General features: G+C 40.9%; 1 long non-coding RNA gene across 1 annotated transcript; it reads right to left on the bottom strand.

Moving 5' to 3' along the window:
• Window positions 1–24,127: 24,127 nt before the first annotated feature.
• On the bottom strand, window positions 24,128–33,224 carry LOC123567290 (uncharacterized). The gene is made up of 3 exons (XR_006690216.2): window positions 33,002–33,224; window positions 28,018–28,124; window positions 24,128–24,299 (listed from the first exon to the last, which is right to left on the bottom strand). It is a non-coding gene; the product is annotated as an uncharacterized lncRNA (long non-coding RNA).
• Window positions 33,225–72,089: the final 38,865 nt, after the last annotated feature.

Genomic DNA, 72,089 nt, shown 5'->3' with positions numbered 1-72,089 from the left:
ACTGGTTCACCACCAGGAACGCCACAGAGAGGGTTGTTCCGGATGACTCCAAAAGCCCCCTCCAACTCTAAAGTTCCAATCATTGGATATTCAGAGCATTAGCAGTGTCAGGTATATATTTCTTAACCATACAATAGATTTCCTACTTTAACTACATACATTTGTTTCATAACCAACCACTATTAGGGGTGTTCTGTGAACTTACTTCGTGTGCCATTGAATTTCTAATAGGTGATATCTAATCTTAAATTGTAGCTTAGAGAAAAGATGTTGCTATTCTATTGCTGAAACATAATTGATGTATAAGGAGAGTTTGGCTTTGAATACATTTCTTTCTCTGTATATATTTATTTTAGTTTTCATAAGTGAGTATTTGATTCACAAAATATTGAGGATATTGCAAAAACATGATTTTACTGGATTTTTCAGAATTATAAAGAGAAGAATAATTCTTTTATAGTTTAGTAACTATCTAAAACAATTTAGACACTTTTGACCTTATTTTCCTGATGTTTCTTTGAGATGAGGAGGTAGTAATTGCAATTTCACTTTTTCTATTGAACAAAAAACTAAATGAAGTGTGTGACACATTGCTTTTCTAACCCAAATTCCACAGTGCAACGTGACTTTGCACTAGAAAAGTCTTTGAAACTAGAACAAAAGAGAGAGTGGAAAGGGAGACTCAACTAGAACCAAGTAGATACCACATCTGACAGAAAAGTAGATTATTTTCAGTCCACTGAAGGATGTGCTGAATGAGGCAGTGTGCTTCCTCTCATTTCATTGCCTGAACTCTATTTAGATACTGTGGAATGTTCTGGGATATTTGCTGAGCTTTAGATTTAGTAAAGAAATATTTTATTGTTCTAGCAACAACAACAAAAAAATAAGTTATTACCTTAATTAGGAAGTGATCTGAGAATCTCATTTTGATATAGAAGCGGGGCAGGGAAGTGATGGGAAGGGAAGGGCGTGGTCCCTGGCTGGGACTCCATCCCTGGATTTATTCCCATGGACCTAGGTGAAGACAGGGATTTCTGTTTTTGTGCCCAAATGTTGCATGTTGCATTTCCCAAGACCACCCCAGCCCGCCCTGCCCCCATCCTGTGCCTGTAAAAACCCTGAGACCCTGGCAGGCAGAGACACAAGTGGCTGGATGTCAAGAGGAACGTTCTGGCGGAAGAGCACATCGACAGGCGCCCACAGATGCCAGGCCAGCAGGCCATCGACCAGTGGAACTACATGGTGATGGATTGGGAAGAACCTTGAATCTGGACATGACCGTTCTACAATGTTAGTGTTAATTTTTTTTCATGAGCAAGGTGTGTATAAATAAGTAAATAAGGGCATAATGTCAGGTAAACTGAATGGCTGGAAAGTGGCAACCAGGATTTAGTTATTTGGCATTATCACAGGTTTTTCAGAAACACTCAATTTTTAGCAGAAACAAGTCCCCTCCAAAATTCAATGTACTGCAATTGATTTGCATGTGGTTTAATGCTGTTAACAGTCTATAAATAATGGACTCAAATATTTGAAGTTGTAGATGCTTTCATACTGTTTTAAACAAACATAAGTTACAGGCAAATGGTTAAGAATACCAGAAACATTGCAAGAATGCTCTTTTTAAATTCTGAAGATATTGCTTTATTTTAAAGCATCAAGGAGGATTTAAATTTTGGGGAAAACAGAGGAGGCATGAAGATTTCTGAACTCGCTCACACACAAACCCGTCACAGCAGCTGTGATCTATAAGCCAAATTTGTGTGAGAAGTTTTCTTTTTTGAGTAACAACAAAACAACGAAAACCCTCCTAACTGAAACTGGGAAAGGACTAGAAACTTTGTTTTCTTACTAGTGTGAGGGTGGAAACATATTGGCTTTCAAGTGAATTGGCTGTGACCACAGCAGCACTTGGATCTGAGGGGGCCGAGATTGCAGGCAGATGTGAGTTTGGCACTTGCATGCCCACGTTAAAAAACTTTCCTCCTTTCTCCTACCCACACATTGAGGCTGGCCTTGCTGGAGCGGTGCAAACTGATTACAGACACACATTACCTGGAAACATGCCGTTGACTTGACATGGGGCCTGTCTACTTAGGCTCTGATTTTTGAAAATGCAACTTTTATCCAGAATATTTGACAAATGCTCAGAAATGTATATTACGCCAGATAGCTGTCAAAGCAGCAGGCTTCTCCCTTGGAGAGTTCATTAACCTCATTTCCACTCACTGAGTAAGGAGCTCTGTCTTGCCTGAGAGGGACCATGGTACCAACATGTATGGATTCCAAGTGAGGAGGGAGAAAAATAACTGAAGTATGAGAAAATAAAAATTTCTTGATAAGGCCCAAATGCTAGCTCATTTCCTATGTTTTAAATGCCCATTTTCTGTTTATTTTAATTACCTATGCATTTATCTATTAATCTCTTTTCAAAATGCTTTGAAGGTGTAATGATGATATGCTCTTTTCTGAACTAATTTCCTTAATATACAAAGAGCTCTTATAAGTCAATAAAAATGTCAAAGCTCATAAATGCAAAGAGAAGTGTAGATGATTTTAAAAGATTTTCACTTATTAGTTGAACAGAGATGAAAACTTTGAAAATATACTGAGATAACCAGTGATAATGCATAGTGCTGGTGAGATCGTGTTAATTAGAGTGTAAACTAGAACAAGGTTTTTGGAAAACAATTGGGCAATATCTTTCCAAATTTAAAATGCATGGATTTCCTTGTCCCAGAAATTCCACCAGAATTCTTCTAACAGATAAGAAAGACTCCCATTCTGTAGGTTGCTAGTTCACCCTGATGATAGTTTCTTTTGCTGTGCAGAGAGAAGCTCTTTAGTTTAATTAGATCCCATTTCTCAATTTTGGCTTTTGTTGCAATTGCTTTTGGTGTTTTAGCCATGACTTGTAACCAACCCAAATGCCCATCAATGAGAGACTGGATAAAGAAAATGTGGCACATATACACCATGGAATACTATCCAGCCATAAAAAAGAATGAGTTCACGTCCCGGGACATGGATGAAGCTGGAAACCATCACTTTCAGCAAACTAACACAGGAACAGAAAACCAAACGCTGCATCTTCTCACTCATAAGTGGGAGTTGAACAGTAAGAACACATGGACAAGGGAGGAGAACATCACACACTGGGACCTGTCAGGGGATTGGGGGTAAGGGGAGAGAGAACATTAGGACAAACACCTAATGCATGCAGGACTTAAAACCTAGATGATGGGTTGATGGGTGCAGCAAACCACCATGGCACATGTATACCTATGTAACAAACCTGCATGTTCTGCACATGTATCCCAGGACTGAAAGTTTAATTTAAAAAAATCTGGGAGTTATAACTTTTGTTCTGGGAAAAAAAAGAAAGACTCCCTCATGTGCGCAGAATTTGAATATGGTACAGTGGCTAACTCTGCGGTTGGGAATTGGATACCAGGAGGCAGGGTGGGAGAGAAAGTCATTTATTCTCTATGTGCCATTTGGATTGTTTAGGTTCCCTAAGCATGTGCCTGTGTTATATAGTCACAGAAAGATAATTTAAAAATATATTTGTTGATGCATAAATGACTATAAATTCACTGTGAAAGAAGAAATGGCTTACAAAATTAATCCAAATCAAACTAAATGATAAGGAAGTGATAAATGAGTGTAAGGGGAAAACGGAGGTAGGAGCACTAGGATGAAGCCAGGGTGAAATCCTGTGTTATGTGTGGATGCTGCAGGTGGGCTGAAGTTCCTAGCAGCAAATAAAATAGTCAAGGGAAGTGTCTCAGGCTGAGACATAATTCAGGATGTCTACTGAAAGAAAACAATCTTTTGCCAGAAGTGTAACTATCCTAGTCCTGAGATTAAGAGAAATTTCTCCTGTGGGTCCTCACAGAAAGGGTTTAATAAATAATGTCCTCAAAATCAAGCCCAGGGTAAATGCAACAGTAAATTTCAATATCATTCTATCCTTGAGGTAGATTAGATTATGGTTCAAATTCTCATTTCCTCCTTGTAATGGCCCTCCTTTCTACCTTTGCCTGGAGACTTAGCAGTGCCTCCTACCAGAGCAGGCAGAAGGTACATCTCACTCTACCCTCTGACATCAGCTCCCTCATGGAACTTCCTTTGACCAATGAGCTGAGAGCAGAGGTGTGAGTTGTGTCTAGCCAGAGGGCTTAAATGTGCTTGTGTGGTTTGGCTTGGCCTTTTGAGCTTCAGCTTTCACCATGGGAAAATCATGCCCTGCGTAGTCATTGCTCCTTCAACCTTTGTCCTGGAATGAAGACACATGGAACAGTCTGGAACCTAAAACAAAGCCTGGAGTTCAGCTGAGATCAGCTAAGGTGTGGCCGAGACCTGTGCATATGGAATAAATGTTTGCTCTTATAGGCAAATGCGATGCGGGAGTTGTTCATTACTCAGCATTATTCCAGCAGAGAAGCCTGGTGAATATATCCCTAGAGACAGAGAGAAGGACGTGAAAAGTTCAGGAGGAGGCTTTTGAATTGCTGGGGATAATGGGAATAGGCAAGTACTCTAGTAACAGGATATGAGCTTCCCCTAAGATCAAGACCCTATTTGAAGACTCCAAGACATTACTGATGATGAATGGATTACTATATCAGGTAATACAGTGCTCTGTGAGTGAACCGCAGGAGTAATTACTTGTATTCAAGAAAATCACCCCACAATCCTGAGGACAAATCCTGAGGGCATTCATTGAAAGAATGAATAGAAATTGGGATGGATAAATAAAATATGTGTGTGTGTGCACGTGTGTGTATGTGAATGTGTGTATGTGTAAGTGTACATGCACATGAATGACTACATTTATTCACGTGTGCATGCATGTAGATGTACGTGTGTTTGTATGCATGGGTGTGCATTATGTGTGTGTATGCCTGTGTGTGTGCATGCATGCATGTGTGTGTGTATGTTCTCTGTGGAGGGAGGAGACTGGAGATTCTCTTCTCCAACATTTGAGGCCAGTTTGCCCAAAATCTTGGTACTAAATGTATGTCCAGGTTACAGATCCACATGCAAATGCAGACCTAACAACACTGAGGCTCATCTTTTGGGTTTCTCCCCATCTTCTTCACCATGACTCAGTTCTCCAGGAAAAATGTTGTTGCTACTTTCAGGAATAGTCCAGGGTGAGAGCTGAAGGTAGAGTCTGGACATGTGCATGGAAGCACAGCCATGATTCTATCCAATTGGCTCAAACAAAAGTCTTGGACAGTATTTTGGCTTTTTTTTTTTTTTTTTGAGACATGATCTTACCTGTCACCTCGCCCGGAGTGCAGTGGCACGATCATAGTTCATTGCAGCCTTGATCTCCCAGGCTCAAGCACTCCTCCCACTTCAGCCCCCGGAGTAGCTGGGACTACAGGTACCCACCACCACACATGGCTAATGTTTTATTTTTTGTAGAGGTGGGGTTTCACTATGTTGCCCAGGCTGGTTTTGAACTCCTGGGCTCAAGTGATCCTCCTGCTTTGGCCTCCCAAAGTGCTGGGATTATAGGCATGAGCTACGGTGCCTAGCCTGTATTTTTTGTAATTGGTTTTCTGAGTCTATTTAAAAAAGGATGTTCTTCAGCTATTTGGGGACTTTCGGCTCCATCCCAGGCCCATAAGTGAATGCAACAAGGTTTAATGACTGTTGGACACTGTGTTTATCGAGAGACATACTGCAGGGAAGCAGAAACAACATAATTGCCTATAAACACATCCTTTAAAAAGTTAGCAGTCTAATCCATAAAAATGAATTTTGGCGGGTGCAAATGTAGTCAGGGCCAAGGCAGGGCCTGTGGTGGATGGGGGCAGGAATTCCATTCAGGCGCGGAGGCTGTTGTCCCTGGGGTGCACTGTCCCCTCTCCTGTTCCTGCTTCTTTTTTACTCTCCTTCCTTCTCAGCAGCCATCCTTACAGGTTTGACATGTGTCCTTCTTTCCTGCCTTCCTGCTAGCTCTGAAATGCATTTTCATTTGACACGGATGTGTAAGAAGGATGTCCCCATGCTCCTGATGCTTTTTCACTCAGCACTGTAGCTTTAAGACCTACCCTTGTTGCTCCCCATGCACCTGGTTGGTTGCATTAACTTCTTCATGGTATTCCTGACTGTCCCTTACTGCATTAGTTCTCCATCTCCCAATCGCCTGCAGCTTCCTACAGGTACAGACAATGCCGGCGTAAACATCCTGGTTCACATCTTCCGATGGACCGGGGCGGGCACTTCCCTGCAGTATGTACCTAGAAGCAGATTCCCTGGATCACAGGGTGCTTGTAGATTTAGAAGATGTAGAGTTTTTATGTCTCAACTTGAAGTAATTCTTGCATTTTTGGTTCTTCCTTCACAGCCCTTCCACACCAATTCCTCCACTTGGTCTCCCATTTCTGTTGTGATGCTGCCTTCCTGCAGGCTGGGTACCTCCCAGTCATCTTTGTCTTCTCTCTTCCCTTTCCCTTCATATCCAGTCAGCTTCCTCATGCTCCTACCTCACCAGGTCTCTCATCCACACTTCATTTTTTCATTCCCACCATCACAAGTCTGGGTCAGGTATTGATCATCCTTGAATAGATTAACAGTTTTCTCATTGTCCCCTACTTCAGGGCTCTCCCTGCACGAGCTGATTGTAGGTTAAAATGCACATTTGAATCTGGTTACTCCCTTGCCTTCAACCTCCAGTGACTACTTTCTGGGCTGGAATCTCAGAGCCTATGGAAAATGACTCTGGTTTTCTGTCCCCAGCCAAGTCCCTCCTTTAGTCTATCTCTTCCACCCTCCTTCCTCCAGCTCCTCCTCACTGCCCTTGGGCAGTACCAAATCTCTCCATTTCTTCCAGTCCAGGATTGTGGAACTTCAGAGAGCAGAGGGAATCTGAAAGAAAGGGTGGAGAAGGCTGATAATCTTATTGTGACAATTCTTGCTGAATGGATTCAGTGAGAGAATAACTGTTCTGCTTGCTCATGTATTGTTTTATTTTGTCGCAATAAAATAAATATTTGCATGGAGGGAAAAAGTGGCTTGATTTTCCCTGATATTGTTTTCTTTAATATGATCTCTTTCTCTCCCAGCCCCTTCCTGTTGATGTCTTGGTTGGGGTGCCCCACTTTCATTTTTCTGCATCTCATGTTCCAAATTTGAAGCCTGATGGTCTATGTTAGTCAGGGTTCTCCTGAGAAACAGAATCAATAGGGGGAGAGGGAGAAGAGAGAGAAAGAGAGAGAGAGAGAGAGAGAGAGAGAGATTTATTTTAAAGAATTGATGTATGCAATTGTGAGGCTATCAAGTCTGAAGTTTGCAGGGCAGTCCTGCAGGCTTGAATCCAAAAGCAGTCCAGAGGGAGAATTTCCTTCTTTTCTGCAGGAACCTCCATCTTTTCTCTTAAGACCATCAACTGATGAGACAAGGCCCACCCACAGGTGATGGGGAATCTGCTTTACTCAAGGCCCTTTGAGTCAAATGTTGATCTCATCCAAACACACCCTCACAGCAACATCTAGACTGGTGTTTGACCAAACAGCTGGGTACCCTAGCCTAGCCAAACTGACACATAAACTTAACCATCACGGGATCAGTCCCACCATATCCCATGCCCATCTTTGGACCAGTGTTCTAGCCTCCTGCCTGTCCAGGTGAGTTATGGGAGAAAAATTAGGACCCCACGTAAATGCAGACTTTCTTTTACATTATAAATACCACTGACATTCTTACTCATCCAACTGGGACATTTTTGCCATTCAGTTTGTCAAGCACATATAACGATGTGTATTTTCAGCACAGACTTCCACTGTTTGGCAGATGGCACATCTGAAACATGGTACATAGGTGTAGGAAATTATTTGACTCCCTAGTGCTCTATGGTGACATATTCCTTTTGTGATACTAGGATATAAATGTGTTAAATGTTTTGTGTATGTGTGTGCAGGCATACGCATCACATCTGGAATCTCAAAAATATCAAGGAGATAGACGTATATTCATATGATCACATGTGTATATACATGTATACTATACACCCTTTTAACATAGGAACAGTTTACATTTTTATCCTTTGGTTTTATTGAAGGATCCTGTAAATGAATAAAACCATAAGAAAACATATGGAAGAACAGTAAAATAGGTTATAAATATAATCAACACTGTTTTAACAGCGTCACAGAGTGAGCATGGAGGGAATGGTATTTTATTGATTACTTAGAGCCTAAGCCAGGCCTTGTGCAAGGCATTTCTCGTGTATAATCTTATCTGACCTCATGAAGGAGCATTTTCCTTAAACTGGGGATTCTGAGGCTTAGCAAATGAAGGGCACAACCAGGATTTGAACTAAAGTTTACTTTCATCTAAATACGTGTTTCTCTCTCTCTCTCTCTCTCTCTCTACCCCTATCACACCATAGCCACATCTGTGGCCGCACAAGAAATACTTTCCCAATACTCAGTAGCTAATTATTCATAAGGTTTTATGGTGATGGTGGGCCATGTGCAGAGATGCTTTGAAAGTCTTCCAGGAAAATCATGCTTTATGGCTTAGAATTTTGGGACACGACTGACCCGGAATTGAGATGGGCAAGAAATCATTTCTCCCTCGGTCCTGCTTCAGCACACCCCTCTTCCCACTCAAGAGATTGTGGAGACACTTCAAGCCCATCTCCTTGCCAGATGCCTCTGTTTTAGAAAAGTCATTTCTAGTGCCCCCAGGAAAATGGATTGGAGGGGATCAAGTCGGGAGACTGAACGTGTAACACAGTTGGGATATGATGGAGATGGGAGTGGATGTGAGGCCATCTGGGTAGTATAATCTACCGGACTTGAGGGTGGGTGACATGGCAAAGTTGGGGGAGTGAGGCCAAAGATGACTCCCGAGTTTCTGGCTTTGGCCCTGGGGTAGATGAAGACAAGTTTGGGAAGACAATTCACTTTGAGTCTGTGGAGCTGGAGGTGCCTGTGGCCACCCGGGTGGTGATGTGGCCTCCAGAGGGAGCTGGCCTGGAGATGGAGCTCCAGGAGCCACAGTGACTGGCATAGTGCCAGGTTTCTAATAGGTGTGCAATAAATATTTGTGAAATGCATGGGATGTGGGGAGTGTTGAGCCAGGCTTGTAGACTGGGTTGGAACAGGGAGCTGACAGGTCTGCCTCTGAAGGTTGTTACTGTCTGTTTAGTAGCAGGGGTTGCTATCTGTTGGTGGGGAGGAGTGGGTGGTGATGCCTTAGGATTGAGCCGAGAGAAGCACTTCTGAGCTGGCCAACTATTTGAAGGAAGTGGGTCAACTAGAGAATGACAAAGGGACCCCTGGGCTCAGTTAAGGGCCTGGTTGAGGTTGATGCTGGAAATCATCAACCATCAAACATCATCAAACATGGTGGTTCCAGCACACTAGGTGTTACCATGTTGTCAGCAGGTGTGGGCTTGGGTCCACATAGCAGCAGTTGGATTGATTAGTAGTTGGGGTCTTACTGGGTACTTGCCATAAAAGTGAGGCAAGAAAGCTGATGTGATGGACAGGAACGGGGCTGATGGGACAGACTGGGAGGTCCCATAACACAGGGGAAGAAGGGCCTGCTGCAGTTGAGGAAGTGGAGTTCTCAGTGAGCAGAAGGAAAACCGAAGTGGGTGCAACCAAGTGACTAAGGGGGCAGGAAAGGGGCTTCCGGTAAGAGTCGAAGTGTGAATTTTAATTTCGGTGGTTCTAGGGATGGCAAGATCCAAGGTGTAGCCAAGGGAAAGAGTTGCCAAGGTGGGAGGGAGAGGGAGGTCGCTGGAGGTGAGCAGCCCAGGACCTGCAGGTGAGAAGTGGGATTACTGGTTCCCCAGAGGTGCCATGTTCCAAGGGGAGGCCGGCGGTGGGCAAAGAACTAGCAGAGGGTTCAGTCCGAAGCCGCCACCAGGGGGCGCGAGAAAGCTGCAAGCCGTAACAGCTCCAGTAAAAGGCGGGGGCTGGGCCTTCCTGGGGGTTCCCTAGAAGCAGACAAGGCCTTGGGTGCAAGCGGTTTATTTGGGGGATGGCTGTAGGAGGCACAGGGCAGGAACAGGGCGGGCAGGGAAGGGAGAGAAGGGAGGAAAGACAGTGAAGAGCACATGGATGGAGGAGCTACTCCCGGGCCTGTGTGCAGCGCCTCAGCCGTGGCTCCGTCAGGCAGAAGGAGCTCCCAACGCCTCTGTTATCTACTGGCTGCGGAGAACCTGGGGCTGGCGCTGTCCTCCGGGAGCTCCATCCGGGAAAGCGCCACAGAGGCTGAGGGCGTCAGGGTGGGCACTCCAGGATCTTATTCTGTTTTGGCTGCTGTGGATGAAATGCCGTAGACGGGGTGGCTTAGCAACAACAGAACATTATTTCTCACAGTTTTGGGGGCTGGATAGTCCAAGATCGAGGTGCCGGCAGGTTAGGTGTCTGGTGGAACCTGCACCTTGGTTCCCGGTGGCGGGAACCCTCATGTGGTGGAACCGGCGAGGGAGCCGGCTGGGGCCTCCTTTATACCGGCGCAAACCCCAGTCATGGGCTCTGACCTCAGAACCTAACCTCCTTCCAAAGTCCCCACCTCCTAATACCAGCGCATGGGTGATTCGGTTTCCCGATGCGAATGCGGGAGACACACTAAGTCCGCAGCTGCCAGGGTCTCCTGTTGGGCGAGATGGGTGTGGGAGGGTCAGGAGCTGTGTCACGGGTAGTGTCAGGACCAGCGCGGGATGCTGTCGATGACAAGGGAGTTGCTCTCACCTCCCCGCCCCGAGACAGATGAGGCCCGCGGGGACCCGCAGCAGGCCTCAGAGAGGGCTAGGACCAGGGAGGAGCTGCGGATGGAGAGCAGAGTGATGCCTTAGAAAGGCGGTTCCCGAGAGCTCTAGGGAGGTGGAATAGGGGACGCGGTGTGTCGAGATGCGGGGAGAAGTTCAGAGCAGCATGGGCATGCAAGTGCCTGCAGAGGGGCCTATCTGGGCTGCACCCCAGCAGGACAGCGCCATGGCATGGTGTGGGTTCGGCTGGCTGCACAGCTTCTCGCGAAGTCTGTCCCCAGAGTCCTTGGGAGTAGAAGTCTTTCGGAAGGCACCATCTCCAGAGCGTGTGTCTAAGTAACTCTCAGGATGGGTTCCGGGTAATCACTGTGTGTTGGAAATAACAGCGCCCAGGCTGCTGGAGGAAGCTGGTCTCCCTGGCAGGTCCTGGCTGTGTCTAGAGTTTTGTGAGTCCTGGAGATGACGCTCTGGTTTGAGGCCCCTGGGGCTGGCATGCCCCAGGAAAATGGCCAGAGCCAGTTATCTGTGTTCTGAGGCTGTTTCTTAAGGATCCTGCCAGGGAGTATAGCCTCAAATGTGCTGCCTGACTTTCATCCAACCCTAGACTGGGAAGGATAAGAAGGACTTCTTTACCTTTTGTCATTTTCATGTTTTAAAAATTGACATAATCCTTTTTTCAAATGGGGCATTATATCCAACCTAATATACAAACAGATTTAGGTGGAGCTGCTGGGAGAAAGGGTTCTGAATGTTGTTAGATTCACCATCCATCCACCGCCACCTCCCAAGTGGCCAAATGGAACCCAGTTTGAAAACCACCATTTCTGATAGGTTAAATCTACCCCAAATTGGGGCCATCATCAGCCAGCCATGTACAGACACACTCTTGCTTTGGCTCCTGGAGAACCGTGCGTACAGGGTTGCATTTTGGTCTAAGTTTGCTGAGGACTGTCCATGGGTAGCATCATGCAGAGTGTGCGTTGTGTTCATTGGGCTTGTGTGTCATAAAGACACTGTGTTCAGTTCACACAGAGACCCTTTGATGAGACACCACAAGAGAAACTCCTTGTAGGAGCCTCTGGCAGAAGAAAAATGGTTTTCTTCTGAGTTACTAGATTAAAAAAAAAATGTGTGGTTCCCCGGAATCCTATAACAGCATTTGTCTGCCTGCAAAGCTCAGCTCCAGGTTCATGGGCCACCCAACTTTAGCCTTTGTGAACATATTTTTGGGAACTGACGCTACTCTGGGCTTCACTGAACTATCCGACTTCATTTTTCTGTTACTCATCTTTCGGTATTTAATAGTTTTATTGAATTATTTATGTAAATCTCACCTCATCATGCTTAGAAAAATTGTCTTTGGAACAGTTGGGAACTTGGACAATTTGAGGTTGGTTAAACTTGGGTTCCCAAGGGGCAGCCTCCAAGACAAGGATTTGAATGCAGTCATTTATTTGGGAAGGGGTCCCAGGGGGCGTGAGCAGGGGAGTGGGGAAGTGGGGCAGGGAAGGGGAGGAACCTCGGCAGTGATGAAGAGCTTACCACTCTGGGCAGCTGGGTTCAGTCCTGGGGGGACCTCTGGGAGAGTGGGCAGAACAGTCCTTAGGGTGGTTCCATGGAAGAGCGGGGGGTCAGGGGCTATTTCTTCACCGGCTCCCATTATTCATGGTTTAAGCTTGGCTCCTGGGCATGTCAGCTGCCTGGCACTTCCAGCCAGCCCTGCATGTGGGCCACACATGCTGCTGGGGCCAAAGAAGACCTTCTAGCCAAAAGGCACATGTATTTGCAATAGGAAGTGGCAGCTGGTACAGGAAAGTGACAGCCAAGGGTGTACAAATGGAGCACCATTAGTGTGGACTGCAAGGGTCTTCTGGAAGAGTTGACATAGAAATGCCCTCATTTACCCAGTGCTTGTTGATGGTTCCTTCTGAGACCCCGAATGCAATGTTTATAATGCAGACTGAAAGAACTTGAGGAGCTCAAGTAAAAACTATCATCATCTTTGCTCTTTTGTTGTAACATCTACATGCGAATGTCATGTCACAGGTACTATTGTTTATACACAAATCCTGACCGATCTCCCAGCAGCTCTCACAGTGCAAGGTTAGCAGGAAGTCGAGTTGTTTCCCTGAGTCATCCTTCACGGATCTGGAGGGCTGATTTTGTGTTTATATAAATTGGTCCTGGCTGTTCTCCCTCCCTCTGAGGGAGCAGGAGCTTGGGTACACTCAGGGGTCAGTCTGGGACATCTGTTCTCCTAGCAAGGTGCACAGGACATTAAGGGATGCTGCTGCTTGTGGCTTGCCCACTTGAGGTCAGTGAGCTTGTGGGTCTGGGTCTGCTGCTCCCCCATTTGCCCCTCATAGCCAGGCTTTACACATACATCTTACATCCTCACAGCTCAGCCGAGACCAGGCCATACTCTTTACGAGTCTCTACTGAAGGTTCTGGAGATACCAAGTTACAATATAAAAAGCCACTAATTCCTCCTACCAGAAGTGTCTGTGTACAGAGCTCCTGACAGTTCCTGCCTGCCGGGCTCCTAGCCCTGTGCTGTTAGAAATCTCTCCCAAACAGCTCTACTTTTTTCAAAGTCCGGACCCTTGACATCCATCTCTTCCTACTCCTCAGAATTGTCTATATCTATCTTTTACCAATGGGGGGAAGGAAAGAAAAGGCAGATAGAGAGTGCTGCTTCACAGAGGCTTGGGGAATTAAAAAGCAGCAGGCTGTGCTGAGAGCCTGGGATCAGAAAGAATCTCACTGCACCCTCACCTTCTTCAACCCAGGCATAGACTTCCCTCCATCCATTCCAATACCTGGAGTGTCTCACTGGGGTAGATGAAAACACGTTGGTCAGGTATAAGCAGGTCCTGGAGCTCTGACTAGCTCATTTACTATTTCTGAACAAAACTAGCTTTGTGTACTTTAGAGAAACAAGTGGGATGGAGGGTATAAACGGCCAGGTTTTTTTTTCACATTTATAATTTTAATTTCTAATTACTCAAGTGGCTAAGTGGAACAAGTGGGATGGAGGGTATAAACGGCCAGGTTTTTTTTCACATTTATAATTTTAATTTCTAATTACTCAAGTGGCTAAGTGGAAGATATGACAATAGCTATATCAATTAGAGTTTTCCTTTATTATTTTGAATATTTTCTGCTTTTGCATAGCAATAACCAAATAAACATTTGTTGTTTGTTGTTTTAAAAATATTAACTTTTCATGGGGGTATAATTTGTAATGCAGTGCACATATATTAAGTGTGCACTTCCATCAGCTTGACAAATGCAGGCAACTGTGTAGCCTACACTCCTATCCAAATACAGAGCAATCCCATATTTCTAGAAAGTTCCATATGCACCTTCTCATCCATCCATGCCTGAGACACAACCACTCTTCTGACATCTACACCACACATTAGTTTTGCCTGTTTTAGAGTTTCATAAACATGGAATAATAAAAAATGTGCTCTGTTGTGTCCTTTTTGTCAGTGTAGTTGTTCTGAGATCATTCACATTGATGAGTGTACGTTATTTCACCCTTTTTATTGTTGAGTAGCATTATATTATATAAGCGTGACCTGGTTTGTTTATCCATTCTCCTACTGATGGGCATTTGAGCTGTTCTGAGTGTTGGTGATGGAGGGCATGGACGTTTGTAAAGCATGAAAACAAAACTTGCTTCATTCCCCTCTTCACCTTGTTTCTTACCTCCAACTGATGGCCAAGTCCTGTCATTCTTCCGCTATTTTTTCTCAGATTTATTTCCTGTATCATCACTTTATCCCAGCTCTCTATGCAGGGCTCACATCATCTCCTGACTACTCTACTGCATCAGCACTGGTCACCCTGTGGGCTTCCTGCCCCTCTCTAATCTACTGTCCACCTGGCAACCAGAGTGAGCTTCTAAGAACACAAATTAGGTCAAGTCACTCTGTTATAAACTGCTTTCCTTCAAGTAAAATCCCAACTCCTTGTCTCTAATGCCCCAGGTATCCAGTCCCCTGCCTTCCCCTCCAGCCTCATCTCATTCCCTTTCTTGCTTTTTTTCACTGCCTTTCAACTGCACTAGTCTTGTTTCGGCCACTCAAGCACACCCAGCTCATTACCAGCTCATGTGCTGTTCCCTGGTCTGGAATGCTGTTGCTTTCATTCTTCCCTAAACTGGCTCTTTGTTGTTCTTCATGTCTCCATGTTGGGGTGGCATTATCTGAACACTCCTTCCAAAGAGAGCTCCCACCCCATGTTTTCTCTGTCACTGTGCTCCGGTGAGGGTAACTCCTGCCCCTCAGCACTTAGCATAATTAGAAGCTCAATATTTATTTGTCTACTAGTCCATAGTCTTCCCTCTCAGGACCCCATTGGATCCATTAGGGTAGAGAACAGGCCTGTCTCATCATTAGCATTACCCCACAGATGCAGCATGGAGTAGGTGCTTATAAATATCTGTTGAATGAATCACTGGGTTTTATGCAAAATGTTATGCAAAATTCTGTTTTACTAAAATCCCCTTTGCTAAACAGTCCTGGGAATGACCACAGTTACAATCCAGTAGGTAAAATCCTGCCTAGCAAGAGGTGCTGACAAAGCACTTTGAATTTGGGAAGGCAAATGGAAAAGGCTGACTTCCTGATATACTGATTTGTGTTTTTATTTTTCCTGATTCACAAAGGAAGGCAGACTTTTTTTCAACTGCTTCAGCACAAAGTGCATCTTTCTTGCACGCTTGAGTTTGTGGATGAAGATTCATACTCACTCCTCATACTTCACCCTGTTAGGTAGATAAGTTAAATCAAATGCAATTTCTGCTTACTAAACACCATCGTCAAATCTTGAAACAGCTTACTGGATTTATGAGTATTGTTTTAATTTATTCCGTGCTATTTTAACTACTTCAGAGATAACAGTACTGTATTCATTTATGAAAGTAAGTTTGCCTCATCATATTTTTAAAGTTTTAATTTCTCTTAGCGACACTACAAAACCAGCCACTGGTATTTAATTCATTCCATATTTGCTGTGGGGCATAAGTGATGCTTTTAGAGTCATTAGTGAACTCACAAATAGATGCCTGGCAACGTGCAGGTGGGGTAGCAAATGATAAGTCATTAGCCACTGTCTGTGGGGAGGAAATTATTCCTAGGGCTGAAGATAAGCTATTTGGGAGCAAAGTTAAATCTTCAATTAACAGGAAAGCATTTCATAATTTGTAATTCACATGTGGCATAATCTACATGATTTGTAAATTACTAAATGGTTCCCTAGTGTACATGTATTTATGCGTCCATTCATGGTATAATCTTACCTAATTCCTCACCATTTAAAAATTGTAGCTTCATGTTTGGGAAAGCCTGTCTTTATTTCCACCAGAATGCAAATTACTCACAGCCAGGATATCTGTACCTTAGTGAATGTTAGCAGTAGAAGAATGCATTTTAACACCCTCATTCTCTCTCTTTTTTTATTATTATACTTTAAGTTCTGGGGTATATGTGCAGAATGTGCAGTTTTGTTATATAGGTATACATGTGCCATGGTGGTTTGCTGCATCCGTCAACCTGTCATCTAGGTTTTAAGGCCCGTATGCATTAGGTATTTGTCCTAATGCTCTCCCTCCCCTTGACTCTGCCCTCTGACAGGCTTCTGTGTGATGTTTCCCTCCCAGTGTCTGTGAACACTCTCATTCTCTAGTGGCCCAGAATTTGACAGTGACAAAGCAAGGATTCAAATCCTGTCTTCGAATCCAGTCCAGTGGTTCTACAAACTTCAGTTGAGAACAAAAGAAGAAACACTAGAGGACAAAGAGGAAGATAGAGCAAGAAGGTGGAGAAATTGTGGAGTGAATACAAATCTGTCAGAGAACAAACTAAAAGGTCCCTTGCTTTCATACCTGGTGACTGCCCACTGCTAGCTGGGCGTATCTTGAAAACATTAGGAAACTATTAATAAGCAGTGACTTTTGGCTCTTACTGCATTTTCACAAAGTGTTTTAGAAAATTAGAAATTAGAAAGCCATGGGTTTTCTCATCAAAGGGTAGAATGTTTTTGAAGAAAATGGATGATTTAAATAATTTTTGTTTGCTTAGAATATTAACATAATTAATCTATTTTAGTCTGATGAGATATTTGCAAATATATTTGTTTTATGAGTGTCAAAGGCTCTAATATATTAATATAAAATACGTATATAATATGGATATACTATAATATATTATGTCTATTATATATAATACATCAGTATATTTGTTATATTAATATATTACTAATGTATTAATAAAGAAAAAAAGGATGTTAAACTAGACAGGATCTGGCGTGTCCTTGTGGCATTTTGATGAAGGCCTTCACCTCAACAGTGAGTTAAGCCTAGAGTATGAGGATAAGTTCTGTGCATTAACCACTTTAAAACTTGTTTGTCATTACTCAGTATACAACAGAGAAAATGTCAAAATCCCTCTTCACTTCTCTTTCAACTCTGTCTTTTCCCGGTGTGAGTAGAATCAAAGCATATGTATTGTTCAGGGATCTCCTTTCTTTTCAATTCAACTATGTGTTTTGGGTGCTCTTGTTCTGACTCATGAATCTTAGAACTCTTCCCACCTCAATCATTAGAGAGGCAGAGAATTGTAGTTGTGAAAGTCTGTACACTGGAGTCTAACTTTGAGTCCCAGTTTTCCCATGGACTGGTCATGTGAGCTTGGGAAAATAACCTCCCATGCCTCAGGTGTCTCATCTGTGAAACGGGGATAATAATAACACCTACCGCAAATAAAACAATGCAAGAAATGCCCTAGAACAAATGCCTGGCACATAGTAAGTTCTACCCAAGTATTTATTATTATAATAAATGTATAAATACTTAACAACTCCCTTAAATTGTTTTCTATTACTTTCTATTTTGAATAGTGCTTCAATGAATATCCTTGTGACATGGTTTTGCTGTGTCCCCACCCAAATCTTATCTTGAGTTGTAGCTCCCACAATTACCATGTATCGTGGGAGAAATCTGATGGGAGGTGATAGAATTATGGGGGCGGGTCTTTCCTGTGCTGTTCTTGTGATAGCGAATGAGTCTTGTGAGATCTGATGCCTTTAAAAATGGAAGTTTCTTTGCACGAGCTGTCTCTTTGCCTGCCGCCATCCACGTAAGCTGTGACTTGTTCCTCCTGGCCTTCTGCCATGATTGTGAGGCCTCCTCAGCCATGTGGAACTGTAAGTCTAATAAACCTCTTTCTTTTGTCAAATGCCCAGTCTTGGGTATGTCTCTATCAGCAGTGTGAAAATGGACTAATACACCTCGTATGTATACTTTTTGTATATATGTGAATCGTTTTCTAGGACAACTTTCTAGAAGTAAAATTTCAGAAGCAAAAACCTAAGCCTTTGGTAGCTACAACTACATCGCCTTCTAAAGGTCTTTATAATTTTACCATCAGTTTAAGGGAGAACGTGTTATCTGGATCCTCTCTGATTTTTAAAATCTATTCTTTTTCTATCTGGTGGACAGGAAATGTCATCTCATCCTTACGTTGATTTGATGGATTAACATTTTCATCATGAAGGTGGGTAAAAACACAGGTGGACTTTGATCAAGTTTGCCTTTAGCAATCTGGACAGCTGGATCAAAGGCTCAGCATGTTGGCTAATGCAGAATGTAATAAAACGGCATTTAGAGGGGATCAGCACAACATCTCATAAGGTAGGTTCTAATGCTCAGCAGGCCAAGTTCCAGAAGGGTTGGTAGCCTAACAGCAATGTGCATGGAACTAACTTGGGGGGTTCCAAGTACAGCAAGAGTGGGATCGGTTTCCTAAATTAGCTCACATAAATGTGTGCTGCCCAAGGCAAGGGAAGTCCTGGGTCACATTGTGAGTTTTGAGGAAAGGTCAGCTGTCTCTTGCTGAGGGTCTGGAGCAAGGCTAGACATATTTTTGGACATATTGTAGAGATATTTTGGACATATCTCCTGTTCTAATGAACATCTACAATGGATTCTAGAATAGTGGGCGATTACTTAAATGACAAAACTTAGAAATTCTGTGATTGTTCAAGTTCTCCAAGGTTAAGGAGGACGAAAAAGCACCAAGGCAGATGGGTGCTTCCTGGAACAAGCAACTGTATTTTTCACCATAGGAGAAAAATAATTTTTTTAAAAAGTAGTTATAATAAATAATTATATAATCGTTACCACAATCAATATATAGAATAGTTCCATCCCCCTCTAAATTTTCTTGCTTCCCATTATAGACAATCTGTTCCCCCAGTCCCAATCCCTGGCAACCACTGATGTGTTTTCTGTCCCTTTACTCTTTTCCAAAGTGGAAAAATAAATGGAACAATGCAATGTCCTGTATGTTGTGTTACTTGTTTCACTCAGCATTGGATACTTGTTGACCGTGTGGCTATGTATCAGTAGTTCATTTTCTTCTGTTGCAGAATAATATCCTATGGGACAGAGTACCACACAGTTTATTTATCCATTTATCCCTTGAAGAACATATGGGTTGTTTAGAATTTTGGTGATTATGAATAAAGCTGCTATAAACATTTGCTTATAGTTTTTTTTTGTGTGTGGATATAAGTTTTCATTTCACTGGGCAGATACTAAGGAGTGGGTTGCATGGTAAATATATGTTTAAAAAGTAATCATGTTTTTAAAGCACCACATTTTTATTTCTGCATACTCTGTGATTTTACTTCAGAAGTAAGCACTAGGTCTACTTTGTTCACATATAGGTGTTCACTTTTCTCTCTCACAGCAGGTAGTGAGAGGCCTGTGAATATCACAGAGTTCTTTGAGGTTTTAAAGACAAAATTGCTCTATAAGTACAGGTAGCAAGTGTGCAGGAATTTCCTTGGTAATATTTTTGCTGAGGAATAAGAAGAGAGTAAGTAAATTTACCTTTAAAAAATCAAGACTAAAGTGTGAAGGTCAATTGCAAAACTTTCATTTAAGAAGGAAATTTTACTGTTCTTCCATGCTTAGCATTCCTTCTGCTATGCAGAATAGTCCTGGAGTAACTTGACACACAGAAAGTACCATATTTTAAACAGAACCAATTCATTGTAGTGGCTTCTGCCAGCAATAGAAACTTGCAGAATGTACAAGGAATTCAAACATCTCAACAGAAAAAAACCCCACCAAGTTTCCTCAAAAAACTACAAATAGAACTGCCATATGATCTGGCAATCCCACTTCTGGGCATTTATCCAAAGGAAAGGAAATCAGTATATCAAAGAGACACCCGCAAACCCCATGTTTATTGCAGCATTATTCACAAAAGCTAAATATGAAATCAACCTAGGTGTCCAACAACAAATGAATGGATAAAGAAAATGTGGTATATATACATACTATGGAATACAATTCAGTGGTTAAAAAAAAAAAAAAAAGAAATCCTGTCATTTGAGGCATCATGGATGGAACCGAAGTTTATGTTAAGTGAAACAAGCCAGGAACAGTTAAACACTTCGTATTCTCACTTACATGTGGAAGCTAATACAAGTTGATCTTACAGAAGTAAAACACAGAACAGAGGACACTAGAGACTGGGAAGGGTAAAGGGAAGGGAAAGTTAAGAAGAGGTACGTTAAAGAATACAAAGTTACAGCTAGATAGGAGGAATCATTTCTAGTGTTAGATAGCTGTAGGATGTCTAGAGTTAACAATAATATATTAGACAGTTTCAATTAGCTATAAGGAGGATATTGAATGTTCACAAGACAAATAAATAATAGATGTTTGAGATTTTGGATATGCTAATTACCCTTACCTGATCACTATGCATTGTATGTATTGAAACATCACTATGTACCCCATGAACATGTCAATTTAAAAAATTGCTTTCACCAAGAGCCACTAAATCAACAGAATTGTGTGGCAACATTATGCAGACCCCACTGTTGAGAGTAAACACTATTTGATATGATATCAAGTTCCATCAGTTTGCGTCAGATCATCAGATGAGAGGGCCATAAGCTTCTTCTGTTCTCATAATTATGCAGATTTATTGTTTTGAAAAGAAAATCAGCTTCTCTCTAAAATAAGCACGGACATTGGGGGCAACCAACTATTCTCAGAGAAGGAGTACTTTTAATTTTTTTCAGGAATCTTAGGAAAATCAAATATCAAATAATATACAGGAATGTAGAGTTCAATGACAAAAAGGAAATCTCTTGACTATATGAATAGTTTCATGAAGTCACAGCATTGGTTTAATATCAAAAACTTTTATTTGGAGAGAAACTTACATTTGGATTTAAAGGACAGTGATTCAAGTCAAATTCATCAAATTAGCAATCCACTGTGATTTTTCCACCTTTTAAAATAAAGATTCAGCAATTTTTAGAAAGTGTAGCTTTTGGTTAAGAATGACATCATTTTGTCCAAATTAAAAATAATTAACGTTTAGGGTATAAAAAGAGTGTGCCAAAATATCTCAAAGAGCAATATGAAGTGAAACAATAAAAGGTATCATAATTGCTAGACCAAGCCAGCTTATTCAAAATAAGAGCATTATGAAGCACTGAGTTGTGGATTGGTCTTAAGTGACCTTCAGACAAACCCATGAGAAAGTCTGAGGACTGAGTTGAAACATTTCTCTACCTTCTTCTGTAATTTTATTGCTACTATTAAAGTTTTAATAACCAGTAATTTGTGACATTGAATTTTAATTTTTATTATATTTTTTCCAGTTGTGGATATTTCAAACATTTAATTTTTAGCAGTAACAGAGAAAAATAGTACAGAGACACTAGAAACCTAATTGGTTTTGAATCTTGAGCAATTGCTTAGAAATGTTCACATGATGAAATAAAATGCTTTGAATTGCAAGCTTTTATTTAGGAATGAGAGCTTCTTAATTCTGGGTCTTCGGCCAATATCCAAAGTCAAATGGTACAGACATATGAAAGATGGTTAGTAATTAATCATGCCTCACCGGTGTGCCAGAAAAGTAAACTCACCAGGAGCCTCTCTCAGTGCCTTATCAAATTACTAAAACTTGACTTGCTTTCCTGGATTAGTAAAGTGATACACTGTTGATTCTGGAAATTTGTAACTTAAGATGATTCCTCTGCATAGTATTCAGCAAACCATAAGATGGTATTTTGATAATTTTGAGTTTCATCAAAATACAGATTATTATCCTGCGTGAGTCCACTGTAATCTTAGCACAGAGTCTGCAAAGCGGTGGCTCCAGGGGCTGGTTTCTCAGAAATGTGGGGCATTCGGGATCAGCTAACAGAGGAATGAGTTCTTGATGACTCCATGTGCGTCAACAAGCAGTTTATGACTTATCCTTTAAAACAGAAAACAAACAAGAAAGTAGTTTTGAAAAGTAAACTTTTTTTTTTACTTAGGTTTATATAATTTTCTGTTCTGTAAGAGGTATCTTTTAGGGCCCAGGGAATTCTTCTATACCTTGGGGACCCGGGACTGTGTACCTGGCCGAGACTGATGATCAACCAAGTGGGATGCTTATTTCCTCTCTTTAGTTAGAAGTTTCAGGATCAAAGTGAGCCTTTGAGTTACTTATCATTTTCCGCGTAAATATTTTGGTTACACACACACAATTTGTATACTGGCTTCTTCAGAAGCCTGTGGCAATCATTCCTGGCTGTGAAACCAGATGGCCTTGCACAATGTGGTCCCAAATCAGCAGCATCAGCATTCTCTGGATACTTGTTAGAAATGCAAAGTATCAGCCCCCAAGTAGACCTAATCAATCGGAAACTCTGGGGATGGGCCTAGCGATTTACGTTTTGACATGCTGAGGATTCTGAGGCATACTCAAGGGTGAAAATGATTGATCTGTATAATGCTAACTTACAAATAAGTAACTTCAGCTTAAAACTCTTTTATTTTTTTTTAAATCCTGGAAGGATTCTGCTCTTGTGCAGCATGGCAAGCCAGAAGTGGTAGGAAATTAACACCCACAAAGGCAGCCCTTGTTCAAGATCTAACTATCCCAGTTCCCTCTCCACTGTGGGGGATGATTCTAAGAGTGATTTTTTTTCAGTTTCCCCTGCAGAATTAGCTCCAGTCGCCACCTTGATAGCTGGTGTAATCGCCCAGCTTTTGTAATCTGCCTTCCCTTTTCTGTGTTACTTTCCCTTCCCTGAAGGTGTTTCCTACACCCCCAAATAAGCTACACTAGAATCCTTGCATCAGCGATGCTTCTTGGGGGCCCCAAATGAAGACACTCACCTACTGCAAGTGTTCAGTAGAAATCAATAAACTGAGTTTCCCCTTTATTCTAACCCAAGTAAGAGGCCATCATTCCATTTGTGATCCCACTGAACAGAGGCAGAAATATGCCCAAGACTGCAGGGGCCACGGTTAAGAACATGGGCTTGAGAGCTAAATTCCTGCCATGGAAACTGGCCTTCCCTCTCGGGCACTGTGTGACTTTGGATTCATCTTTTAAGCTCCCCATGCCTCAGTTTCCTGATAAAACAGGCAGAACTATAGTATATGTAGCAGGGAATCGTTATGAGGATTTAATAAGTTAAACAAGAAAAGTGACTAAAATAGCATCTGTTACATGGTAAGCATTTTATGTTACCTATTATTATTAATATTGCTTTCTTCTTCTTTTTTTTCTTGCAAGTAGTTTTAAGTCTCCTTCAGTTCTATTCATTTTTTTTTTCTCTTAAGAACTTCCCCAGCGTTCCTCCATTTTCTCGAACCTGTTTATCATGCTTGTTTTCTGTCAAGTCGGGGGCTCTGTACAGCATGAAACGAGAATAAGATTCTATTACTTATCCTTCATTTAATAGTATGCATTTGCCAATTAAGAGCTTTACATAAATTTTCCTATTAACTCTTTTCAACAACCTCTGGATAAGGATAATGTTAATTCTTGTCCATCATACAATTGTGGAAATTGAGACTTAAAGAGATGAAGTCACTTTTCAAGTGCTAAGTAGATGCTAAGTGATAAAGAAGAAATTCAAACACAGGACTCTTGATTGCAGGCCCCCAGCTCTTATCACAGACACTATACAAACAGGAATACTTTGTGTTACTCTGTGTTAGTGGTTCTCTTATTTTGCTTTGCATCAGAATACCCTGGAAGGATGACTAACATACAGATTGCCAGGCTCAGCACCTGCTGTGTCTAAGCTAGGATATCTAGGGGCATTTCTAGTAAGTTCCAGGTAATGCTGATGCTGCTGGTTTTGGGACAACACTTTGAGAAATACGGCTTTGTATTATGGCTCTATTTGAACATTTGAGGAAAATAAGTAGGATAAAAGTGATTTGGGACAACAGTCTCATTCTTTTGATATGATTAATACATATGACACAAATATCTTCTTTGGTAATTTTTAAAAAAAATTATATATAATAGAAATTTATTTTTCTCTTACATAAAGGACCCAGAGGTAGGCCATGCAGGGGTTGGCATGGTGCCTTCGATGTCAGAGATCAGATTCTGTTGCATAAAATCTTATTGCTCTTTACCCGGTATCTTGTTGCTCCACCATCTTCAGCATGCTGCTTCCACTTTATGGTTTTAAATGGCTGCTGGAGCACCGGATATCACATCTGCATTCTGGACAACAGGAAGGAGAAAGCACTGAAGAAAGGCCCCCTTCTTCATTTAAAATTTATTTTATTTTTAGTTTTGGTTAAAAGACCCACACATAAACATAAAATTTACTATCTTTACCATTTTTAAATGTACAGTTCAGTAGTGTTACATACAGTTACATCTTGCTGCAATGTCCCTCCAGAAGATTTCTATCATCTTCTTTGGAAAATTTTAAGAAATTATTACCAAAAAATGTACTGACATACAGTTTTAAGGCTTATGTACCAATAACACCATGTGAGTCAATCCTGTACATTCATCTGTAAAGTGCCTCAGCTTTTGGGCTTTTTTCTCCTTATTGGCTGGTTCTAAATAAATTTTATGAATTCCCAATAAATGGCTTTTGGGAAATGCCAGGTCATCATTGTAATAAAAAGTGGTATAAGGGGAAAACAACTCTCTTAAAGCTAGACCTACTTAGACAACTGTTGTGTTTTTTGGGAACATTCAATATTCCTCTTTCAAATTTCTCCAAATTTTCTCCCAAATGAATTTTTAAAAATTACATAGCACTGGACTCCTGTGCCAAAAACAATAGCATTAAAATCTTTTGCTTTAGCAGGGAATCCTTATATCAATATATTTTAAGTAAAATAATCTAATATGTAAAATGTCGCAGAAACAGTGCTGCTGAGGTCAAAGTAGGAATGGGGAGGGATGGAGAGCTAGAACTCCATCATTTTGGCCTCTCCTTTAGGTGAAGACCCCCGGACTGTAAAGCAGGTTAAACTACTGCCTTCTAATAACAGCAAAAATGTCCTAATCTCTTAGGTTCTTAAATACTTGTATGACATCACTGACAGGGACTACTTTAAAACATTTAATTATTCCCCAATTCACACATGTCTTGACTTATTTTTGATAATGAGTAGCAAATAGGTACCCTAGGATTCTATACAAATAAGCCAGTGTAATTTGATGGAATAAACACTGGTTTGGATGTTAAGAGATTTTCAGCTAACCCTGGCTCTTCTGATAACTGGCTTTGTTGCTCAGGGAAGTTAGTTTTAATCTCTCATTTGTAGAATGATTGGGCTAAACTAACTGGTCTCTCAGAAATTGTTCCTTCAAGCCCTAACCTTCTGTGGTTCTCATTAATGCCTGGATATAATGACCTTACTACTGATGGAAAGATTATCTTGGGAAATGTTGGCCAAAACTAAACCTTCGTCCCACACATCTGTTCTAATTTCCTTTTGCTGGGCAGATAGACACCCTGGCTGAGTTCCAGTTCAGGTAATTACATTCTGCCCACCATGATTTTCCTTGCATTGTCAATTGGCTACAGTATTCTTCATGATTTCTCTTGACTACCATGCCTCCTGACAGTGTTGTCTGAAGCTGTGGCTTCATTTGGGAAATTTCTGTGTGTTTTAGAAAATGTAATGCTGTCATCACAATGGGCCATAGACATTTCAGTCTTTCTAGGTGTTCTGAAGGGGTTGGCTCAAAAATACAGCGCAGGCTTTCATGTTGGTCTACTTTTAGTAGTGACATCTTTCAGATTTACCTAAAATACTTGTCTAAAAACTTTCTAGTGGAAAACTGTACTCATACTAATGGCTAGTAATATTAATGGCTTACTGTGTGTATTGCATGCTCCCTGAAGTGGTTTCCATGTATACACTCATTTACTATGTCACTCCCATTTTGCAGATGAGGAAACTGAGGACAGGATGGGCCACAGTTCATGCAGTTCTTCTAAGCTTCCCTTCTAAGACTTGACAGGTTAGTTATGACGCATCCATAGAATGGGCCATTAAAAAGAGTGAGGTAGATCCGTATTCAGCAGATGTGACAAACTCCCCAAGATGTGTGTGTGTATATATGTATATGTATATATACAGAGAGAGAGAGAGAGAGAGAGAGAGAGATTCACTCTGTCTCCCAGGCTGAAGTGCAGTGGCACAATGGCACGATCTTGGCTCACTGCACCTTCTGCCTCCTGAGTTCAAGCGATTTTTGTGCCTCCACCTCCTGAGTAGCTGGGACTACAGGTGCACAATACCAAGCCCAGCTAGTCTTTTTGTATTTTTAATAGAGACAGGGTTTCACCGTGTTGGCCAGGCTGGTCTTGAATTCCTGACCTCAAGTGATCCGCCTACCTCAGCCTCCTAAAGTCCTGGGATTATAGGCGTGACCCACTGTGCCCAGCCCCCAAGATGTACAACTAAGTGAGAAGGGAAGGATATAGAATAGGGTGGCTGTTTCGCTATTTTCTTGATGTTGGTTATAAAAGGCTGTGTATATTTTACTGGTATATGAGTGCACATGCATTTAAAAAAATTTTTTTTTTGAGACGGAGTCTCACTCTGTTGCCCAGGCTGGAGTGCAGTGGCATGATTTCGGCTCACTGCAACCTCCACCCCCTGGGTTCAAGGGAGTCTCGTGCCTCAGCCTCCTGAGTAGCTGGGACTACAGGCATGTGCCACCACACCTGACTAATTTTTTTTTTCTTTTTAGTAGAGATGGAGTTTCACTGTGTTGGCCAGGCTGGTTTTGAACTCCTGACTGCAGGTGATCTGCCTGCCTCAGCCTCCTAAAGTGCTGAGATGACAGGCGTGGGCCACTGTACATTTCTTTTTCTGGCCTGGAAGCAAACCCAACACAATGTTAAGAGTAGTTACCTTTGAGGTAAAGATTTATTTTATTTAAAATTATTTTTACCTTCCTTAGGTTTGAGTGTTTTTTTTACCATGTGTATGCTATGTTACTTACATTTTTAAAGAAAAGTTGTCAACAAGGGTTACCTGGATAGTGAAATTATGAATGATCTTTGCCTTCTTCTATGTTTCTGTTTCGAAAACATAATAAATGTTATTTATTTTGTGGAAGATTTCTATCAATAAAGAGGAAACAGAGAGTGTCCAGGCTAACGGTAGGAGAGTTAGTTTTTGGGTTTTCTGGCTGGCTGGTGCTGGTTGGGGTGAGTCTGGGCTGGCTACTGTGGTGGAGCAGACCCGTGAGGTCCTCAGAGTCATACACAGAGGAAGAGCTCGGGTCAGACTTTGGCCTTTTCTGCCTGTTTCGTCAAAACAGAAACCACAAGCTTTATCACACCCTCAAAATGCCCTTTCTCTCTTCTTTGGGGTTAAAACCAAATTTTTCTTCAAAGAAAGCATATTGAGATTTTGGGGTCAAGTTCACAATTTAAAAAAAAATTTTCTTGAAAGATGTGTGTATTGTCTTAACCTGGGTTCCCTTTGTGTTTGCACCCCCCAGTGGGCTCATTTGGCATGAGGGATCTGGGGGCTGGACCCTGGATTTTTTCTTAGACAACCTAACCTCTTTGGTCCAGAACTATCTCAAGATTCTGCTACCAACATGTTAGAAGCAAAAGGCCCAGAAAAAAACCCAGTCACTTCATGGGAATTGGCAGCTTTAAATGTGAGTACACACACAGCAGTTGGTTATCTCTTTGGGGGTTAAGTTACTCCATTTAGTGCCGACTTGTGCAGACAATGGGGCAGAGGCCAGGGACACCAGAGTAATCCTTTTACCTGCCTGATCTGGAGTGACATTGGAATGAAGGGGCACTTTCAGAGGGTATCAGTTTCCCAGGTAAGTTCTGCAAACAAGCCCACAGAGCCTCAGCTTCCTCATTGTGCGTCCACTGAGGGCCGAAAAAAGCCAGCCCTGCTTGTCAGTCCCGCAAAGAGATGAAAGACCTACTTGGGTCCGGTGGAATTCCATTGTCGTGGTATTTACTCACAGTCGCCTAGCGCCTCCCCTGAAATGTGGGCTGCAAGGGGACTGGTTTTCATGCCAAGCACCACATCCTGAAAGCATAAACAGCGATTAAAACTTATTATAAAAAAATTGGAAGGGCAGCCAAGGTTTTCCGTCTCTCTTGGTGAATAAACTCAACTCCCACATGCCAACACCTTGTGGTTACCCAATACTCTTTCTGTCTTGTCATTTTTCTTTCAAAGAAGCGACACCTTCCATTTCTCACTGCAAGGAGCTGTGCTGACAGACATGTAAGAATTTTATTTTCTTTTTAAAGTAACTTAGATTACAGTGGGGCTGCCATGAGAAAGGTGACACGGAAGAGCAGACGAGAGAGAGCAGAAAGGTGTGTGCAGATTCTGGTGTGTCCATCAGCCTTAAGAACAGGGTGATGAGCTGCTGAGCTGAGTCAGAGGCCGAAGCCAGTCCTAGGGATAAGATTTCCCGTGTCTCTACTCTGGGGACATTAGCTCCACTGTTTAGACTAGCTTCCTGCTTTCACCCACATTTGCAGGCCAGTGGAAACTTCCACGAATCCAGGTCGTACATTCACATTCAACCAATGTGTGTTTACCCACCACTTACAATCTGAAATTTTGGGAAGCTGGAGAATGGACAGGGACACTTGCCCACAGCTCTGCAGGCCAGAGGTGGTCCCACTCTGGGACTTTCTGTCCTTCTATCCAGCTGAACAAACCTGATGATGCTGGCCTCCTCTCATAAACCTTTTAAATGCTGCATGAAGTCCAAACCACTTAGCAGAATTCTGGTCCCCACCTTCACTTCCAGCCTCCTGGATGCCCTCTCACCCTCTACTCTCTGTTCTGGTCATGAAACAGAAAATATAATCCTGCATCCGGTCTTTACTTGGGCAGGGCCCCTGTCCTGGAATGCTTCCCTTTTCCTGCTTTATCTAACTCACCTCAGTTCAGTGAAGACCCAACTCAAATGCCATCTTGTCTGGGAAATCTTGCTTCAATCCTCTAGGAAATATTAATTGCTTCTCCCTTTATCCCTTTAGAGCAGATTATCATTGATATTATTTGTTTGTATGATCATCCCCCCAAAAAGCTTCTTGAGGGTTTCAGGAAAACATTTTGCTCATTTCCATATCTTCGGTTCCTAGCAATGTACTTAGTGATCAATATGTGCTTGTTGAAGTTTGTATGAGATCATCAGTATTTCCCATGCAGAGAATAGAGAAAAGAGAACAACATAAAATATCTTCAATGCTAAGCAACCTTGAAGCAGAGATGTTTTTCTTTGCTACTTTTTTTTTTTTTTTTTTTTGAGACAGGGTCTTGCTCTATCACCTAGGCTGGAGTGCAGTGCCATGATCACAGCTCACTGCAGCCTCAACCTCCTGGGCTCAGGTGATCCTCCCACCTCAGCCTCCTGGATACCTGGGACTACAGACAGGTGCCACTATGCTCAGCTAATTTTTTGTATTTTTTTTTGTAGAGACGAGGTTTCACCATGTTGCTCAGGCTATTCTTGAACTGGGCTCAGGTGATCCACCTGGCTTGGCCTCCCAAAGTGCGGGAACTATAGCATGAGTTACCAGGCCTGGCCTCTTTGCTACACCTTGTCTGGGTCTTTTGCAGGGATTTGTTGTGGTTGTTGGCAGGTGTCATGCCTTAGCACTGGCAGGCAAGCCTTGGAAAGCTCCTGTGAAGATTGTCCTATTAGTATCAGTTTACTTTTTAAAAAAAATACTTTTATTGATTTTAGAGACAGAATCTTGCTTTGTCATCCAAATTAGAGTGCAGTGGCTTGATCATAACTCACTGTAGTCTCAAACTCCTCGATTCAAGTGATCCTCCTGCCTAAGCCTCCCCAAGTGCTGGCATTACAGGCATATCCCACCATGCTTGGCCTTAGTTTACTTAAAAAAAGGTTGAAAAGTTTTTAAAAAACTTTACATAAAAACGGAAATAGCTATATTATTTATTTTTGATTTATAATATATACATATTGGCTATGAAAAATTCAAATGACAAAAAAGTGTGTAAAAGATAAAATGAAAACCTAAAAACCTAAAAGCAAAATTTACCCTAAATGCAACCACACAGATAACACAGTTATCTTGTGGTAAATATCCTTCTAGATATATCTCATGCATATGCATACACATATAAACACATACACATGCTCAGCTTCATATATTCATCTATTCTGAAAACACCTTAAATATTACATAAGTAAATGACATTTTACCTGCTCTTATGTAGCCTCCTTTGTCTCTCAATGTATCGGACACCTTCATAACAACATACAATCCTTGGCGTCTTCTATCTAATGGGTGTAGAGTATTCCACTGAATGAATGTTCCCAATGTTTTTCGAATGTCTGCTGCTGGATCTGGATGTTATTCCTGGATTTTCAGTACTATAAACTCTCGCCGTGATTGACATTCTTTTTCAGTGAAGTCACATTTCATGGGAGTTTCAGGAAAGGCAATATGTACAGTAAAGTTTTCAAGGAGTCAATATCACCAGGCAAAATTAGTTTGGTGCCACTTTGGAGAAAGATGTGGCCTCTCCAATTAGTCTAGCATAGCCAATCTTTTCTCCTGTATTGGATAAGACAGTTGTTTCCTGAAACAAGCACTTGCTGATATAGCTGGCTTGCATTTTGGCGGAGGCCATGTGCTGTGTGAAAAATGAACAATACATTTAGCTTTAAATATAGGGCCAAGCCCAATACAGTGAGATACTCTTATTCATTTGAGGCCTTTCTAGACGACAAGAGACCAGAGAAGAGAGAATCAGGCCCCTGTCCCCTTCCTGACATATACCTACTGTGTGAAGGGTCTGGGCTGGGGGACAGAATCACCAGGGAATTTCAGGTTCTCTGTCTCTTGCTTACTTACAGAAACCATAGCATCCCTTTTGGCAACGCTAAATGTGAATCTTGTTATACAACTTTCCAGAAATGGGTCAACTAGATAAAAGCGTACCAGGTCAAAAGTTTACCAACTTGTCATCCTCATAAAAATGCACAGAAGCACTTATTTCTTCCAAATGGTATGCTTGATTGAATTTACCTTTGCCAGTCCGACAGGTCTATATGTATCACTTTTATTTTTCTTTGTATTTCCTTGATAGCTTCATTATAGTGAAATTATCTCTAAGCTCATTGACTCTTTGTGCTTATTTGTGAAAGGTCTATGTTTCTTGCCCACGTCTTTTGTTGGGAGTTCTTTTTCTCTTAGTAACATAAGAGTTATTTGTATATTAGGACGATTAAATCTTTGTTACATGCATTGTAAATATTTCTCTAGTTTTGTAGTTCATTTTAACTTTATTTATGGTGTTGTCGTATAGTGTGAAAGTTTTTGGCTCTTATGTAGAAAACCATACAGTTTCCTCCCTATATATCTGAACTAATTTTCTAAGAGTGTTCGATTTCAGTTTGAGTGTTTTTCAGCTTTCGGAATTAAAGATATGAGAAAGTTTATGTCAAGCATTTCTGACTAATTTATCTAATATTTTAATGCCCTTAAACAGTATTGAGAGGTAGGACATTTAAGAGGTGATTAGCTCATAAGGGTTAGTTATCAGAGGAGGAAGTTCCCGATAAAAGGATGAGTTCAACCCCCACCCTCTCTGTCTTATGCATATGTGCTTCCTTACCATGTGATGCTATTATCAGTTAGTAATGATCATCCTGCTTTAAAACATTTGGAGGCTGGGCACGGTGGCTCACGCCTGTAATCCCAGCACTTTGGGAGAACGAGAGGTGTGGATCGTGAGGTCAGGAGATCGAGACCATCCTGGCTAACACGGTGAAACCCCGTCTCTACTAAGAATACAAAATTTTGTATTTTGTACTATAGGCAGGCGCCTGTAGTCACAGCTACTCGGGATGCTGAGGCAGGAGAATGGTGTGAACCCAGGAGGCGGAGCTTGCAGTGAGCCGATAGCACCATGGCACTCCAGCCTGGGCAACAGTGCGAGACTCCATCTCAAAAAAAAAAAAAAATTGGAAGTGAACAGAGATTCTGTGATCAAATTCTGAGGACTAAATTAGTTTAGTTGTGCCTCATTTTAGTGAAACTCTCACATAAACATTTCTACAGGTAGCAAACAGAATTAGAAACTAAGCATTAAAATGTAAAGAATTACAGCAATTTAAAAAGGAATCATAACAATTTTCTTTAAATATCAAGTTATTTTCCTTAAATAAGTTATGTACAAGCACTTTGTAAATTCTAAGGTCTTAAACTTTTGATTTTATTACTATTATTATTGGGCTATGTGAAAAGAAGTGAAATACTAAGCCCATGAAAAAATAGGATTTTATTTAACATAATTTGCGACACAGAGCACTTGTTGAGACTCAAGTCTGTTACATTCTTATGCAGAGTAACTCACATTATTGTTGGAACTAGAGCTACAGTTCATATCTCACTTGAGCTTTCCTCAGGGTTCAGAGTTCTGATATAATTTCATTATCACCATCTCCCAAGAAAAACAAGCTTCAGGGGAAAATAATGTGGCCTTTCCCAAGGGCTTTCAGTCCACTCTTGAACTCCACCTTTCAGCATGTGTTGTCTATTCTTTGTAGAATGAGAAGAAAAATCATACCACCACACAGTACATGAGACAGTGCAGGAGATCATTCAAACTGTCCAGATAACTCAACTTAAAAAAATCAAGATCATGAGATCCAATCCTCGTGTTCCTTTGCTGGTCATCATTTCCGTATGCGTATTAGCTGGAAGTGACACTGCACACACTGCACGCCTACACCACAGGGAGGGGATTCCCCACGTTCACACACAGCTGGCAGAGTTTCCTCACTGGTAGGTGCTGGGAGGGCCGAGGAGCCCTCATTCCCTCTCTTTCTGCCTCTCCTCCTCACTCTCTTCCTACTCCAAATACCATCATAGTACATCACAGTAGACACAACAGTGACAACTTACCTCAAAAGTCACACAAGGCATGTTTCTCCGCCATCGTATTTGGGACAAGTCGCTGATGCTCTGTAGGCTTGGATATTTTATTTTCTCTCGGAGGTGACAAGTTCTGACAGTGGAGGAAGTGTGACTGGTTAATTTTTGTTAAGCTCCAGCAAGAGAGAGTAAAAGAGGGAATTTTCCAGAAAAAAAGAAATGGGTTTACATGCACTTAAAAAAATGTAGTTTTGGTCTGACCTAAAGGGCATGAGTGTTTTTTTTAGAGATTAAAATCTCTACTTAATTTCTGCACTCCTTTGAAATATGGTCCAAAATACATGCTGTACCGGGATGGGATGTATTTTAGCCCCATGGTTAACTCAGACACAACAGAACAAAACCTGCCACCCTGCCTCCTGGTTCTCCCCTGTTGATGGCATGCGGTTGTCTGGCTTCTAAGGGCTGTTGTGGCACCTGTGACTCCTTCCTGCTCCCTGGTGGTTGGCCTCTAAACCTTATGGGATCTGAGTCCACTCTCTGCACAAGCTCTGCACTGGGGCGCCCCCCTCAGGACCCCACTGTGGGCTACATTGCCCAACACCTTGGTGCCTCTTGTCTGGACTGTTATAATAGCCTCCTGGTGCTATTCCTAATATCCATCTGTCTTGGTCTATTTTGTCTATATTCCTGGTGCTTTATTCCTAATATTCATCTGTCTTGGTCTATTTTGTATTGCTAGAGCAGAATACCACAGACGGGGTAATTTATAGAGAAAAGAGATTTATTTGGCTCATGGTTCTGGAGGCTGCATCTGGTGAGAGTTTCCTTGCTGCCTCGTACCGTGGGGGAAGGTATCCTGTGGTGAGGAAGCACACGTGCATGAGTCAGAGCGGGTGGGGGTTGAGCTCATCTTTCTGTCAGGAACCTACTCCTCCGATACTAACCCTCATAACCCAATCGCCTCCTAAATGCCCCACCTCTCAATACTGTTACAATGGCAATGAAATTCCAGCATGAATTTTGGAGGGGTCATTCAAACCGTAGCACTATCCTTTCACACTCTTGCCAGACAAAAGTCCTGAAATCAGAGCTCTGGTGACATCATTCCTGAGCTCGAAAATGCTCCGTGGCTTCACAAATTCTACTTATAATGTTCCTGGCCTGGAAGTCAAGGCCTCACATATCTTACTTCCATCCACTATTTCTGGCAGGACACCTCACCACACTTGCTCCTGTCCACATGAGCTCTCAGGCCAGGGGCATGCTTCTCTGTTTGACCACATGCACCTCCTCTCCTGTTATTTCTGCCATTTGAGATGCTCCCCTTCCTACCGTTGCATTAACTGAAAGCCACACTTCATGATCCAGAAGAGATGCCACCTCCTCTGCAAAGCTGGCCCCGACTTTCCAGGCAGAAATGATGTATTCCCATATGGCATTCATTGCTTTACAGTGAATTAAAGCTATTATTTTCAGTTGTAAAAATACATATTTTTTTAAAACTACAAGTGTAAAATACATTTGTGTTGCAAAAGTCCAGATAATACAGAAAAACGTAAGCTTCCCATTCCCCCAGCTCTCTTCTAATTTTAATTCTTGGGGCTATTACTAAGAGTGTGGGCCAGTTGTGGTGTCTCATGCCTGTAATTCCAGCACTCTGGGAGGCGAAGGCAGGCGGATCATGAGGTCAGGAGATCGAGACCATCCTGGCTAACATGATGAAACCCCGTCTCTACTAAAAAAAAAAAGAAAAAAAAAATTAGCCAGGCGTGGTGGCAGGTGCCTGTAGTCCCAGCTACTCGGGAGGCTGAGGCAGGAGAATGGCATGAACCCAGGAGGCGGAGCTTGCAGTGAGCTGAGATTGTGCCGCTGCACTCCAGCCTGGGCAACAGAGTGAGACTCTGTTTCAAAAAAAAAAAAAAAAACAACAAAAAAACAGCGTGTTTATTTCCATTTGTTAAAACAGTGTAAATCCAGGTACAAACACACAGATAGACATATTTAAAATAAAAATTGGGGTTGGCATGGTGGCTTACATCTGTAATTCCAGCACTTTGGGAAGCCAAGGTGGGAGGATCACTTGAGTCCTGGAGTTCCAGACCAGCCTGGGCAATGCAGCGAGTCTCTGTCTCTAAAAATGAATAAATAACAATAAAAAATTGGGCCATCCTGTAAGATTTTTCTGCCTTTTTTTGACTCAATATATCAAGAACATTTTTCTCTATTAGTATATAAAAATATACTCTACTACTTTTAATGAATACTCTACTACTTTTAATGACAGTGTAATAGTCTATAGAATATAGGTGTTATAGTTTTCTATTTTTCTATAAATTAATATTTTATGTATTTCTCATTGTTCTATTATAAACAGTTGTCCAGTAAGCATTCTTGTACATTTATCTTTGTGCATTTCGACCAATCTTTCTGTCACTTATGTATTGCCACCCTTGCTAGTAGGAATGTCCCGTCAAATGCAAAACCTGCAGGACTTGGACTCTCCAACATGTTTCTACTTTGCCAAAACTGTCTACTCCTCCCTGTGCTTGCTTGCTGCTTCTTGGCTCTTCTCTGTCTTTAATGTTGCCCTTAACTCTAATAAAAGCCTCTGTCTTAGTTTAGGTTTCCCCAGAAACAGATTTAAGACAAGGATTTGAATGCAAGTGGCTTATTCAATAGGTGGCCTCAAGATACACAGGTAGGGGAGTGGAGGGTGGGACAGAACAGGGAAGGCAGACAGCACCCTGTGCTTTAATGAGCAGGTGATCACTGTGGGCACTTGGGGCACAGTCGCATGGAGGCTGGGTACAACACACTGCAGAGTAGTCTCAATTGAGGGGCAAGGAAGATGGGGGTATTTATTATCCAGTTCCTATCTGTCATCAATTGAGGGTGCTCATGGAGGCATAAGCCCCAGAACATTCAGTCCACCCTAGAACTCCATGCCAGAGAAAGCCCTCAGGAAGAGGGTCACTTGGGCTTTCAGCCAGCATCAGGCTGCATGTTCAGGATTGGTGGGTGCTTGGGGGACCAGTGGGGCCACCAAAGGCGTACCCTTTTTTCTGCAACAGTCAAAATCAGAGACTCCTAGACTAAGAACAGACCACAGAGGTCAGTCATCAAATCAAGATCTCATGAAAGATGCTAGTCCATATCTAGAAAAATATCTTCCAGAGAGATTGCCTGGATGAAGAAATAATAATAATAATAATGATAATTAATAACAAATAATAATAATAAGTTATAATAATGTAATAATAACACCAGAATAAATAAGATAAATACTTTTACAGTCTATAATGCTCTTTCATATAAATTATATTGTTAAAAAATCAAATTTCACAAGAGCCCTGTAAGGTACACATCCTATATTATTACCATTTTTCAGATGAGAACATCGAGGTGCAAACAATTAGCTAATAAGTGTCAGAGTCACAAGACTAGTGTTCTAGAGTTAAAGGATGATTAGAATTTTTCTACCCACGTTGAGGTCAGTTTGCAGTTCAAAGATCTGGCCACTGCACTCCAGCCTGGGCGACACAGCGAGACTCCGTCTCAAAAAAACAAAAACAAAAAACAAAAAACAAAAAACAAAACAAAAAAAAAAAGTTCTTTTCTCCGCTCATGGTAATAAAGCCAAACCAAGAACAGGACTTTCAATTCTAAGATCAGCCCAATCTTTTATTTCTAGATGATTTTGAGCAGTGCTGCAAAACGAGAAAATGGAATATAGCGCATTTCAGAACAGCCAGATAAATTCCCTCTTATTGATTAGGTTTCATATATTTCCAAAATCAGCCTCAGTACTAAAACAAGCAAGAAGTTGATGTCCTTTAGCCAAGAAACTGGCAGAATTAGAAATACAGAGGTGTAAAAATTAAGATTAATAAAATAAAAAACATGCACTTTCTGAAAGTCCTGTCTTAAATATTTGACATCAAATTTTTACAATGAAACATAGAGTCTTAAAAGAAAGAACAGATTGAATATTATCACACTGTGTTGGCTGATATCTATATCCTTGATATAAAGATATAAAAGTCTTTATATCTATCCAAAGATTTTTAGCAGAAAGGAAAGATCTCCGGGATCACAGGTAGAGAGACCCCACTGGGCTAAAAGGAGGGGTGCGGATGGTGTGGTAAGGAGGCTGATGGCCCTATTAAGGATGAATTAAGGTTAGTCTACATGCTGTTTAAAATTTCAGTCCTCTGAGATGTTTCTCCAGAATTCAGGGTTCTCTTCCTATAAGCTTCCATATGCTTTTCAGAAGTACTTTTCCCCTGTAATTTCTATTAAGAAGCCCAAGTATTCCAGTGATAAATTGTTTTTTTTTTGTTTTTTTGTTTTTTTTTGAGACAGAGTTTCACTCTTGTTGCCCAGGCTGGAGTGCAATGTTGCGATCTTGGCTCACTGCAACCTCCTCCTCCTGGGTTCAAGCGATTCTCCTGCCTCAGCCTCCCAAGCAGCTATGATTATAGGCATGCACCACGACGCCCGGCTAATTTTGTATTTTTAGTAGAGATGGAGTTTCTCCATGTTGGTCAGGCTGGACTCAAACTCCTGACCTCAGGTGATCTGCCCACTTTGGCCTCCCAAAGTGCTGGGATTACAGGCAAGAGACACCACGCCCGGCCTCCAGTGATGATTTTAAGCTCTATGATTTTCATTATTCCTGATACTATTTTTGCTCTTTTATTCAATCCATGTTAGTCCAATTTGGGAATTTCAGCATGGAGCTATCTTAGCCCTTGTTGTCTGGTAGCTTATATCAGAGTATTAATAGCCCACTTAGCCAAGGATTTGTATCTTTGAAAGTGTATAAACATCTCCTAAATGCAAAGGACAATTTCTACTTTAGTAAACATCAGGGTCACTTGGAGAGCTGGCTAAGACATAGATAGCTGGATGTCACCCCAGGGATTCTAGTTAGTAGCACTGGAGTGAAATCCAACAATATGCATATCTAACAACTTCCCAGGAGATAACTGATGCTGCTGGTCTGCAGAATATACTTTGGGTATCACTGGTGTTGGGGCACAGATTATATTGAGACTTCCCGTTTGATAAAAGGGGGCTACTCTTTAGCACTAAAGAAATTTTCATAACTGGCCATAACACAGATTAAGTTCTGGAGATGGTGGAGGAAGCAGAAGTCCGTGTAGCAGATGTGTGCCCTTATATATATATTCTGTCTAGTGATTTAGATCCTTAGTACACATACTCCCCTGGACTAATATTCTTCAAGGCAGGAGCCTCGTAGTAATGGAGAGATCACCAACATTCTCTGGTGATGCTCTGGATTCAAGGCTTGGTTATGTACCTCCTCCCTTTTTTCTGCTGTGTGACCTCAAGCAAGTCATCTAACTTCTCTTAGCCTTAGTGTCCTCCCTGGTTAAGTGCTGACAACATAATCTGTCCTGATCCATGCCTAGATTGCAGTGATTGTCTAAATAGAAATGAACTGACACTCACTTTGCATACTGTGAAGCCCTCTCTAAGTGTAAGGAATTAACCAGGAGCGGCTTGTTCCTGAAAAAGAGATGGGGGTGCTGCCGCCTGAACCCAGGCTCAGCCCCACGCACCCCCTGCCTGGAGGATTGCCATATGGAGCCTCACCTTGTTCCCTTTCAAGATGAACTTGCATTCCCTGGAAAAAATTTCTCAGCCTTAAAGTCACAACTTCAAAAATGTAGCGGGGACCACATTTAAGAGATCTGGCGAAGTTTTGGTGGATTCAATTTTTTAAACTGTACTTTTAAAACAAACCCAACTATAGAGATGAAAGCCAAGAATTAAAATATTCATACAGAATAGAAAACATTAATATTTTCAAGTACAATGAATTGAATAATCATCATAAGGAAACAATAAAACATGAAGTGACTCAGACCAGATGATCACCACTGGGCTCCATGGTGCAGGATACGTGGTCTCTGTAGCAGGACCAGGGAGGCCAGGGTTGGCTTTCACTTTCCCGCAACGCGGAGCAGTCCCTTCAGCACTCTGCCAATAAGGATCCCGTCGGTTAGTGAGAAGAGCTTCAACCCTAATTGGCAGAGGCTCGCAGGGTGGGGCACCCACATTACATTTTCTCCTTGCCCACAACTCTTTGAATTTTAGTCTGGTTGTCAATTGTTCCAGCGTCTCTTCCCCCTAGTGTGGTGTTTCTCACCTCATAAAAACAGCTACAGAGCTGAAGTCCAAAATAGCCGTATATAAAGATGTATATAAAGATGGTGAGGATTGGAGGGGTTCGTGGTGCTCTCCCAGCCCTTGCTTATGAATCCAGGTTCTCTCTTCTCAACCTGCACCTCTGTCCCCAGCAGTTCTCAGTAGCTTCAATAACAAAGACAGATTTCCCACCTGTTAACCTGGAAGAATCTGCAAAGAAGCATGAGTGTAAACAGACTTAGAAGAAGTGGAATTCAAGAGTAATGCTTCTGTCGTGATGCCCCCCTCACACCCCACGTCACTGACCATAGGCACCCAGAGTGCTGCAGGGTTCAGGACAGAAGCTCACCTCTCAGAAGCCAACTAGACATCTGTGGATTTGAAGGCAGGGATAATGAGGACATCACTCGGTCAGTTCTTCTACAAATAGTAGTTGGTGGAAACCTGCCTTTTATAGAGATGTCTTCCCACCTAATTATCTAGATGAGAAAGCTCTCAGAGTAAAAGTGTGCAAGATTTTCTTTTATAAAACAAATTTTAAAAACTCTTTGTTCACAATTTGCTTCTTCTCATAGTCAAATCATAGCCATTGGAAGCACTATGGTGTTTCTTACTTCTCCGATTTATTTTATTAATAGGGAAAGAGATTGCCTTGGTCTGGGTTCCCCCAGAAACTGACCCTGAGATGAGGATTTGGGAGGGAAAAGTATATTTGGGAGGAGTGTGGCAAGTACAGAGGAGAAGGCAGCCTGTACAGTGAGCATGCTTGTGTCACTAAGTTGGGAGTGACTAGCGCTTATTCCTCAGGGAGACCTTGGGAAATGGTATAAAATAGATAACCATGGAATTATCCCCTAGAGGAGGATTGAGGATCCCCTGGAAGAGGATTGAGCGGGAGTGTCTATCTGGGTAGCTGCAGCTACCAGGGAAGTGAGCCGGAGCACACTAAGGTGAAAATGGATGGGGTGGAGACGGCGGAGGACGGGTCACTCATTGCATTAACTGCAGAAGCAAACCCTCTCGATGCTCGCTTTCTAGTGAAAATACATATGCAGGTTTATGCTCAAGGAAAGACAAAGCTCAGATATTCATTCCCATTCAAATCATAAGTAAAACTCCTGTTCCTTCCATCTAACATGTCAAAAAGCCTGCTTCTGCCCCTTATTTGCTGTTGTTAACAACCCCCTCCCCAGGGGATGGAGCCTCTGTTTCTCCTTCCTGCTTTAAAAGCGTTGAGACTGCCAGGCCAGATCTCAGACCCCAGCTTCCTCCCATTGCAAGCTCTCACCTTGATGCAGTCTGTAGAATTTTGCTGTGTGAGGGGAGTACTGCTCTTTATCCAGAGCAAACCTGCAGAATTGGATTGAAGGGTAGGAGGTGGTGTTTCTGTAAGTGAGCTGCACCATTTGCTTGTGAAAGTACGTGGGGACGATGACGTTGGACGGGGCAGCAGGGACCACAGAAAGCCTCAGCCCAATGCCTTTGTTTACAGATGAAGAGACTGAACACCAAAGACCTAACCTCGTGCAGAGGTTCCTGACTAGTTAGTGGTAGATCTGGGTTTAAAATGTAGCCCATCTTTCCCAGTGCTCAAACCACTTTGGACAGATCATGTAAAACATGGTCTGATTCATGGCTGTCAGAAAGATAAAGCTGCCTATGGCCAGGAAGATGGTATAATTCCCCAAATACCAGGCCATTGGGTGGGGGAAAATGAGAATTTTTCATGGCAGAACTTCCAGGAACTGGTGCTGTGCCACATGGCATTACCAGAAGGCATGGTTGGATGCAACACAGCAATTCACTCATTCATTGTTTTGACTGCAAAAGTGAATTGACTGAATATAGCACAGTAATTAAAAAAACCAAAACCAAACGGTACTCACAACAGTATGGATGTATGGATTATGTTGTGGAAAAGAAATCAGACACGAATAAGGATGTACTGTATAAAGCCCTCCCTCCGTAGAAAATTCAAGAACAGACAACACTAATCTATGGTGATAGACCTCAAAGTGTGGTTATTTCTGGGTGAAAGTTGGCACTGACTAGCAAAGGCCAGATAGGAACCTAAGTGGGTGATGAAAATGTTTGCTATTTTGATCTGGTGGGGATATGCAGGTGTTGGCATGGACGGAAGCCAATGAGCTTGCATCTAAGACTGGGCACCTTATGTTCCTTATGAGATCTCTCAGTTAAGAAGATGAAGAAAAATCAAAGCAATGCACATAACAGATCATAACCTGAAAAGGAAATTGGAGTAAAATCAGTGGTTTTTCTCATTCAGTCATTTATTGCCTCAACAAATGTCTGCCAAGGCTGTTGGTGCCAGTCCGCACTCCCCCAGCACTCATTCCTTTCTGCACATGTGGACAGTGTCCTTGGGGAGAGTGCCCTCTACCCTCTGCTCTAGAGCTTCCTCTCCGGCTGTGCAGGGCAGGCTGCATGCTTATGAGCCATGCCCTGCAGGAGCAGCTTTCCACTAATGATAGGATAGGGTTGGAGGATAAGTACCCCGGACTCCTCATTCCCCAGTGGGACGACTCTACGGCATGTCTGCGCTGGCTCCCAGGGAACAGCACCCCAGCTGCCCACACTCATAACCTGTCTCTCACTTATCCTGACTGGGCTGCCTTCCCTTCCCTGTCGCTCTTCCGGTTTCTTCTCCCCCTGCTCCTGGGATCACCTCCCATACAAACTCCTCACCCTCATTTCCTTGTCACAAGGTCTGCTTTTCAGGGAACCCAAGTTACTTTCCTCCTGGTCCTAAGAAAACCCAAGGAAGCCAAGTTTCTTGCTCTCATACAACTTACAGCATGTTGGGTTGAACAGGCAATTTGACAAACATTAAAAATGAAGTGTAATGAGTGCTGAGGTCAGGGAGCACAGACTGGCGGAAGGCACAGAGCCACAGAGGACCCTAAGCTAGCCCAGGAGAGGTCCCAAAAGCAGAGCTGGTAGTGACTGTGGCTCCCTGCCTTTTCTTCCCCTCCTTGAACTTCCACTCTTCTCTATTTCCTTTCTTCTCTTCCTTTCAGAAATGAAAGAGACATTTATTTATTTAGGACATTTCCTTATGATCCCGTAACTATCAATAAGTATTATATTGAATTTGCCACCCATGTTGGTTTACTGTGCTGCCTAATTTCATAGCACAGAACTGAGACTCAGCTTTCAAAAGTGGCTCTGGATGTATGGGAACCATTTTCAGTATTTTCATGATTGCTTCCCATCTGCATGACATATATTTTCTAGGAAAACTCAGCACATATTTCTTAGACCGTGGGGGGAGATGCCTTTCAAGGTAGCTGAAAACTAGTTACCAATCAGCAGCTGGCAGAAATGTGTACCAAGAGCTCTCATCTGGAAGTGGGCAGCTGACTCATGTTGGAGCTGTCATCCCTACTCCAGCAGCCTTCTGGGTGAAAAGTTCTTCAAAGCACATGTATGTGAGGCCAGACCATTTCTCTTCTGTTTTCTATGCTCCTCACCAAAAAAGAATGAGTCATGGAGCTCTCTAATTCAGGATCCAGTAGAGCATCAGACAGAATGCAGGCTGTTGTTTGAACATCCCTCTTCAGATAGACTGCAGTGTCATTTAAACAAAGATGTATGCACTTAAATATGGTGCCATACAATTCTTGTGCTGAACTGGCATGTCTTCTGAGGGAAGATTTTATAGAAATAGAACCACTCGTGTCAGCTGGCCATTTTAAATATTTTTTACCCTACTCTAGTTGGTGTCAGTTAGTTTTATACAGATGTTATCCTTCACTTTATATTATAAACCTAGAAAATACTGTAAAAAATGGCAGAATATTGCCATATACATCCAAAGACCAAAGGACTCTGTTAAACAAAAAGGGAAAATTCATGTTCAGATTTGTGTATAAAGCTAAACTCAATTAACACTAGTTTTTTTTTTGTTGTTGTTTTTTTTTTTTTTTTGAGATAGGGTCTCACTCTATCACCTAGACTGGAGTGGAGTGGTGTGATCCAGCAACTTCTGCCTCCCGGGCTCAGGCAATCCTCCCACCGCAGTTTCCCAAGTAGCTGGGATCACAGGCATGTGCCTCCATGCCCGGTTAACTTTTGTGTTTGTTTAGAGATGGGGTTTCACCATGTTGCTCAGGCTTGTCTCAAACTCCTGGGCTCAAGTGATCCTCCTGCCTCAGTCTCCCAAAGTGCTGGGATTACAGGCATGAGCCATTGTGCCCAGTCTAGACACTGGATTTTTAAAATCAGTGGCTTTTTCACTTGTTTAGGAAAAAAGATGATGTAAGAGAGAAACACAAACAAGTTTTTTATTTTAACCATTTATCTTTGATGAAAAATAGAAAGCTTATTTAGTCTTCTATTGCTGCATAACACACTACTATAAACATAGATCCTCAAAACAACTTCTATATATTAGCTCACAGTTTTGTAGGTCAGACATCCAGGTATGGGGTGGCTGGGTTCTCTGCTTAGGTTCTCACAAGTCTGAAGTCAAGAGGATGGCAGATTTTGTTTCTCTCTGGGGACTCTGAGAAGAATCTTCTTCCAAGCTCATTCAGGTGTTGGCTGAATTCAGTTCCTTGCAGTTACAGGACGGAGATCCCTAGCTCCTAGCTAGCTGTCAGCCAGGAGATCAGTTGGTTCTTAGATATCACCCACATTTCTCACCACATGGACGCCTCTATTTTTAAGCTAACCACAATCTCCCTCACATTGTAGCCCTTTCAAACTTCAAATATTTTCTACCAAGAAAAGCCCAGTCCCGTTAAAGGGCTCATTTGATTAGGTCAGGCTCTTAGAGGATAATCTTCCTATCTTAAAATCAATTGATTTGGGACCTTAACTACATTTGCAAAATTCCTTCACAGTGGCACCTAGATTAGTGTTTGCTGAATGACAGGGAGAGTGTGTGTGAACACCAGAGGCTTTAATCTTGAGGGCCATCTTAGAATTCTGCCTGTGACAGGATTATTTAGTAAATATCGATTTACCCTCTTCATAGAAAATTTATAATCAATAAAGGAGGCAGATATGCTGCTTTTCTTATTGATTACTTACAAGGTCCAGCAGGCAATACAAAGTAGTTAAACGGGCCATGTGTAAGACAATATGGTGAAACAGAAGGCTCAGTGGTTTCTTGTAACTAGTCATACTCAACTACAGTTGATGGCTGCTTTGTGACAGTATACTATCCGTATTGCCAAATCTTCTCATTTTTATGAGAAGTAAACATTCTCTTGGGTTTTTTTTTTTCATTTCTTGAAATAAGGTCTCACTATGTCACTCAGGCTGGAGTGCAGTGACCCCATTATAGCTGACTGCAGCTTCCAACTCCTGGACTCAAGTGATCCTCCCACTTCGGTCTTCTGAGTTGCTGGGATGGCAGGCATGCACCACCATACCTAGGTAAAATTTTAATTTTTTTTTGTAGAGATGGGATAGCTCTATGTTGCCCAGGCTGGTCTTGAACTCCTGACCACAAGGTATCCTCCCACTTTGACTTCCGAGAGCACTAGGATTACAGATGTGTACCACTGTGCCCAGCCCTCTCTTGAGTTTTAAAAGTTGTCAGAAGAATTCTGAGAAGATGATAGAGTAGGAAATACCAGAAATCCCTCTCCCTATCAGACAATAATCACATTGGCAATATCTGTCTGACATGATTATTTTGGAATCCTGGAGTCTACCAAAGACTTGCAACTTCTAGGGGAAGGTTTGGATGGTAAATTGTTTAATTTTGGTCATTTTCAGCTCCTAGCATACTAGCTGCTACCTATCCCTCACCTCTAGACCCTGCTTTCTTGAGCAGGTGGCATGCATGTATTCCTGGAGAAGTCTGCACACAGCTTGTTGGAGGCAGAGTAGGCAAAAGGACCCTGCCCTCCAAATATCAGGGATTTGTACTCTGACTGCTGATGGCTGCTTCTGATCACAGGGGTGCTGACAATGAGGAAGCCATTATTGTTGTTGCAGCTTCCCACATGATTGCAAGCTCATCTACCTCTGGAGGAACTGAGTGCTCCAGTATTTAAAAAGCTGGCACCTTTTTTACCCTCTTCATTTTTCTATTTCTTCTCCTTTGAGAGCCAGATATCAAAGACTAGGACATTCAAAAGCAACCATATATATTGGGGAAATGAGAAAGTCATCGTACATGCTCAGGGACAGGCACAGACGCAGAAAGCCAATCTTCAAGATTCTTCTTCAACCAGGAATCCTGTACTTCTTCAACCAAGAATCCTGTATCTGGCAAAACCGTACTCCAAAAGTAAGGGAGAAATTAAGACACTCATAGATAAACAAAAGCTGAGGGAGTTATCCCCAGATCTGTCTTGCAAGAGATGTCCAGTGGAATCCTGCAGGTTGAAATGAATGGGAGACAGCAACTTGAAGCCACAGGAAGAAATAAAAATATCAGTAAACGTAGATAGATAGGCAATTATAAATGCTAGTATTGTTGTAACAAGGATATGTAACTCCATTTTTTGCTTCTGTATAATTTTAAAAACTTGTGTATTAGAAATTATTAGACTAAAATCTAAGATTATTGCTACTTTGGTTCATAACTCTGTGTTTTGTCTTCTACATAATTTAAGAGACTGATGCATTAAACATTGTTAGTTAATATATTTGGACACACAACATATAAAGATGTAATTTTGTGATAACAACAGCTGAAGAGGTAGGGGATGGAGTTGGAGATGGAGCAGAGTTTTTGTATGTTATTAAAGTTAATCTGGTATAATTCAAATTACAGCATTATATCTTAAGAATGTTAAATATTATCATCAATGGCAATCACAAAGAAAATAGCTAAAGAATATCCACAAAAGAAACTAAGAAACAAATGTAAACATTTCACTACAAAAAACAACTAAACACAAAAGAAGACAGTAAAGCAGGAAATGAGGGACAAAAAGGCATATAGAAAACAAATAGCCAAATGACAGAAGTAATTGCCTCCTTGTCAGTAATGTCAGTAATTATTTTAAATGTAAATGTTTAAATGTAAATGGATTAAACTCTCCAATTAAAAGCCAGAGACTGGGAAATTGGTAGAATGATTAAAGAAAATCATGATTCAACTATATGTTGTCCTTAACAGACTCACCTTAGATCCAAAGACACAAATAGGTTAAAAGTGGAAGAATTAAAAAGCAAATAGTAACCAAAAGATAGCAGAGGTAGCATACTGATATTAGACAAAATAGACTTTAAATCAAAAAAGATTACATGAAATAAGGAAGCACATTACATATTAAGAAAAAGTTTAATACAGCAAGAAGGTATAACAGTTATGAACATTTAGGCACCTAATAAGAGATCATCAAAATATATAAAGGAAAAATTGACATAATTGAAGGAATAGACAATTCTATAATAATAGAGACTTCAATACCCCATTCTCGCTAATAGATAGAACAGCCAGACAAAGATCAATTAAAAAAAAGACATGAACAACACAATCAACCAACAAGATTTTACATACATATGCAGAACACAATTCCAAAACAACAGAATACACATTCTTCCTAAGTGAACATAGCACATTTTCCAGGACAGACCTCATGTTAGGCCACAAAGCAGGTCTCAATGGATTTAAAAAAGATAAATGTCAGACTAAGTATCTTTTCTGATCACAATGGGATAAAGTTGGACATCAGCAACAGGAGTTGGACATTAGTAACAGACACACAAATTTGTGGAAATTAAACAGCATAGTCTTAAACAACAATTGGATCAAAGAATAAATCACAAAGGACATTAGAAAATACTTAGAGATGAATGAAAGTGAAAACCCAACATATCAAAATATATGAGATATACTGAATGCTATGCTATGGAGGAAACATATTGCTATAAATGTTTACATTATAAAACAAGAAATATATCAAACAACCTAACTTTACAATCAAAGGAACTGGAAAGAGCAGAGCAAACTAAATCCAAAGAGAGCAGATGAAAGTAAATAAGAGATTAGAGGAGAAATAAACAAAATAGAGAATGGAATAATATTAGAAACTACCAATAAAACAGAAATTTGGTTATTTGAGAAGATCAACATGGATGGCAAACTTTTTGCTAGATGGAAAAAAAGAAAGAAGTTTCAAATTACTAAAATTAGAAATGAAAGTGGGAATATTACTACCAATTCTGTAGAAACAAAAAGGATTATACAACAGTAATATAAGCAATTGTACACCAACAAATTGGACAACTGAAATGAAATGGACAATTTCTAGAAATACGCAGTATATCAAAGCTAAACAACAAAGAAAATAAAAAATTTGAATAGACCTATAACTAGTAAGAAAATCTGACATAGAGAAGCCCTAGGCTCCATGGCTTTACTGGTGAATTCCACCAAACATTAAAATACAAATTAATGCCAATCATCCCCAAAGTTTTCCAAAACATTGAAGAGGAGTGAATGCTTCCTAACTTATCCTATAAAGTCATTACCTTAATACTAAAGCCAGACAAAGACATTACAAAAAAAGAAAACTATTGACCAATATTCCTTACAAACATTGATGTGAAAACTCTCAAGAAAAACTAGCAAATTACATCCAAGAATACTTTAAAAAGATTATTCTCTATGACCAAATGGGACTTACTTCTGCAATGCAAGGATGGTTCAACATATGAAAATGGTTCAATGTTATATATCGCATTAACAGTATAAAGGATAAAAATGACATGATCATTTCAATTGTTGAAGAAAAAGCATTTGACAAAGTTCAATATCTTTTCATCATAAAAACACTCAACAAATTAGAAATAAAATCACTTTACCTCAACATAATAAAAGCTATATCTGAAAAACCTACTGTGAACATCATACTCAATTGTGAAAGGTTGAAAATTTTTCCTCTAAAATTGGTAAAATAAGACTAGGATATCTGTTTTCACCACTTCTATTCAACGTTGTACTGGAAGTCCAAGCCAGAGCAATTAGGCAAGAAACAGAACTAAATGCATCAAAATTAAAAAGGAAGAAGTAAAGTTATTTCTGTTAGCAGATTTTATGTGTCAAAAACACTAAGATTCCACAAAAAACCTTTTAGACCTAATCAATGAATTCAGCAAAAATATCAAGATGTAAAGTCAACATATAGAAGACATTTCTATACACTGACAATTAACAGTTAGGAAAGGAAATTATGAAATTAATTCAATTTATAATAGTATCAAATAGAATAAAATACTTAAGAATTAACATAACCAATGAGTTGAGAGACTTACACAACAGATTGTTGAAATAAATTAATGAACATATAAATAAATGGAAAAATACCCTGAGTTCATAGAACTGAAGACTTAGTATTGTTAAGATGTCAATACCACCCAAATTGATCTACAGATTTAATGCAATCTCTACCAAAATCTTAATGATTTTTTTTGTAGCTATAGAAAAATCTGTCCTAAAATTTGTGTAATCTCAAGGAACCCTGATAGTCAAAACAATCTTGAAAAGGAAGAACAAAGCTGGAGGACTGACAATATTTACTGATTTCAAAATTACTACAAAGCGACAGTAACCAGAACAGTCTGGTACTGGTATAAAGAGAGATATATAGATAATGTAAAATAACAAAAGGCTCACATATAAACCCTCACATATGTGGTCAAGTGATTTTTGACAAGAGTGCCAAGATCATTTAGTGGGGAAAAGACAGTCTTTTCAACAAATAGTACTAGGAAAACTGGATATCCAGATGGAAAAGAATGAAGTTGGATCCTTACCCTACAATGCATACAAAAATTAACTCAAAATGAATTCATGACCTAAATGTAAGACCTAAAACTATAAAGCTTTTAGAAGAAAACAGAAAGGAAAATCTTCACAACATTGGATTTGGCAATGATTTCTTGCATATGACACTAAAGGCACAGGCAACAAAAGAAAAAATTAGACAATTTGACCTTCATGGAAAAGAAAAATTTTGTGCATCAAAAGACACTATGAATGTGGTAAAAAAGGCAACCTAAAGAAAGAGAGAAAATATTTGCAAATCATATATCTGATAAGGGATTAATATCCAGACTATGTAATAAATGTCTACAATTTAACAAGAAAAACAAACAATGTGATTAAAAAATGGGCAATGAACTTGAACAGACATTTCTCCAAAGAAGATATAAAAATGGCCAATAAACACATAAAAAGATGCTCAATATTACTAATCATGAAGGAAATGTAAATCAAAAGTATAATGAGATATCACCTTACACCAATTAGAATGGGCACTCTAAAAAAGACAGAAAATAACAAGTATTGGCAAAGATGTAGAGAAACTGGAATTCTTGTGCATTGCTGGTGGGAATGTAAAATGGTGTAGCCCTTGTGGAAAACAGTATAGCAGTTCCTCAAAAAATTAAAAATAATATTACCATATAAGCCAGCAATTCCACTTCTGAGTACATATTCCAAAAAATTGAAGTCAGGGTCTTGAAGAAATATTTTCACTCCCGTATTCACAATAGCATTATTCACAATAGCCAAAATATGGAAGCAACCCAAGTGTCCACCCATGGATAAATGGATAAGCAAAATGTGGTATATGTGTACATACAGTGGAATATTACAACGCCTTAAAAAACAAGACAATTCTGACATATGCTACAACATAGATGAACCTTGAGGACATTACGCTAAGTGAAATATGCCCATCACAAAAAGACAGATACTATATGATTTTATTATACTTTTATGAGGTACTTAGGGTAGTTAATAGGAACAGAAAAAATGGTGTTTACTAGGGGCCGGGGGAAGGAGGGAACGGTGATTTATTGTTTAACAGATACAGAGTTGTAGTTTTGCAAGATGAAAAGGGTTCTAGGGATGGATGTGGTGGTGGTTGCACCACAATATGAATGTACTTAAAGCCACTGAATTACACACTTAAAAATAATTATGATAGTACATTTTATGTTAGGTGTATTTTACCACTATCCAAAAATTGCAGAAAAAGTTGTCAATGACTTCAATTTTTAAAAAATTTTTTATTATACTTTAAGTTCTCAGGTACATGTGCACCACGTGTAGGTTTGTTACATATGTATACCTGTGCCATGTTGATGTGCTGCATCCATTAACTCGAATGACTTCAAATTTTAAAAAATACTGGGTGAACCTAATAAAACACATTTCTGTTTTTTATTTGTTTGTTGTTTGTTTGTTTGTTTTTCTTTGTTGAGACAGAGTCTTGCTCTCTCACCCAGACTGGAGTGCAGTGATATGATATAGCTTCCTGCAGCCTCAAACTCTTGGACTCAAGCTATCCTTCTGCATCTGCCTCTGAGTAGCCAGGACTACCCAAGTGCACCACCATGCCAGGCTATTTTTTTTTTTTTTTAATTTTTAGTAAAGATGGGGTCTCACTACGTTGCCCAGGCTGGTCTTGAACTCCTGAGGTCAAGCAGTCTTACCACCTCAGCCTCCCAAAGTGCTGGAATTACAGCCACGAGCCACTGCACCTGGCTCACCTTTCTGATTTTCAGGGGACCTAGGTATCACCAGTTTCCTTCTTTTTATAGTCTTAGGTGTTCATTCATTCTAGTCATTTGTTAGAAAATACTTATTCAACACCTATTGCATGCATATTGGTTGTAGGCACTGGAAATACAGGCTGGTCACTGAAGCTTCACTGAGAAGGGGACATTTGAGGGTAGATCTTAACAGATGAAGAAGGTAAACATGCATCCTTCTGGGTGGCAAGCATCTCAGGAAGAAGGCACACAAATGCAATGACCCTAAGGTGATCATTATCATGTGCTAGGCATATTCACAGAGTGACACAGAGGCATGTGTGACTGGAGTAGGGTGAACAGGGGGAGCAGTATGAGAGAAGGTCAGAGGGGTCTATAGAGCCAGATCACCTTGGGCCTTATGGGATAAGGATTTGAGATTCTTTTGAAATGGAATGGAAAGCATTGAGATTTAAGCAGAGGAGTGACATGAACTCACTTACATTTTCAAATGACCACTCTGATTTCTCAGACAAAATTTTGGGAAATTTAGGGTAAAAACAAGAACATTTCTTAGGAATCTATAGCAGTAATCCAGGAAGAAAATAATGTGGTCTTCAATTGGAAAGTGGTGGGGGTAAGAAATCAGATTCATGTGATCATGACTAAGCAACTCCAGGATTTTCTGACAGAAAGCATGTGGCGTGAGGGAAAGAGTAGAGTCAAGGAGAACTCGGAACTTGGGCCAGAGAAACTAGAAGGATAAATAAATAATAAAAAGTTTACCAGGCAAATTCATAGTAGCAAATAAATGATAAATTAAAAATAATAAAAATAAATAGATAAAAAGGTTATTATGTAAATTCAGTGCCCTGTTCCATCTCCTAGGTCATTTTCACTAGAAGTTAAGTAGAACTCTCCAGTTGTCCCAGCCTAGACAGCCTGCTAGCCCCTTAACTAAGACTGCTTGCCACTTCCTTCACCTCCTAGTAGGCTCAGCCTAGATACTTTTTCAAAAAACACAGTTAAGCACTTAGAACCTGAGTACTTAAGAAGCTCCTGCCTTATCTTTCAGATTGCAGCTGAAGCCCAAGAATCTGACTTTAACTTTTTGCCCAGTCTTTTTGCCGATGGAACGCCTGCTTTGGGACACACGGTGCCTACATGATGCCTCAAAGTCTGTTTTGTTTCTATGCCTGAGACCTGAGACTTGCCTGGCCCCCTAGTCACTTGTGGCACAAGCTCTACCTTTCCCTGATTCTTGGACTTTTAGCCTGTCCTTGACTTTCATCATAGATGCAGGGCTATACAGATTTTCTTTTTCATCTTTGTCAGTTTTGATGAGTTGCATTTTTTGAGGAATTCATCCATTTCAACTAGGTTGTCAAATTTGTTAGCATAAAGGTGTTCATATTTTTCATTCTTTTAATGAATGTTGGGTCTGTAGTGGTAATCCATTTCTTATTTCAGATATTGATGATTTGTGTTCTCTTTTGTTTTTCATGATCAGCCTGGCTAATGGTATAGGTATGTCAGTTGTGTTGAGCTTTTCAAAGGCAACTTTCAGCTTTGTTAATTTTACTCTATTGCTTGTCTGTCCCTGACTCAGCCTTGGAAACACTCTCCTAATGATAGTTTTTTGCCTGCTTAGCTCTCTCGGTTGTCCTTCGGATTGACCTGAGGCAGAAGCGATTGCCATGTTACTGTGTTTATATTCTCTCAGTGCCATCTACCTTTCTGGTCTGGTGTCCTCTTGAGATGAAGTCTAGCCTTTTTCCATGACCTTTTATTTTATTTTATCTTCATTCAGCAAACATTTATTGAATACCTATTATGTGCAAGTCATGGGAACATAGCAGATGAATAAACTGACCTCATAGGATTTATATTCCAGTGGGAAACTGGACAATGAACAACAGCAGGTCCCACCCTTTGTGGTACAAGGGACTGGTTTCATGGAAGACAATTTTTCCACAGATGGATGGGTGGGGGATGGTTTGGGGATGATTCAAGTGCATTACATTTATTGCGTACTTTACTTCTATTATTATTACATAGTAATATATGATAAAATAATTATACAACTCGCCATAATGTAGAATCAGTGGGAGCCCTGAACTTGTTTTCCTCTAACTAGATGGTCTCATTTGTGGGTGATGGGATACAGTGACAGATCTTCAGGCATTAGATTCTCATAAGGAGTATGCAACCTAGATCCCTTGCATGTGGAATTCACACTAGGGTTCATGCTAGAATCTAATGCCAATGCCGATTTGATGGGAGGTGGAGCTCAGGCAGTAATGTGAATGATAGGTAGTGGCTATGAATATAGATGAAGCTTTGCTTGCTTGCCTGCCACTCACTTCCTGCTCTGTGTCCCAGTTCCTAACAGGCCACGGACTGTTACGGGTCCGTGGTCTGGGGGTCGGGGACCCCTGACAAAGAAGATAAGTAAATACAGCATTTTGCAAATACATATTTCTCTATATCCATATATTTCATATTTTCAGACCTTTCACTTGACCCTATGTTGGCTTGTTAAGAACCAGTACTCAGACGGCATCTTGCTTTTGCTAGATTGTGGTCTTCTTGAAGATAAGGAGTCAGGGGGTAAGGTTCCTTCCATGAAAGAGCTTATCTACAAAGCGAGGAGCCCATGGAGGTTCATCATGGCCTTATCATTTACCCCTACTCCATTGTGTAGGCCTGGGACTGGGGGTGCTGAGTGAGTTATCCTGCCTCAGATGTGAACTTACGTGGCACTGCTAAGGCCTGGCTGGAACAATTACACTAGAATTTTATAATAAAGGCCAGGGTGAAATAAAAATATCTGTAAATTCTATATTTCCTCAGATTTAGGGCACCATTATTGTGTGATACAGTTCAATTTTTAAGAGCTTTAAATTTTGATAACTTTTTGTCTTAATAAGATTTTAAACTTTCCCATAACCCCTTGACATCATATTCTGATGCTGAATCAGATGTCTTCCAGCCCTGCCTGGGTCTGTCTCACCAGTGCTGGACCCCCATCCTCCCCCGATTATGGATGGGTCTGCTTCCAAGACCTGTCCCTCCCCAGCTGCCTCAACCTTTTGTAGTTATCTGAAATGATGATTTCCCCAAATTTAAGAGAATCTTCATTTCTGTTGCTTGCCTGAAGTGGCAAATGTAATGAAATTCCTTGAGCTGGAAAAGGTGGATACCCAGTATAACATAAGTTTCCAGCATTACTGCTCCTGAGTTACCGATGGACAAACCAAGATTATGATTACTGTTACTATTAAATTTATCATTATTAGTGGTAAGTCATTCCAGCAAATCTGCTCTAAAAGTTTTGCTGAGCAACCTACAGCACGAATTGAATTTTATCAAATGATGTTGCTTATAACTTTTGCATCATTTCTCTTTCAGTAGAACTTTTCAACAAACATTGTCTATTTTTCTATAAGAGAATGGTTCTGGTGGAGCCTGAGATGTACCCAAACTTGGCAGCGATTTACTTGCAAGTTAAGTTTATAATACGTTTAAACATTTATATTCTTTAACATTAAATAGCAGGACTTAAAAGCATTTTTTTAAAACTATACAGTATATCTAGTTTGACCTGAAGTGGAAATTATGCCTGGTTGTTTCACCAGGGAAAATATTTCAGTTTGGTTCTTCCATTTCAGAAGAAAAGGTCTAAAATTAGTGTCAGTTTATATTTCTGCTCTATCAGAAAATATTTCAAATGGAAATTTTCATCATGGATAAGAATGATGACATATGGATTAAAATGTTATGAATATATTTATAACATTTATAGCAAATAAAATAATAATGCATTCAGATTTTGACATGGATGCTAAACAAACAATGAAAGGCTTGTGTCTGAATCAGTATTAATAATTATTTAGTATTAAGTAAGCATTGTTAAGTAATTAAGTACTAAGAATCAAGCACAGTATTTTAAAATGTGACTTTACAGAGAGAGAGAGTATAAATTGTATGAAATTCAAGAACACACAAAACCAATCTATATTGATGAGCATCAGAATAGTGGCTAACTTTTGGGAGGTGTTGACTAGGCACACAAGATGCCTTCTTGGGGGTTAGACGTGGCCTGCGTCTTGATTGGGTGGTGACTGATTACAGGGTTGTGAACATATGTAAAACTTCATCAAGCTGTAGACTTCAGACGTGTGCACCTGACTGCACATACATTGTATTTCTGTAAAATAAGTACAAGTACACTCCCCTACCACCTCATGATTTATGAATGTCTTTCACAAGATCTACAGACTTCCCTACTATAACTGACCCACAGGTAGATCCTGCAAGATGGCTGAATAGGAACTGCTCCAGTCTGCAGCTCCCAGTGTGATCGTTGCAGAAGACAGGTGGTTTCTGCATTTCCGACTGAGGTACCTGGTTCATCTCACTGGGACTGGTTGGACAGTTGCTGCAGCCCACAGAGGGTGAGTCAAAGCAGGGAGGGTCATTGCCTCACCCGGGAAAAGCAAAGGGTCAGAGGATTTCCCTTTCCTAGCCAAGGGGAGTCATGACAGACTGTACTGGGAAAGTCGGGACACTGCCACCCAAATACTGTGCTTTTCCAACAGTCTTAGCAAATGGCACACCAGGAGATTATATCCCGCACCTGGCTCAGTGGGTCCCACACCCACGGAGCATTGCTTACTGCTAGCACAGCAGTCTGAGATTGAACTGCAGCCTGGCTGGGGGATGGGTGCCCGCCATTGCTGAGGCTTGAGTAGGTAAACAAAGCAGCCGGGAAACTCCAACTGGGTGGAGCCCACCAGAGCTCAACAAGGCCTGCCTGCATCTGTAGACTCCACCTTTGGGGGCCGGGTATAGCTGAACAAAAGGCAGCAGAAACTTCTACAGACTTAAATGTCTGTGTCTGACAGCTCTGAAGAGAGCAGTGGTTCTCCCAGTACAGTGTTTGAGCTCTGAGAATGGACAGACTGCCTCCTCAAATGGGTGCCTGACTCCTGTGTAGCCTAACTGGGAGACATCTCCCAGTAGGGGCTGACTGACACCTCATACAGCTGGGTGCCTCTGCAGAAATATTGCTGTTCTGCGATATTTGCTGTTCTGCAGCCTCCATTGGTGATACCTAGGCAAACAGGGTCTGGAGTGGACCTCCAGCAAACTCCAGCTGACCTGCAACTGAGGGATCTGTTAGAAGGAAAACTAACAAACAGAAAGGAATGGCATCAACATCAACAAAAAGGACAAATCCACACCAAAACCCCATCTGTAGGTCACCAGCATCAAAGACCAAAGGTAGATTAAGCCACAAAGATGGGTAGAAACCAGAGCAGAAAAGCTGAAAATTCTAAAAACTGAGCGCCTTTTCTCCTCCAAAGGATTGCAGCTCCTCGCCAGCAATGGAACAAAGCTGGATGGAGAATGACTTTGACAAGTTGACAGAAGTAGACTTCAGAAGGTTGGTAATAACAAACTTCTCCAAGCTAAAGGAGGATGTTTGAACCCATCACAAAGAAGCAAAAAACCTTGAAAATGGTTAACTAGAATAAACAGTGTAGAGAAGACCTTGAATGACCTCATGGAGCTGAAAACCATGGCACAAGAACTACATGATGCATGCACAAGCTGCAGTAGCCGATTTGATCAAGTGGAAGAAAGGGTATCAGTGATTGAAGATCAAATTAATGAAATGAAGCAAGAAGAGAAGTTTAGAGAAGAAAGAGTAAAAGGAAACAAAGTCTCCAAGAAATATGGGACTATGTGAAAAGACCAAATCTATGTTTGATTGGAGTACGTGAAAGTGATGGGGAGAATGGAACCAAGCTGGAAAACACTCTTCAGGATATTATCCAGGAAAACTTCTCCAACCTAGAAAGGCAGGCCAACATTCAAATTCAGGAAATACAGAGAACACCACAAAGATACTCCTCGAAAAGAGTAGCGTCAAGACACATGCTCATCAGATTCACCAAGGTTGAAATGAAGGAAAAAATGTTAAGGGCAGCCAGAGAGAAAGGTCAGGTTATCCACAAAGGGAAACCCATCAGACTAACATTGGATCTCTTGGCAGAAACCCTATAAGCCAGAAGAGAGTGAGGGCCAATATTCAACATTCTTAAAGAAAAGAATTTTCAAATCAGAATTTCATATCCAGCCAAACTAAGCTTCATAAGTGAAGGAGAAATAAAAGCCTTTACAGACAAGCAAATGCTGAGAGATTTTGTCACCACCAGGCCTGCCTTACAAGAGCTCCTGAAGGAAGCACTAAACATGGAAAGGAACAAGCAGTACCAGCCCCTGCAAAAACATGCCAAATTGTAAAGACTATCAATGCAAGGAAGAAACTGCATCAACAAATGGACAAAATAACCAGCTAACATCATAATGACAGGATCAAATTCACACATAACAATATTAACCTTAAATGTAAATGGGCTAAATGCCCCAATTAAAAGACACAGACTGGAAAATTGGATAAAAAGTCAAGACCCATCAGTGTGCTGTATTCAGGAGACCTATCTCATGTGCAGAGACACACATAGGCTTAAAATAAAGGGATGGAGGAAGATCTACCAAGCAAATGGAAAGCAAAAACAAAAACCAAAGCAATAAGCAGGGATTGCAATCCTAGTCTCTGATAAAACAGACTTTAAACCAACAAAGATAAAAAGAGACAAAGAAGGCCATTACATAATGGTAAAGGGATAAATTTAACAAGAAGAGCTAACTATCCTAAATATATATGCACCCAATACAGGAGCACCCAGATTCATAAAGCAAGTCCTTAGAGACCTACAAAGAGACTTAGACTTCCACTCAATAATAAAGGGAGACTTTAACAACCCACTGTTGATATTAGACAGATCAACGAGACAGAAGGTTAACCAGGATATCTGGGACTTGAACTCAGCTCTGCAACAAACAGACATAATAGACATCTACAGAACTCTCCACCCCAGATCAACAGATTATACATTCTTCTCAGCACCACATTGCACTTATTCCAAAATTGACCACATAGTTGGAAGTAAAGCACTCCTCGACAAATGTAAAAGAACAGAAATCACAACACACTGTCTCTCAGATAACAGTGCAATCAAATTAAAACTTGGGATTAAGAAACTCACTCAAAACCTCACAACTACATGGAAACTGAACAACCCGCCCCTGAATGACTACTGGGTAAATAATGAAATGAAGGCAGAAATAAAGATGTTCTTTGAAACCAGTGAGAACAAAGACACAACATAACAGAATCTCTGGATCTCTGGGACACATTTAAAGTAGTTTGTAGAGGGAAATTTATAGCACTAAATGCCTACAGGAAAGCAGGAAAGATCTAAAATCGACACCCTAACATCACAATTAAAAGAGCTAGAGAAGCAAGAGCAAACAAATTCAAAAGCTAGCAGAAGGCAAGAAATAACTAAGATCAGAGCAGAACTGAAGGAGATAAAGACACAAAAAAACCCTTCAAAAATCAATGAATCCAGGAGCTCATTTTTTGAAAAGATCAATAGAATTGATAGGCCTCTAGGAAGACTAATAAAGAAGAAAAGAGAGAAGAATCAAATAGATGCAATAAAAAATGATATAGGGGATATCACCACTGATCCCACAGAAATACAAACTACCATCAGAGAATAATATAAACACCTCTATGAAAATAAACTAGGAAATCTAGAAGAAATGGATAAATTTCTGGACACACACACCTTCCCAAGACTAAACTAGGAAGAAGTTGAATCCCTGAATAGACAAATAAGAGGCTCTGAAATTGAGGCAATGATTAATAGCCTACCAACCAAAAAAAGTCTAGGACCAGACAGATTCACAGCCAAATTCTACTAGAGGTACAAAGAGGAACTGGTACCATTCCTTCAGAAACTATTCCAATCAATAGAAAAAGAGGGACTCATCCCTAACTCATTTAATGAGGCCAGCATCATCCTGATACCAAAGCCTGGCAGAGACACAACAAAAATAAAGGGAAATTTAGACCAATATCCCTGATGAACATCAATGTGAAAATCCTCAATAAAATACTGGCAAACTGAATCCAGTAGCACATCAAAAAGTTTATCCACCATGATCAAGTTGGCTTCATCCCTGGGGTTCAAGGCTGGTTCACCATATGCAAATCAATAAATGCAATCCATCACATAAACAGAACTGAAGGAAAAAAACCACATGATTATCTCAATAGATGCAGAAAAGGCCTTCAACAAAATTCAACAGCTCTTCATGCTAAAAACTCTCAACACACTAGGTATTGATGGAAAGTATCTAAAAATAATAAGAGTTATTTATGACAAACCCATAGCCAACATCATATGGAATGGGCAAAAACTGGAAGCATTCCCTTTGAAAACTGGCACAAGACAGGGATGTCCTCTCTCACCACTCCTATTCAGTATAGTGTTGGAAGTTCTGACCAGGGCAATCAGACAAGATAAAGAAATAAAGGGTATTCAATTAGGAAAAGAGGAGGTCAAATTGTCTCTGTTTGCAGATGACATGATTGTATATTTAGAAAACCCCATCATCTCAATCCAAAATCTCCTTAAGCTGATAAGCAGCTTCAGCAAAGTCTCAGGATACAAAATCAATGTGCAAAATTCACAAGCATTCTTATACACCAGTAACAGACAGAGAGCCAAATCCTGAGTGAAATCCCACTCACAATTGCTACAAAGAGATTAAAATACCTAGGAATCCAATATACAAGGGATGTGAAGGACCTCTTCAAGAAGAACTACAAACCACTGCTCAATGAAATAATAGAGGACACAAACAAATGGAAGAACATTCCATGCTCATGTACAGGAAGAAACAATATCGTGAAAATGGCCATACTGCCCAAGGTAATTTATAGATTCAATGCCATCCCCATGAAGCTACCGCTGACTTTTTTCACAGAATTGGAAAAAACTACTTTAAAGTTCATATGGAACCAAAAAAGAGCCCGCATAGCCAAGACAATTCTAAGCCAAAAGAACAAAGCTGGAGGCATCACACTACCTGACTTCAAACTATACCACAAATCTACAGTAACCAAAACAGCATGGTACTGGGACCAAAACAGAAAGATAGACCAATGGAACAGAACAGAGGCCTCAGAAATAACAACGCACATCTACAACCATCTGATCTTTGACAAACCTGACAAAAACAAGAAATGGGGAAAGGATTCTCTATTTAATAAGTGGTGCTGGGAAAACTGGCTAGCCATATGTAGAAAGCTGAAACTGGATCCCTTCTTTAAACCTTATACAAAAATTAATTCAAGATGGATTAAAGACTTAAATGTTAGACCTAAAACCATAAAAACCCTAGAAGAAAACCTAGGCAATACCACTCAGGACATAGGCATGGGCAAGGACTTCACGACTAAAACACCAAAAGCCATGGCAACAAAAGCTAAAATAGACAAATGGAATCTAATTAAACTAAAGAGCTTCTGCACAGCAAAGGAAACTACCATCAGAGTGAACAGGCAACCTACAGAATGGGAGAAAATGTTTGCAATTTATCCATCTGACAAAGGGCTAATATCCAGAATCTACAAGGAACTTAAAACAAATTTACAAGAAAAAATCAAACAACCCCATCAAAAAGTAAGCAAAAGGTATGAACAGACACTTCTCAAAAGAAGACATTTATGCAGCCAACAGACACATGAAAAAATGCTCATCATCACTGGTTATCGAGAAATGGAAATCAAAACCACAATTAGATACCATCTCACACCAGTTAGGATGGCGATCATTAAAAAGTAAGGAAACAACAGGTGCTGGAAAGGATGTGGAGAAATAGGAATGATTTTACATGGTTGGTGGGAGTGTAAACTAGTTCGATCATTGTGGAAGACAGTGTGGCAATTCCTTAAGGATCTAGAACTAGAAATACCATTTGACCCAGCGATCCCATTACTGGGTATATACCCAAAGGATTATAAATCATGCTGCAGTAAAGACACATGCACACATATGTTTATTGCGGCACTATTCACAATAGCAAAGACTTGGAATCAACCCAAATGTCCATCAGTGACAGATCGGATTAAGAAAATGTGGCACATATATACCACAGAATAGTATGCAGCTATAAAAAGGATGAGTTCATGTCCTCTGTAGGGACATGGATGAAGCTGGAAACCATCATTCTGAGCAAACTATTGCAAGGACAGGAAACCAAACACCCCATGTTCTCACTCATAGGTGACAATTGAACAATGAGAACACTTGGACACAGGGCAGGAAACATCACACACTGGGGCCTGTCGTGGGATGGGGCAATGGGGGAAGGATAGCATTAGGAGAAATACCTAATGTAAATGATGAGTTAATGGATTTAGCAAACCAACATGGCACACGTATACATATATAACAAACCTGCACGTTGTGCACATGTACCCTATAACTTAAAGTATAATAATAAAACAAACAAACAAACAAGACAACAACTGACCTACAGCAGATTTTTAGCAATCTTTGACTTTCCTGAAGATTGAGTCCCTTTGGAATACTGTGGAGGATTCTTTCATCTTATCATCCTTTCAAAGAAAATATGCCGATTGAAAGACAAAATGAAATCTCTTTCATCACTGTTGGTCTGTGTGACGTTATTTATTTAGCCAGCATATCCTTTCCTTGTTTACATCTAGATAAGTAACAGATACAGAGTGTACTTAGTTCTGTGCTGCATTCCTGTAAAAGCCCAGTTTGGCATTTTTAATGATGAAGTACGTTTATTTTGTTTTCTTGCAAGGATTTATTGTAAAAGCTATTTGCATATATCAATAAAAAATTGTTAAATGCAGCATTGCTAAAGAGGTTGGAAAATAATTTAAGACATGAGTTCGTGATTTCCCCTTTTCTTCCCCCTACCTTTGAAACTCGCAGAGGTTTGGGTTTCCTAGCCTCTGGTTAGGGGTGGAGTGGGGCTGGGCAGGGCAGGGCAGAGAGCATAGGGACCTTCATGGCTTCCTGGCATTTATTTCCAAAAGCCTCAACCCACCGAAGAGGGCAGGCTTGGCTGGAGAAAGGGTTTTCTGTCTGACTAAAAAGAGATTTTGAGTCAGGAGTGGGAACAGGAGGAGGTCTGTGACTCTTTAAGAAGGTGGTTCTGCCATCTTCTTGGGAGATCTTTGGTAGGGAAGCAGAGTGAGCTGTCAACAAAGGCAGGGACCCAGACACTGATTTCATTGTTCCTGAAGTGGTATCTGTGAGTTCTCATACCTTCAGGAACCATGAGCACAGGGAAGATGTTCTCAGTCATACCTTCTGTGGGAAGATGACCAAAGATAGGACCTCCCATCTGGTCTCCAGCTCTTCCCAAAGCCTTGGTGTTGACCTGGGCCTGGGGGTTGACAGGAAACCACAAGAACAGCTGAGATTAAATGCATCACCAGTTAGGTGGGATGGGGAACTCACAGTCAGTAATAAATTTGATTAGAAAGACATAGAGATATTTCACATAGGAAAAACCCTTCTAGAGATTGGCTTAGGCAAGAAATTCATGACTAAGAACCCAAAAGCAAATGCAATAAAAACAAAAATAAAAAGCTGCTACTTAATTAAACCAAATAGGTTTTGCATGGCAAAAGGAACAGTCAGCAGAGTAAACAGACAACCCACGGAGTGGGAGAAAATCTTCACAGTGTATACATCTGACAAATGACTAATATCCAGAATCTACAATAAACTCAAACAAATTAGCAAGAAAAAACCAAACAATCCCATCAAAAAGTGGGCTAAGGACATAGATATACAATTCTCAAAAGAAGTCACACAAATGGCCAATAAACACATGAAAAAATGCTCAACATCACTAATGATCAGGGAAATGCAAATCAAAACCACAGTGTGATACCACGTTACTTCTGCAAGAATGGCCATAATAAAAAAATCAAAAAACAGTAGATGTTGGCATGAATGCAATAAACAGGGAACACTTCTACACTTCTACACTGCTGGTGGGAATGTAAACTAGTACAACTGCTATGGAAAACAGTGTGGAGATTCCTTAAAGAACTAAAAGTAGAACTACCATTTGATCCAGCAATCCCACTACTGGATGACTACCCGGAGGAAAAGAAGTCATTGTACAAAAAAGATACTTGCACACACATGTTTATAGCAGCACAATTCACAATTGCAAAAATGTGGAACCAACCCAAATACCAATCAATCAACAAGTGGATAAAGAAACTGTGGTATATATATATACGATGGAATACTATTCAGCCATCAAAAGGAATTAATTAATGGCATTTGCAGCAACCTGGATGAGATTGGAGACCATTATTCTAGGTGAAGCAACTCAGAAATGGAAAACCAAACATCGTATGTTCTCACTCATAAGTGGTAGCTAAGCTATGAGGATGAAAAGGCATAAGAACGACACAATGGACTTTGGGGACTCAGGAGGAAAGGGTGAGAAGGGGGTGAGGGATAAAAGATTACAAACTGGGTGCAGTGTATACTGCTCGGGTCATGGGAGCACCAAAATCTCGCAAATCACCACTAAAGAATGTGTTTACTCGTGTAACCAAACACCACCTGTTCCAATAACCTATGGAAATAATTTTTTTTTAAAAGAAGGATATTTCTAGCACATCTGAGTTTATGGATGGAGACTCATGCCTGCCACACTATGAAAACATTCTTCCCTTCAAAATCCCTATCAGTATAATTTGAAGTGAATGTTTTAGTACCACATGCTTTTGGACTCTAAGGAAGAGATATAATGTATGAAAATATGGTATTTGAATAAAGCAAATCGAAAAATAACAGTTCAGATACTTTGGGGCTACGCAGAATTTCCCAGTCAGGTGTAAGTGTGGGTGGTGGTGGTGGTTTGAATACTGAAGAGATGGACAGGTGGGGGTGAAAACTAAGAGCTACCACCTGAGGAGAATCCTAGGCAGAGTCTAATCCTAGGCAGAGTCTGGGTCTGGATAAGCCAACCAGTAGTGATGGTGGGCCAGATGAGCCTCTGGACTCTGCAGCTCTGGGTGACACAGACTTCTAGCCGGGAGCTCATTCGGAGTCAGAATGTGTCTGCAATTAGGTCTTAGGAATCTTGACAAGCAGTTGTAAAAAATCTCAAAGACAGGAAGATACAGAAACAAGCTTGAGAGACAAGGAAACAAAAACATTTGATCTAGATGGTTCTTTTCCACTTCCAGTTTGGGACTGGAACTGGTGGTGACTGAGGTCGGGGGTGGGGAACTCCTGGCTGCAGGTGCATGCTGGGAAGGAACTGCATCTAGTTGAAAAGCTAGAGGCTTTCAGCTAGGCTCTCTTCCCAGCTGCAACCAAGGCAGGGGATCTGTGGTTACAGGATGGCTGTTACAGGGAATGTAGAGACCTACACCTCAGTCTCAAGCCAAGACGGGGAGGGGATTGAACTGGGAGCTCAAAACAGAGACTTCTAGGCACTGCCCTTGGTCGTAGGCCAAAGAAAGAAGCTCAAGAAAGCTGTTGGAATAGGATATATAAGAATGAGAAACAATCTATACTATAACAAGAACCCTGCTCATGTATGTGCATGCGTGCATGTATGTATGTGCTTGTAGGTGCGTGTGTGAGTGTGTGCATGTGTGTGCACCTGCATGTGTGCATGTGTTTGTGCATGTGTGTATTCGTACATGTATGTGGGTGGGTGTGTGCACATTATGTGTGTGTGCTTATGTGCGTGTGTATTGTGCATGTGCATGTGTGTATATGCTTGTGTATGTGTGTGTGTGTGTGTGTGTGTGTGTGTATGCATGTGTGCCTGTGTGGTGGTAATGACCACAACTGGGAAGCCAGCCTGGAAAAAGCCGGCCTGGAAAGACTTGGCTTTATTTGTGTACAGGGAATTTGGGAATGAGCATTCTGTTTTGGCCAGGAGTTAGAAGAAAAATGCAACTACGAAGGGCAACTTCCAAGGAACAGCTTTAAGAGTTGCAGTTCTGGGGAAAAGCTGAGAGATAATTCTAAATGCTTTGTCAAGTCAAGCCGGCCCAGGGAATAATCTGGTTATCTCTAATTTACCCCTTCCTATGCTAGTATCCCCTCTTGCTATAATCAAATTGCTTTTTACCCTGAGTTGTTAGGACTAGGGGCCATGTAAGAAGTACATAAAAAAAAAAATTAAGAGAAAACTCTAAGTTTGTGGTCACTAAAAGTAAAATTCTTCGTAAGTTTTATCCAGCTCCAAAATTCTGTGACTCACACATTTTATAATCTACAAAATAATGCAATATCAATAATAATATTGTTTGCTGTCTTCTGAGATCTCCATGGGAAAGATATGCTAGGATATTATAGAAGTTGGCCCAAAATGTGCACAAATGGATTAGAGAGTGAGCAGAATCAAGTAAAAGAATGGTTTGAATAATAACATATTGATAACAGATAATACAAACTTTTTTCATTAAACTTCAGAAGAATCTAAGTAGAAATGCATTGTTTGGAATGCATATGCTTTGGTCTCAATAAAAATATCCGGTTGCAGAGATATTTCATGTGGTTTGAACTAACAGGCAAAAAATTAAAAATTCATTGGTATACGCTAATTCATGTAATTGTATATTTTGGAGGTAAGTGTATAGGTTTGCTGTAATGGAACTGATTGGAAAATGATCTCTTGGAGAAAATTTATTGCTGGTCATAAGATTTCTTTGGTTTAGAAAAATGCTGGGTTTAGTAAAATCTGAAGCACTAAATGAAAGTCTGCTTTAATAAAAATGTGGATCTGAGAATTGTGGTTTTTAGTAAGTGGGCATTTGATCCATTAAAATTGTATTGGTTTTATTCTTTATGTTGGCTTTTCCTGAAATCCATAAGTTTGAAGCATGAAGTAAGCACATGCCAGGTATTGCTCCAATAATGAAAGAATGAAAGCAAGGCCCTTAATAACTGTTAAAACAAGTCCTATTAATCAGCTGTGACTTGTCCCTTTGTAAACTTTTCATAATGGAAAAAGAAGCAGTTTATTTCGCTTTTGTTGAAGATGGCAAAGCAGTAATTTTATTGTCACTGAATCCCCTCAGCATCCTAGAACTCAGTGATGGAAACATATCTACAGAATTAGATCATGCCGCCTGCTTGGGCTGCCTGCATCTCTTCTTCCATACAGAGTTCTCCAGTGCTTTGTCTCAGCGAAGCTGGGCTGGACCCCTGATGAGGACTCTGCCACTCTCCTTGGATGAGGATCCTGTGGTCTAACTGACCTTATTGTTAGGAACTTGTTCATAAAATTAGGATGCTCTGAGTAAACGGATAACTCAGACAGGACTCTTCCTTGCAGAGGGTAATGTACATGTGTAATGAGTTGCTGAGAAAAGTGATTGAGGTGAAGAGCACAAATAAATTCAAGAGAGTTCCAGGTTTATTTCTGGACATGGCAGAGGAGGGAGGGGATGAGGCGGAGGCTAGTAGAAGGTAGGGTTAAGATGCATTTTTGAAGGACGGGTATGTAAATAATTTTGCTTATTCTTCAAATTTCCTTTTACGATTGTGGAATATTCCCAATGAAAGGCTGCATGTTCTCATCCATTTGGCACTGATAAGTACAGCAGGGTCAGATTCTGAGTGACAATTCTGGTCCTGCCACTGTCTTTGAGGGAGATGGTTTCCAGTGCCAAGGCTGGGGGGAGCGGGGGTATCCCACCTAATCCAGAGCAAACAATTCAGCAGCAAAACAGGAGTCAGAGCCGGACACTCCCAGTGGGTTTCACGCCTAAAAATGCACAACCAAGAACTTGCCTCTGAAAGCCTCTGTTTTTAACTGTGTTTTCAGTTGGGAAAGGGCACTGAGGACCAGTTACATGGAAGACCCTATTTTCTCCTCATTGCTTCAACGTTGGACTTGTGAATGTGGTAATCTGCCAGGGCTGCACAAAGTACCACAGAATGGGAGGCTTAAGCAACAGACATGTAAATTCTCACAGTTCTGGAGGCCAGAAGTCTAAGACTAGGGTGTTGGCAGGGATGCTTTCCTGTGAGGCCTTGCTCCATGGATTGTCTTCTCCTGTGTCTTCACATGGTCTTTGTGTCTGTGAGCGTGGGTCCTAGTCTTCTCTTCTTACAAGGACACCAGTCATGTTGGATGATGGCCCATCCATATGACCTTGTTTTAGCTTAATTACCTCTTTAAATAGCCTATCTCCAAATATAGTTATATTCTGAGGTACCAGCAGTGAGGGATTCAACGTGAATTTGGTGAGGACACAACTTAGTCCATAACACTGAGGTTGATGAAGAAACTGGAAGCACTGGAAGAGTTTTGCAGCAGCTCCAAGGGAGAAGGACACACACCTGGCCAGGAACCTTTGTGGCAGCCTTGAGGTCTAGTCTAGGAGCGATTGTAAAAGGGCTGACAAAGGGAGGCCTGAGCTTCTGGCTCACAGCACTGGGTGCTGAGATCTTGCAGCAACTGACTCATCAACCCTGAAGTAGGAGGCTCTTGGAAGCCGAGGTTCTCTTGCCCTGTACTCAGCCCCACTCATGATTCCCTTTGATGCTCTATAGGTAGCACATGCAAGGGAGAAGGGGGAAATGTGGCAGGGGGGATCATTAAATGGTGAGAAAACTGCCTTGGCTGGGATGTAAGAAACCAACTGTTTTAGGCAGGGAAACGTTATAGGTGGAGGTGATGCCAGAAGGAGAGGAGCCGGTGGTGCGGTACAGTGTGTCAGGGTGGAAGGGAGAGAGCTCCACGTGTTAGTCCTCCAGGACACAGAATGTATTAGTCTAGAAAACAACTCCAGACATGGAGCCCTTTTAAACTTTCACAGCTTGGAGGTTCAGTGCCATCTGCCTTGCTCTGAACCCAGTACCCTGGGCTGGGAGCCGGCAGGAGGAACTTCAGTTCCAGTGCTGTCAGCGGGGCTCTTGCTATATTTGAGGTTTCACATCATGGCCACTTGCCTCCACTTTTCCTATGTCTTCTGTTTTCCACTAGATCCCAGAGTTTTTCTTAGAAAGTTTATAAGGCCCAATGTGGGTGGGGGCTCAAAGACAAGGTCAAGGGCAGGCAAGATGGATGAGGCAAATGACTCGATGAGCAAGTGATGGCAGGCCCTTCATGCCGCCTTCTAATTATGCAATTGATAGTTACTCCTTCCCCACATTTGGTTTGGTTCCCTAAACGTTAAATCATCTCTAGGATAAGAAGCAGGTGATAGCCCACGAATGGAGCCAGATGCTGAGATGTTGTTCAGCTTGAGTGGCCTCCAGTTCATTCCTGACCGAGCTGTGGTTTGTTCCTGCTGGCTGTTGGATCACCTCCTTCAAGGATTCATCACTGGATAGGCCACTGTTGGCCACTGGAGCTATTCAGCCAAGACTGACCTGAACTCCCCCAATAAGACTTTTCCTTTTCCAGTAGGCTGCATATCTGATTCTATGAAAAGTTCAGCCCAAATGAGAGGACCTTGGGAACACATGTTGATAGAACAGAGTCCAACTCCTCAAACTGCCCCTCTGACTTATCTGTGCACAGGGCAATGCCTTATATGGTAAATCCTCAACAGACATTGTCAAATTGAATGATCTGACATCAAAAAAAGAGGGGGAAACAAGGTAGCTAGTGTCAGAGGTGTTATTGTCAGCTGCCTGTTATCTCCAGACACCATCTATAAATTAAACTGGGATATTTACACCAGTCCAGCCTTCTCCTTCTATTTCTAGAGTAAGAAGTTATCCTTTTATTGTTCCATTAAATAGGGTAGCTTCTTATGTTTTTTAATACAGATTTTGTGATGATTACGTGGAGGCAGTCAGTGTCTGGCATGCAGTAAGCACTGTATGTGCCATTTCATCATTATTGCTATTGTCATACTCACCACTGAAATTAGATAAAAAGTCTTTCAAGGTTGAGATTCCTTTTGAAATCAATGGCGAGCCAAGCAGCTAGCCCAGAAGGAGATGAGCACCCTCTCTTTATGACAGTTTTTAACATGAGAGAAGCAGCATTGTCCTGAAAAGAAGAGATCCCAAGGCTCAGCTGTGAGAATAGAGTCTTTACATCTGTTGAAATCAGGAAGTAACTGGAATTCACAAATTCCTTGTCACTTGAGATTTCCTGACTGTTTTATGAACCACAGTTGAACATAAATTAATCTTGGGAACATATTGGAGTTTACTTGTGTCTCTAGACCATTTTATAGCCCAGATCTTTTCCTGAGAGATGGCTCTGCTGTTGATTTCCATTTTCCTTAGGATCTTTACAGAAACTTTTCCAGCTTCTGAAAAGGCCAGAAGAATTTACCTGTTTGAAAGCAGTGGTCACACATGAATGGATTTTCTTGTAGACGAGCAGTAGTTCCTTAGCTTTGAAGGCGTCGCCAATGTATTTTTATACATACTACTAGAGAGTCAAATATTTGGCAGGTTGATTCAAAAGAACATTTCACTGGGATGAGGGAGCACTAAATATAACTGGTGAGCAGATTTGTCTTTTACCAAATGCATTTTTTATGAATCACGATAAATGCTTCTTTCTTTAGTGTTATCACGTTTTTTTTCTATTGTTTTAGTACTCAAAAATGTGACTGTAGGAAAGACTGAAAATAGCCAAGGTTATTACCCTTGTTTCTAGTAAGCCTGAAGAAGACAGCAGACTGGTTGATAAGTATGGACATCAAATGTGTTTACGTGATCCATCTAGTCCAGAAATATTTGCTCAGCTCCTACCATATGTCTGGCCCTGAGATAAACATTGGCTATTAGGCAGTGTCCTTGTCTCTGGTTTTAAGGAACAGAACGCTACTCAAGCATGCTCATATATCAAGTAGAGTTTATTGAAGGCACCATTGTGACAGCTCAGGGAAAAAGAAAATAGCAGAGTCAGATGTGAACTAGTTCCAGGAACTGGGAAATGACCAGCATCTCCAGCAGCTACCCTTGCTCTCTCTTTTGGCCTCTCTGTATCAGTCTCAGTTCTCTGCCTCCCAAAAAATACTTTTTTAAAACACTTTTTAAAAAAAAAATATAGTTTGCATCTTGTTATAATAAGGCAACCTAAGAGTTTTCAACGAAATGCATTTATGTAGGCTTGGGTAGTTAGAATATTCATACCATAAAAGGTAATTTTAGATATCACTCCCTGCTCTAAAATTTTGGTTTCTCTTTACAAATTATTAGGAAAGTCTTTTTCATTGATATGAAGGACCTTGTCACTTTAGGTAACTGATACTACTGAGCATATTAATATTCTTCAACACTGTGCTAATCAATGCTAAACAAGAGCATACAGATTAAAGAGAATACATCGTTACAATAAGCCAAAGTTTTGCTCTAGGAGGCCAAAGGGGAAAACTGTCTTTTCACTTGGCTGCCACTTCAATGAAGTAATTGGGTAAGACTCATTTATCCCTAAACAACAGTTGCCAAATTTGAATGGAACTTAGTGCTTGGATTTAGTCATTAACGTTCAAGGAAATGCTGCAGCAATTCTCTGAATATTTCCAAAGAATGCATCACAATTCAGGAATATAGAATGCATAAGGCTACTTTCACAAAGTGCCATCAGAGATTAACGTGTTGCATGGGCTTGAAACACTGGCACTTTAATATTCATTACCGTATGTAAATTAAAAACTGCCTTGAACATTAGGATTGTTAATTTGAGTGTAGGGAAAAACTAATCTAATACTCATTTCAGTGAGTGTCCAATGATGGAGGATGTAAGTCACTAGGAATATGCTGTAATCAAATATAGATATGTAAAATGTTATTTCATTTCATGTAATTTGATACGGAGTTAGATGGAATATCTACAGACTGCACCAAATTAAATCAAAATAGACTCTTATATATTTGCTTTGGGTTTTTTGTTTGTTTGTTTTCTTTTTTTGGAGACAGGGTCTCACTCTGTTGCCCAGGTTGGAGTACAGTGGTGTGATCGTGGCTCCCTATAGCCTCAACCTCCTGAGCTCTATGAGTGTGTGCCCCCACGCCCAGCTAATTTCTGTATTTTTTTCTAGAGATGAGGGTTTCACTATGGTAGCTGGCGTTTTGGAAGGCTTTTAAAATTATTTGCTTTAAATCTTTTAAGTAAACAGATTAAACCCCTCTTTGAAATAAAAGTAGCTGTTTACTCATGTAAATGCATTGTTTTTCCTTGACTATTTAAAGGCAAACAGATTAAAGGACATGGAGAGTCTAGAGAGGCTTTCGTGAAGAGTATGTTGAAATTCCTACTTTTTTTTCCCTACTGCACTCCTTTTCCCCAATTCATTTACGTTTTCTATGGCTTTAAAAGATGAGAAAGAAAAGTTTTCATTTCTAAGTAACAAGGTTTCACAAGCAGGCAGAGGCATTATTGTTTCCATTTAAAGGGAAAGAAAACCAAGAAAAGCAGTGACATGTTCCTCCACCAGCAGGACGGGGGTATGGGACAACTTTGGGCATGCCAAAATGCTTTTTTCTCTGAGAGATTTATTTTAAAATATTACTTAATAAACAAAAGGGCAATATATCATTGGATTTTCTAACACCGTAATGGTGTTTTAATTTAAAATAGCAGAGCGTGTGATATTAGTGAGCAGGCATTGGTTCTCAAGTCCTTCTCGAGAGGTAAGAGGGCTGGCGTTAGTCTTGTCTCAAACTCAAAGAAGGGGCATTTTCATAATTCTCAGTGGAACAGTGAAGATATTTCTCCCTCCCCCCACCATACACATTTCTCAAATGCAAATGTGACTTTTAAGGAAGCCTGCCTGGCTCTCTCTGAATTCTGGAGCCAGTGATAAGAGAACAGGACGCCTACCCTGATAGCCCACCAACCCAGCAGTTGCTTTGCAGTATGGGGGCAGGGGACGCTGCTTCTCCTTGGAGGATGGGGTTTTTTTCAGAGATATGCATCCCATGCTGTCATCAATCCCTTTGTGTTCACAATTTCCTGTACAGGAGGGATTTGAATCTTTTTATAGACATTCTTGACTCTGTCTTCAGATTATGCCATTTGCCATGTTAGTGGTGACAAGGACTCCCAGGGTCAGGGGATATCGTTATCTTCTCAGCAGATGTGTGGCACGGTGGGGCAGCATTGGACTTAGGATTTGAAAACCTGGACATCGACCACAGCTTTGTCCCTTGTTTATTTATTCTGACAACAAATAGTGAAAGCCAATTGCATGCCAGGCACTGTCCTTGCTGCTGAGACACCTGGGGATCAGGTGTGGCTCCTGACCTGGAGCTCACCTCTAGTGCATTTTCCAAATACTCCATGGTGGAGGACCAGCTTTTAAATTTTAAAAAATTTCATCATGGACTAATAGTTTTGTGAAGTACAATATAGCCAAGTGACTATAAAAGTGAAAATAAAGACATGCAAAATATAAACCCACATTTCATTGTTATTAGATTCCACAAGCATACAATTATTCTCTCAGAGTGACTACTTGGTCTCTTTCTCATCTCTATAGCTATCTCTTTGCAGACAGGTAACAGCCTGTGGAGGACCACACTGGGTATCATTGGTCTGG

The sequence above is a fragment of the Macaca fascicularis genome, chromosome 10 (assembly GCF_037993035.2).
Source record: "Macaca fascicularis isolate 582-1 chromosome 10, T2T-MFA8v1.1".
Classification (NCBI taxonomy): Eukaryota; Metazoa; Chordata; class Mammalia; order Primates; family Cercopithecidae; genus Macaca; species Macaca fascicularis.
Note: the sequence above shows the minus strand (reverse complement) of the source record. Positions and strands in the feature narration are given on the sequence as shown.